The 65,000-nt window shown below is 35.2% G+C and overlaps 1 pseudogene; it reads right to left on the minus strand.

The window, feature by feature from the left end:
* Positions 1–5,127: 5,127 nt before the first annotated feature.
* Positions 5,128–48,199, minus strand: LOC127879339 (sulfate transporter-like; annotated as a pseudogene).
* Positions 48,200–65,000: the final 16,801 nt, after the last annotated feature.

Consider the following 65,000-nt stretch of genomic DNA (forward strand, 5'->3'; position numbering starts at 1 on the left):
AGGGGTTCGACAAGGATGTCCACTCTCATCATCGCTTTTTATTATTTGCATCGAGTATCTATCACATCACATCCAATCAAATAAACACATAAAAGGCATATCACTAGAACCTGACGAAGAAATCAAACAATCCCTATTTGCTGACGATGCAACTTATTTTTTAAATAACAATTACGATTCTTTCCATAACCTAATAGAGTCGCTAACCCTTTACGGAATGACATCGGGTCTTAAACTTAACAAAGGTAAATGTACTGTGCTACGAGAAGGTAAATTAAAACAAAGTAATGTTCAATATAAAAAAAGAAGTGAAATTTAATTGGACATCCGATGAAGCCACAACGTTAGGAATTACATTCACAAATAATGAAAAGGATACAGTTCTTAAAAACATAATACCTAAATTACAGATTTTTAAAAACTGCTTAAAATCATGGCATCATCGTAAACTTACACTAATCGGAAAAAACACAGTATTGAAAACGTTTGCACTTCCTAAATTAATATATGTATTAACAGTTCTCCCAAATCCAACAAATGATGTTATTAACGATATAAAATCAGCAATATTTAATTTCATATGGGACGGTAAGCCTGATAAAATAAAAAGAACTCAGTTAATTCAATCTGTAGAAAATGGAGGTATCCAATTAACGAACATTGACTCAACGATACCTAGATAATACCAATACGAGTGAATGGAAATTATTCTACCAGAAAATCCTAAAAAAATATGGTGACTCCTTACTCTTTGAATGTAACATCAGCAATACTATCTTACATGAAATTGCAAACGAAAACATATTTCTGTCTGATGTTCTATCAGCGTGGAGTGATGTCACTCATAACTTAGAGACCCAAACCAGCAGAAAAACAATTTTATGGAACAATAAAGACATAACTTCAAACAATAAGACGTTTTTCTATAAAGACTGGTTTGAACGAAGCATTAAATATGTCGACCAATTATATGACTACAGAATTAAGGATTTCTACTCTTTTGATAATATATGCTACATATACGGAATACCTTCAAATAATTTTCTGAAGTACTACACACTAATCAAAAGCATACCCACACATATTAAATCTGAAACCAATACAAATAATACACCATGTACTCAAACAACATTTGTAGAAAACATACTTGGAAGAAAAAACAAAACAAATAAAATATTATACACACTACAAATTAAAAACCCTACAGAAAACTCCAAAATCCAAAATAAATGGCAAGTCCTTTTTGGAGAAAATGAACTTAATTGGAAACACATATTTACCATGCCATATAAAGCAACTATTGAAAGCACACTGAGAAACTTTCAATATAAATACATCCATAGAATTATAGCTACAAATAGATATCTCTTTAAATGTAAATTATCTAACTCAAATCTGTGTGACTTCTGCAGTAAAACATTGAAACTATAGAACGTCTTTTTTGGGAGTGAAAACACATACAGCCTATTTGGAATCAATTAATATCTTTTCTTGAACAACATCAACTTAACGTTAAACTATCTTTCTTAAATGTAAGTTTCGGAATTAACTCATTGAAATCAATAGACTGTAATAATATTGTGAATTTTATGGTTATATTGATGAAATATTTTATCTTAAACATGAAGTACAAAAAACAAGTACCAAATTTTAATTGTTTTGTCCATAGTCTTAAACTAAAAATCCAGATTGAGAAAGAAATAGCCCTCAGAAATGACACATTACAAATCTTTGAACAAAAATGGAATTGAATTAAATTCTCATAATGTTTTGTCCACTTATATACATTTCACTCTAATGTTAGTTTATCTCTCTTAAATAGTTTTGTTTATTTTTTATTTTTTTATTCTTATTTTCAATCAGACAAGATCATTGTGAATATACAACAAAACACACAAGTCCAGTATGTTTTCTTCCAACTTTATACAACTCATCATTTTCCATAACTATTCCTCTGTTGTTCTTTTCTTTTTCTCTCTATTTTTTTTTTATATATATTAGCATATCTTGTATAACATGTCTGAACTATATTGCTTTGTACAATCACTATGTTGTATGATCATATACATGTTTACATTGTATGTATGATATTGAATAAAAAAAAAAAAGTATCTGTTATGCATTTAGGTAAAGCGGAATGGCAGGTGTTCCCCATCCATTGGCATGAACCACTCTTTTTAAACACAAGACACACATTCCTTTGTGTATACTCCACCATTTTTAAATATATCGCTCTGTGTTTGTTCATTTTTTATTGGCCAATGTTCTTGTAAATTCAGACACACCCAGAACGTTTGTATTGGCTATTGTGTATTTGAAAAACAGTATTACTTGATATTTAAGTCTAAGTAGTTGTAATTACGAACACGCATAATAAAATAAATACTGGTTGATTGAATACAAGAACTTAAATGGAAACGTCACTGTTAAGTCGCTTACGATATACAAAGTTTACCATCCGAAATATTTTAACGAAAGGGGTTATCCTATAGCTAATCAGGTCCCATCCCCGGTTATATTGTGTTCTGTCTTAACCCCTTATATAAATTTGAAATCAAAGGCTGGCAATTTACATAACCTGTCCATATGGTAATAACTTTGTAAACATCTTCTCTAGAAGACTGTTGAAAACTTACTATCTTTGTGGTACAAACATAAAAAAATATAGTACGGCTTGTTAATTCTAATGGATTAAGGGTTTCGAAAACTATTTTCAAGTGGATTACATTCTTTGTCGACATAATTTATTTATGTTATGTCGATCTATTCATTTATATAAATGTACGACCTAATACAACAATGTAATACGCCTAGTAAGATCTTATCAGTGAACGACCAACCTGAACAATAACTACAATACATGAATACACGTTTTCACAAGGTCAAATAACAATGCATTCAATGTGTTGATGTTTTCAGTTTGTTTACTGAACGGGGTAATTCTAAGACACTTCCCACGAGCTTCTTTCGGAAAACCACTCCAATATGTACTTTGTTTTAGTAAATCACAAAGATATAATTATAGGATTGCTGGCATAAAGATTATACGGACCATCAAACAAGAAATTATCGAACAACGCTAGATCAAATGGTCTCTGCCCATAATTGGAATATTTATATATACAGACTAAGTTGTAAATATATGTCGTTACTATGTGTAAAATGCTTTTTCTAAACGTGTTTAATGATATTGAAAATGGTTATAACATTTTATAACAAAAATAGATTGCACTAGAGAAAATAACGTTTTATTACAATTGTAAAGACCCAACGTACTTCTGTATGGACCATTCGTTGTGTTTCGCGAAAGGTCCATGTTTCATAGTTCAAAGTCATATTACAATTTTATTAATGTCACCATGGTTGCGTTAATTATTTACAAACTTGCTTTTTTCATGAACGACTATTGTACTTATTCCATGTATGACCTTTTATCACAAACCTAGTTTTATCAGCGCAGCTGCCATACTTCTTGAATGCAGGATCCAGATCCAGATACCCAACAAACATAGTAATGGAAGGGCAGACAGACCTTAAAACCGATAGGATACAAGTAGCGACACAGCAGTTCTCAATTGATACATGATTGCGTTTAAAGAAAATCAAATGTATAGCGTCACTTTTACCAAATGTTACGCCACACAACACATGCTATGGGCATTACCATAACTTAAAATTTGGGAAAGTCCATGGCATTCTTTAAGAATTGTTAAATAATTCATTTAAATCATTATTTACACAATCGTTGGTATGTATACACGGTAAAGAACATTACACTTTTAAGCACATACGATGAAATGTATTTTAATCAACCAAAACATAGCATAATAAACCAAAACAACACAAAAGTTAGTACACTTGTTCCGTCTAGTCCCATTCCAATTTCCGAATATGTCATTTGCAGTGTCACAGTTTGACTGAAATCTGTAAAGAAATAATAATAATCAATTCATTGTAGTATTACATAAAAGTGTATACTGATGCCCGCTTTTAAGTTAAGCACAGCAAATAACGTTTACAAACATTCAATACTACGCTGATTGTCAGTAAATAAAATACTTTTTGCCAAAAAGTTCTGTAGCTTACGTTCCCTATAGTTTAAAACGTTATTCGGGGTGTTTATTATGCGCATTAAACAGTATGTGGTTAAAAATGCTACTGTTGGGTCAAAATCTTGTACATGTACGTACAAAATAACTACGCTAATCCGTACTCATCAATATCCATGCACTTATAAAAACTCTCAATCTTCACTACTATTTAGTATAACATGTGAGTACCGTGTAGGTTATACACCAGTTAATTTAGTCCATTTAGAAGATAAGACATTTTGATTGGTGGACACTGCTATACATATGTTACAAATGTTATAATTACAACTACTAGCTATGCATATCTTGTCTCTTTATTCAATTTTGATAAAACAATGTGACCCGTAGAAGTTAAGTAGAATTGAATAATCGATTATATATAGTGTGCATACAACAACTGGTTGTATTTGAGACTTTTATTATTTTAGTGGTACACTGCCTTTTGCTCTGAAATAAAAGGCGACAAATGTTGCAAGAAAGCCACATGTCTGGAAACTAGCGAAACTCAACATAATGGTGTCTATCATGTATAAACTAATACAAGATACTTTTTCAACATGCTAACTTTGATTGCAACACCATAAATTAACGTATGCGAAGACTACATAATTTTAATAATGTCTTCGTTTTTTATAATAGATCAGAAGTGTCGAACCAGATGATGTTTTTAGCAAATAATTAACAAATATAACGACATAAATAATAATCATCAGTGTCATGTTGCTGTTGCTCTTTGTTTTTTGTTTAGTTGATTATTTCAAACAACGTTTAAGTAGTTAAATACTGCATTTCGAGACTAGGAATCACCTAAGGCGTTCATCGATAATATTGTTTTCATTTCGTCGATGAAAATTTGATCACAACTATGACAAGTAATAGCAACCGACGAGTAAATCTGTGTTGTTGTCACTTGTGTGAACGAAGATAAGACTTAAAGAACAAAACTGGAAACATTTTGTTTTATCACAAACCTGCCGATTTGTGTATATAGCACATGGTTTGTATCGTTTTAAGCTACCTTTTCTATGCCGTTTCCATAAGGACTACTGGTGCGGCTGACGACATCATTTGCTTCCCTGACAGCATCGTCGAGTGAGAGGAAAATCCTGTCTTTGTGGTTGAGAATTATGTCAGGCTCCTCGAAAATGTTCCAGATTTCGTCTGAAGTTCACGGAAATGCATTCCTAATGCAAGGGTCATAAATAGAGCATTTAAATCCAATTCGACAGTTTTGTTATTAAAACAAACAAAAAACAGTTTTAACGAAAATAAACGAATGGGGGGCGATATGACAATTTATTTTGTTTTGTTTTTTCAACATACTCATGAGGTATTTGTTAACAATCCCTCTTTCAGTTTGCTTTTAGGAATAATGAAAATGAATATCGGGTAACCTATAAAGCACGCTATAAAAGTGTTTATTATAAAATCAATGCAATTTTTGCTGTTGCTTATTTAAATTCCTCTCGAAGCGTATTGTCAAAAAGTGCAGTAATTTGTTTAAAGGGAATGGCTTTTATAACATCAACTGTGTAATTTTAACATTAGTACATTTATTGTTTTGTCATGAATGTTATCTTATTATTTAAATTTCCAGAATAATTTTCACAAACAATTTCATTACAATTGTTCAGAAATTTAATTAAGCTATTTTGCCCTTTTGGGCTCAAAACACGTTTCATTACAAAGACATTTAAATGTACTTTATATCTTTCACAAAAATGACCTTTGTTAACTGTTGTATACAGATTTTTTTAACAACTGTTCATACATGATGTGTTATCTGCCTAAATAAATTCATTTTGGATTTGTTGACGAGCTGTGTAAGCCCAGAAGATACAATGTAACTTTGGAAACAAATTAATTTGGCATAATAACCTCTGGATTTTACGAGGATTAAGAGGATTGATACAACTTGCTTATCAGTGAGCTCAATAAAATATTTTAAACCCCATTGTTTATATATTTCACGCAGTCATTTAATAAGAATAATTTCTGATCTGAGAAGTCATTTTGGTTTTATATAACAAACCCTTGCAAATCAAATATTTTATTCTTCGGACAAGGGTTCATCAGCAAAATGTCCTTACATGACATTACTTGTAATAGTGTTCAATGGATTGTAATGCATAAAAACAGATTTTACAAACACATATATTTGTGCAAAATTGTAATAAGTAACTTCAAAGCTGGATTTGTGGTGAGCATCTAAACTTGAGATTCATTTTTCTAAATATCTATTAACATTGGTTGTTGAGCCCTTACGACATTTACGCAGCGTGTTGATGGGACACATAGATCAATGTTTGCATTTTGGAATGCATATGTATTCATTTTTCCCAATCCAGTTGAAATACCAGTCACGATTTTATTTGTATGAGTTTGTGTTTAAATATAACATTGTAACGGTCTAGCTTGAATTACCGAAGAGAAGTCATCTGGTATCACAAATACCTTTAAAACACCGGGCATGACACTGAAACAACAGCATCTCTTCTTCCCATGATGATTTCATTTTATTGGTATCAAGGTAGCTAGCAAACTACTTTACAGTACACGATCTTAACGAATTGACCGCTTGGAAAGCTCCATTTGTATGTACGGTTTATACTTTGTTAACCTGAAATCCCTGCCATTAGGACTGTTACATTCACGCTGTCGTAGTCTTGAATTAACTGAAAATGTGCTTAAACATATTTAGTTCTCATTATTTTGCCATCATGTGTGTTTTCTGTAATAAAAGTCTCCCTTTACGCGTTCGTTAAGTAACGGTTTCAGCGAATGACATTGTAATACTCAAGTTTACCCAGTAGGGATAACGTCATAGTGAAGTATAAAAATGCCACAATGTCAAATGTTTTATCATTTCCTTAATGTTTAGCACTCATATATAATAAATCATGATTTGATGCATTATCGCATGTCGTAAACGTTCTCGGTTTTCCGTTAATTAACGCAGTGTTACTTTTTAGGTGCGGTACAAATGGGTGATTAAATAGAGTGAAATCAATTAACAGTTACTAACAACGATGGCTTAAAAAAGAGTGTAAAAAATAAACTGGCAAACGATTTGTTAAGAAACTGACTTGAACCAATAACAAGATCGACGCTGGAAACGGAAATCAATTGGGGCAGATTAACTGACCAACTAATAAACTAGTTAACGGTTACAATTGAATTTAGGAAGAAACACTTAAATGAATAGCGTGTATAAGTAATCTGTAGTTCAGCAATCTCGAAATGAAGTAAAATTAAAAACAGGTTTGGTTAGAATATTTGCAGAAAACATAAAATTTTACGAATGGTTACGGAAGTTATCGATCGTCGGTTTCCAAAAAAACAGCATATCGCGGTTTCCGAAATACAAAATAACTGCACCCAAAGATTTTAATGTTACTGACTATAAATTGTTGATAAATGTATGATTTTGCTTCTCATTTAATAAAGTGAAAAGTTCAAGGCCGATGCAATTAAACCATGAAGGATGTTCTGTTGTTTGGCCTATGTCTATCCATTTGTCTGTACGATCGGCAATGTCCGTAAAAACTCGGAAAATGTTGGCAAACACACAACTTAATCAAAAGTCTTATGTTTTCCGTAAATATTCTACCACTTTCCCGATGTATACCAATAAATAATTATTTTCAAGTAATAGCTCATTGATTTCAATTAGGAACACTGTATATAAACACGACAACAAACATTCCAATATTTATGGTTTACAATACTTGTGATTTAAATTGCTTGCATGGAGCTTGAAATAGAATGTTCTGTACGATTATTGTTTCAACTTTCTTGATTGGGTGATTTCGGGATGTTTAATCCAACCAGATCTGTTTAACCTTATTTAAACCAATGTAAAGCGAAGTAATAAAGAACCATTTTTGTTTACTTCCCAAAATGTGACGTCACGAGTGGCCCCCCTTGTTGGCTCATGTCAGGGATAATATTATATTGTCATTAAATGCAGCAGCAACGCGGAAATATTCTTATCAAAACAATAAGAAGTTAATAAATTCACAGTTGTTTTAAAGCTCTATTTAACAACTCTTCTTATAAATGGGATTGTTTTATCAACTGTTATAGTCGTTACGCATTGCTTCTGTTTTAAGTTTACGGTACATTCTTCTTTATCGTAAAAGTTAAAACATTTAATGCTGTTTGCAACTTTAACTTAGTTGTCATTTATATGAAGTGTAATGCCTTCTTATCTAATTATAAAATTATCCTAATATGTACAATAGTATACTTTAAAAGCGAGAAATACCTTACATGCACAAAAAAAGAATTAAATAATGGTTAAATGGTGTGTGGACAAATTTTTAGTTAACACTTGCATGTAATGAACATGTGTGTTATTACCTCTCAGCTGTATATGATATATTTAACAGTTATCTTTCATATTTTTTCATATATGTAATGGAAAATACTGTAAAAAGTTAGATGTATTGCACTTTTTAATAAATAATCTCTTTTTGAAAATGGTTTAGACAAACGAAAATTCACGGTGATCTGTCAATTTCTTTATCTATATTGAATGCTTATACAGTTTTCTTAACTGTATAACGGTTCAAACACATGTTTACATCTTTAAACAAATCTATGTATGAAATGACTGAAAATTGTACATGACGACAAAATGCCAAAACTAAAAGATTTTTTAATTCGGAATACCCTTTAAATATCAATTCTGCGTTTCTTTTTTGTTTTTAAATTGTTAAACGTAACCAAACAAACTGCGTGCGTATTTATTAAGTTAAATATTAAGTTAACGTTTCAGTAGTAATGTATAATTATTAAATTTATCAGTTTACACCTTCCCCTTGTCATGCATTGTAAATTTATGAAAACAGAATGGCTTTGGAAATTTTTTATTTATTCTACCGTGGTCAGTTACATTATTAAGATCAAATGTTAACATTGTTTTTTACCTGGGTTTTAAGGCAACATCACGTCGTCATCTAGAATTAAATGATGTAGCCCTTGAAACTGAAGCGACAACTTTTGGATACAATAAATGTTATACTTCGTGTTAAATACCACTCATCCATTTATATTATTAAGGTTTAATGGCTTCGCCGAAAAAGCGTAACTTGGTCTTGCTATTCAACCTTGAAGAGTGAAAATCAATAAAATGCCCGTTTACGCACGGCGTTAACTCTGGACATGTATTTCTTTGAGTATACGCTCAGTAATGGTGGGAATCATTCGCATTTAATTTGAAGTGTTCACAACTACAATCATGTTATGTGAATCCCACTATTTATCCATACTCACGGTAAAATATCGTAATCTATTCAAATTTTGCAAATGAAGTGGAATATATTCACATGTGTACAATTTTCAGAGAGAAGAATCTGAAAACGCTCATCACATTATGAAAGTATGTGTATTTGTAAGGGACAGCATACTACTGAATTGTACCAACGACATAATTATATTTTCTGATACGAAGACATGTTCTTTACGTTATGAAGAGAGATTCTTCCTTACTCATGTAACGCCTTTGTCGGAATGTTTGCCATTTTGCGTGGTTTTCTTGCCTATTGGGCCTTATCAGAATGCTTAATTCGGATTCCGAGTTTCTTTTCATTTTTAAAGGTGTTGCTTTTCGGGATCGAACGACGCCTTTCATTCTTGCTCCTGTGGGTGACCTTAGTAAAATTTGATACCGATACGATAGACATGTACCAAGAGTGTACATACATTTTGTTATTAATTGTGTGCCGAGCGCTTTCATGTGTATACACGTTGTTTTTATTTCTTCTTGCTTGGCATGGATACAATTTTGAACGTATATTCAAGCACATCGTTCAATGCGAAGGTAATTTGGGATGTCTATCACGTATAAGAGCCATTTAAACCCGTATAAGAACCTGCGAAACTATCATGGACGCAAATTAAATTGGGTTCAGTACGTCTATAATTAAATAAATAAACTCGATATAACTTGACCCGAAGCAGATTCAGAAGAGTCAATTACTTCTATATGCGATTAGGACCGTGTACAAACATTTTATTGTTAACTCGACGCAACTGATGAGGCTATTCTGGTTTCACAAAGCAATTTATTGAGACGAATAAGCACAAACTAATGCTTATTGAGCGCGGATTAACAGGGACCAATGATTGATAAACCCGATTTTAACCGCTGTATAAGCACGATGTGAAGGATGTTTGGACAGGTTCATCACTTGTCAAAAAATATAACATCCGTATTTAAGATTGTATTGACGCAGCCGAATAAACATCCGTTAATAATTAGATGATATTAAGAGCGTATAAGCATGTTTCAATATGTTGGTTGAGTTCCATTAGTTCTATACTAGTATTTAAAACGCTTACGCCACTGTGAAGATGGGCTTGACATAGCTGAGAGAGTATCCATTGGTGGACTGAAAGTAGAACCGCGTTTAAATCAGATAAACAGCGGTTTATAAATTCTGTAACGCAAAAACGACTAACAGTTTTACAGTAGCGGTGCTCATAACATCCGATGCCCAAACAAAATCGAGCCGCAGAATAAGCACACTGTACTGTTCATGACGTAGTTTACAATACACCCAATCAATATGGATCGAACACCCAAAATACCGTACCTGCATGCATATAATTCTAACTTAAGTATGAAACGAATTCACACATATACAGTTTTTTAAAATGAAACATACACACATGTATCTGTACATTTTATACAACAAAGATTCGAGAATAATTTTGGGACAATCATAATCAACCAAAACTCTAAAAACGGGGCGCTAAATTATCGTGAGTGTGAAATACTTTGCGCACGAAATAAAAATTGCGTGCAAATTAATTGATATAATTGATATCAAAACCACATTCCCGTATGCTAATGACAGGATCGTTCATCATAGGGTTAAGAATTGTATTTCGTTACTACGCGATAAGTTATGCAATTAACTCATATTGTGTTTGTTACATGTTTACATTATCTCTTTTTCAGTTAGCATGGACACGTGTTAAATGACGTAGTAACTCGTGACAGAAGTGCGAAATAAAAGTGATGAATTTAGAATTGTTTTTCCATTAGGTAGCGATTCCGACAATTGTCCTAGCCACATGTTAACTAAAAACAAACATTGGAGTATAGAATATGCTATCAACTTGATAGAGAATTATTTTTATTTTAAAATGTCGTGGGTGCCAAAAACAAATATTTTATAGAATGTAAACATTCCTTTTTTCTTCATAAACTTAGGTGAATAAACAGATTATTCTTGAATCTGAGATATTAAGCAACGTGTGTATGGTATTTAATAATAATAAGCTGTGCATTTGTAAGTTGATTATTTCTAATTAAGTCCAAAACAATGCATAATTAATTTAGCGGATTTTGTTTTGTTTGAAGATTTTAGTTGTTTTTTTTTGTACAAGATTTAATGATTTTTAGAAGACCCTTGTCATTATATTACTAAAACAACCAAAGAAATGCGTAAATACAAAGATCTTGATCAAATTGAAATAAATAGCATCATGACACCTTGTTCGCTTGTCCTTGATGTGAGGATCTATCAGCATATACTTAATTTATCAGCCGTTCATAATGTGTAGATGAACAGATCCTTTATTTACAATACACAACACAAGTAATATAAAAATAACGGCACATTACGGAGAAAGCGAATCACAATCCATCAGGTCGTATGTTTTCATATACGCCGGATGGCAAATTGATTTCCAGAAGGAAAGAGTGTTTGATTTTGACCTTTAAAATATATTATTATTGACTCTTCAGTTAAACTTATATTTGGAGCCTATTGCGTGAATTTTTGTTTCCATGTATATTCTTTCGACATTGCGTTCTGTCGCCAGCGGAATGCTACTTCTCAGGACAGAAGGACAGAAGCAACGAACGCGTAGTAGGTAGCAAAATATGAACCAACAAAATATATAATCCTGCCGCTTGTCGCTTTAATGATATCTAAAGAGGATCCGAATGCAAAGAAACAATATTTTTTCATGATAATATTGTCATGAACATCGTTAATAAATGTTAGTCACAGGGGTGTTATTTATCATCAACTAAGTCCTGGCGGAGGTTCTTACTTATATGTATCCGTATAAAACGGGCCTATACAGATATATCATCTAGTTAGAAATATAGAAATATAGAAAACAATCTAACATAAACACACAATACTAAGATTACACATAACAATATCACAATAAAACTTAATGGGACGCGCTGCGGAAAACAATACATATACATTAATAATATAAAATAGCATACCACAGTGTCCGTTTATTTAATAATAATAAATCTCTTTGGCGGGGAAGGAAGAAAAGGGTGAACGAACAACCCAATAGGAACCTTTCTCTCAATCTTTCTTTCATTCAAACATACAACATAAAGAACAATTGGACGGATACGGTAAACAGTGCTCACACGAAATGCACGTGCAGCAGTTGGATAGCCTCTGCCGACCTCGTAGATATACATTGTTAAATGTATAAATCCGAAGTATTCCGATTCACACAACAACAGCAGACGACACACTGACAAATCACCTTGACAAAGACAAACGAGGACAAACGGAAAAGTCGGCGCATGCGCGATGACAATTATACGTTCGCGTGCACTTTAACTATGGTACGGTGCATGAAAATTCAATATAGGTAAAAACGGACATATAGAAAATGTCAAACTGTGACATTCTCCTCTGCTAAGAGAAAAAAATGTCTCCTAACATTTCATGACTCGTTAACTTATAAAATACCTACAATATCTACAAAACATACAACTATACAGTACCCAGTATGACTGATTAACTAATCAACTTGAGATTTTGACAAACTGAATTACATGTAAAACTATATCTCAAAACGAATTTGCATTTGAAAATAGTTTCTTCCAGTGGTTTCTAATATCAAGTATACGTATATGCGAAACATTGTGTAATAACATGTCGAAAAAAATTGAACAATATCAGCCGATGCTGGTAAGTGCCACATTCATCAGCTTAGTACTGGATTGTGTTAACAACCAAGGGAAGTAGATGCAATAGACATATCAACATTTTATACAGGATTTATTTCCCTGCAACAGATATTTCAAGGTTATTGCCCAACATTTAATTATTTTAAAGACTGGTACACAAACACATGAAATTAAATGTGGTTACACATAGTACCTGAAATTAAAAGATCGTTATTCACTTATTCTTAAAGGTACATACTCAATTTTCTGAAATAAATGGTACTGCTAACATTAAAAACATATCATATAAACATAATGTGCAAATATTCTTTTGAAACATCTGCAATGAAACAATACATTAAAATAACTGTAAAAGAAGGTTAAACATTCTATGGCTTATAATATAACATAAAATACAATTTATGCAGTAGTAGCCATAATCACCATGTATGAATATTAACATACTGTCTCTGTGTTAGACACTCATCTTAGATGTCTGAAAATAATCAGTAGAAATGAGAATTTCAAACTGAAACAAAATAATTGTATTTAATCTGAAACTTAATAAAGATCAGACCTACAAAATAAGACATCTGAAAACATTTAACAACTTGCCAATGAAATGAAAATACATTTTCAACCTATTGAAACTGTGACATTCTCCTCTGTCACACATAATAAATTTCACCCTGGGGGAAAGTCTCTACATGAGCTGTAATTGGTTGAACCCAATCTCCATACCAATCTGGCTTTCTCCTTGGTCTCTGTGGTCGTTGTGGTACCACCGGCTCTGCAGCCTGTGGCCGTTCTAGAAACACCGGCTCTGTAGAGTGCGGTCTTTGGAGTAACACCGGCGTTGGAGCCTGTGGGGTATTATTTCTGCTCTGGTCTGCAATCTGAGACTCGGACCTATGACCTAAGTATACAGATTGGTTCTGATTAGACATATTATTACCTGAAAAGTGATAATCAGTATAACTGTGAGGTTGAGACCTAGAAAAACTTGCGTTATTAGAACAAGGTGTGTCCCGCTGAAAATTACACGCTAGGTTGGACCTACCAGAAGAGTTATTACTGGATTTACCGTAACAAGTAGCACGTGAGATGCTAGATGGTAACTCCGGTCTGGAAAAATTGACACAGGGCTGTGGTAACGGTCTTCTCCTATGTGGTATGATATACCTCGGACTTGCCTTACTTGTCTCAGAACCGCTGTCTGACTCCGACTCTGATGAGAAAGTTGATTTCCTTGGTCGTTTCGATTTCCGGTGTTGGTCTCTTCTATTTTGGTATGGGTGGTTTTGTCGTTTCCGGGTAAGTATCTTCACATGGAATAGAGTGCAGAGGAAGTATAAGATTCCTTTGTAGGGTTTTCACTGGTCCCTTGCCACTCTACTTCTCCACTCTGTAGACTGGTATCTTCTGGTCTGGGATTTCCATCACAAGGTATGGGTCTCGCTGCCACTTGTCGTCCAGCTTCCCTTTTGGCGTCACATTCTTGATAAGTACCCTGTCACCAATCTCGAGCGTGGAATGGCGTACCTTAGTGTCATATATTGCCTTGTGGCGCCCAGACTGCTTCTCGAAGTTCTGCTTGGCTGTTTGGTAGGCGAAGTCCAGTCTTTTCTTCAACTTAGCTGCATAGTTGTCCTTGCTGGTGGATGGAGCTGTAGAGTCCTTCACCCCAAGGAACGCATCTATGGCCAGTCTCGGGTGCCATCCAAAGAGAAGATAGTGTGGTGAGAAGCCTGTGGACTCATGTCTAGTGGAGTTGTAGGCGTGAACCATGGGCTTTACATAATCCTTCCAGTTGGACCTCTCGGCTGGTTCAACGTGCCTAACATCCCAAGTAGTGTCGCATTGAAGCGCTCGGTGACTGGATTCCCCATAGGATGGTAAGGGGTAGTCCTCGTCTTCTGCACTCCTGCTATGTTGCATAACTCCTTAATGACCTTGCTCTCGAAGTTTCTTCCCTGGTCACTATGCAGTCTTGCTGGAAACGAGTAGTAGGAGAAGAAATTCTCAAACAGGACTCTAGCCGTGGTCTGTGCAGTCTGGTTGCGAGTAGGTATGGCTTGGACATAGCGAGTGAAGTGGTCTGTGATGACAAGGATGTTCTCGTATCCACCCTTGGACTTCTCAAGCGAAAGGTAGTCTATGCATACCAGCTCCATGGGATGAGTACTTGTAAATAATACCAGGTGTGCTTGGGCTTTGGTAGGTGACTTCCTCCTCAGGCAGTTGGGACAGGTTTGAACCTTCCTCACTTCATCCTTCTCCAGGCCTGGCCAGAAGAACCTCTGCTTCACCAACCAAAGTGTCCTGTCTCGCCTTTGGTGACCTACATCATGATGCAGTCCTTTCATGGCCCAGTCTCTGTAGCTCTCTGGTAGATCTAGCAGTAACACATCCTGGCCGTCTATCTGACACTTTCTGTATAAAATATCTTGATGTTAAAAGAGCTCCTATGTCTCAGGTACTTTTGTATGTCCTTGGATTCCTTTTTCAGTTGGTCCTTCGGTAGTAGAAGTTTGTTATCAATGATATGGTGAATCCTGGAAATGGTAGGGTCTTTCTTTTGTTCCTCCTTCCAGTTAACCTTACTTATGTCTGTAGCTTGGTAGGTAGGATCCTCTGTGTCTGTCCCAAGGTTACCTTTGTCTGTAATGACGAAAGACTCTGCCATTGGATGTCCATCTGACCTGGCTATGGTCTCGGAGCACAGGGCTTTGATGACATCTGTGAACATCACTTCTTCTTCTTGCTGCTGTGGTCTTCTACTCAATCCATCTGCATCACGGTTCAATACGCCTGCCTTGTACACGGCCTTGAAGTTGTAGTTGCCCAGTGCGGCTTACCATCTGTGTCCTGTCGCATCTAACTTGGCTGTTGAAGATACATAGGTGAGCGGGTTGTTGTCAGTTCTCACGATGAGGGTGTTTCTATACAGGTAGTCGTGGAACTTTTCTGAGATGGCCCATTTCAGACACAGAAACTCCAGCTTGTGCGCAGGGTAGTTCCTCTCGCTGGCACGAAGACCTCTGCTGGCGTAGCTGATGACACGCTCCAAAATGTCCTGTTCCTGATATAGTAGACGCATCGACTGAGACAAGAAAAGGTTTAGAAAAATCAGCATATCCAAGTACAGGTGGATTTGTTAGAATCTGTATAATAGTCTCGAAGGCCTTTTATTGGTCATCTTCCCATATCCATGGTGTTTTCTTCTTATTGGACTTCTTGGAAGCTTTGTTGGTGGGATGACCAACAAGTAGGTCATTCAGCGGCTTGACAATCTTTGCATAGTCCTTTACAAAGCGTATGTAATACCCTGTAAAACCAACGAAAATTCTTAAGGACTTTATTTCATGTTGAACTGGCCAATTAGTCAAAGACTCTGTTTTCTCAGGGTCTGTATGAATTCCGTCAGAGGATACCACATGACCTAGATAACAAACTGAAGTGCTGAAAAATTCACACATAGAAGCTTTAAGTTTAAGACCATGGAGATGAAGACGTTCAAAACAAGCTTCTAACCTGGTGACATGATCTTCGAAATTCTGTAAAAAAAATAAGGACATCATTTCAAACAATAAGACATTCTCTAAGGTTCAGATCACCCATACATGTTTCCATGAGTCTCTTTAAGTACTGGGTGCATTTGTTAACCCAAACGGCATCCGCTCACATTGGCAGAACCCCAATCCTCCTACTGCAAAGGCTGTCATTTCTTTGTCTTCCTCTGCTATTTCAACCTGCCAGTATCCGCTGCGTAAGTCTAATTTGGAAAAGAATTAGCAGTTGAATCTAGCATATCTCCAACTCTCGTTAGATTGTATGCATCTTTGATAGTTCTCTTATTCAGTTCCCTTAAATCTAAACAAAATCGTAAACTGTTATCTTTTTTCTTTCTAAAACTACATTGCTACAATATGGTGACCTGCGTTCTTTAATGGCTCCGCAATCAATCATCTCCCGCAAGTGCTGTCTAACCTCTTCAAACATGGATGATGGTATTCTCCTGTAAGGTTGTTTAAAAGGTGTATCATTATTAAGTTTGATTTGGTGCTTAACTAAGTCTGTCTTGTCAATATCTGTGGATGATTTTGAAAATATATTCTCCCAATTTCCTTACACTTGTTGTGCTCGAACGTACTGTTCTTCTGTTAAGTTTTCTTTATGGACTTTTATACCTAATTCCTAATTTATTGTAATTCTACTCCATGGAAAACAATCATTGAACGACGAAGAAAATGGCATTATTTTTACTGAAGTGCAAAGATTTATATCGGAGACGAAGCGTTTTGCATAGACGCACCAGGACAGGACTCATTATTGTGCATTATTGTATATTACCTTGTCTTTATACTTATATTATTATTATTATTATTATTATTATTATTATTATTATTATTAGTATTATTATAACCATTATTGTCATTATTATTTCTTTTTATTACTATTATAATTATTATTACCATTATTAATACTGCTATGATAATTATTGTTACTATCATTATAGTCAAAGTAGTTTTTGCATCTATTTTTTAAGTAGTTTGTGAAAAATTTCCAAAACGACGACTAATATTTACTTCTAAAACAGTCACCTTAATCGATGTTACTTTGTACTCTATGGAAAGACACCCGATAATGTTGTAGAACTTTAGGTCCAACCCTTTTTCCATATAATACTTTGTGAATAGTTATTTATTTGTAATTGTCAATTTGGAAATAAAATATGTTTAAAATAAAATAAAAAACTAATTCCTGTAAAGTTTCAAAAGTAGGAGTAGTCACTGGTTCAGATTTCCATAAGTCAACAACTTTGACTTCTGAAAGAGAAAATATATTTGTGTTTGGTAATATTCTAATAGGTTTACAAGTAATATTGCAAACACGAACAGGAACTCTTGCAGTAGCACCTTCACCTTCAAGGGAAACAACTCTTGGACATACAGTCAATCCAGATAATTGAGGTTTGTCAGTTGCCTCTGTAAGACCTGTTTTGATACCTTTCTGCTTCCGAACAAAACCTAAAATTGTTGAAACTTCATAAGTTGAATGACTATTGGAAACGTGTTGGTTGTCTTCACTGAAACATAATTTGTACAATTCATAGCATCTAAAGCAATGCTGTAAGGATCTTCTGAAATTGTATCCCTTTTGCAAAAACGCAAAACAATAGTACCAATAATACCGGGTACACTCTGTTGGTATTCTGTATCTGGAACAATCAAAATAGGTACAATAATGCTGGGTTCTAAAATAGAAGGAATCAAAATGTCACCCTCAATGTAACCTAAATATGGTAAACTTGTACCACACACTCCAACGAGATCTAAATAGAAACATGACATACGGCATAAATCTGGTTTCGGTTCAAGAGAACTGTAGAACGACTCTGAAACTAATGTCACCATTGACCCACTATCAACAAGTACATTTGTTGTAACACCACAAATTACTGCTGAGCCTTCATTGGCTTTTCCTATCATCCTGTCTGCTATCAAATTCATCTTTGCTTTAGGGCGATTTCCAATATTGACTTCCCCAGTTTGCCCAACAACTGAGGAGTCTAGGCTTTTGGGTTATTTTAAGATGTGTTATTATAACTACCCTCTCGCTGGCTGTTTCCACCACGGTATCTACCACAATTTCCACCACGGCAACTACCACGATTTGCACCATGGTAATTACCACGATTTGGTGTATACCCACCTTGTCTGTTCTGGTTATTGTCCCTACAATAAAATTCATTATTACTGGAACCTGCAGCATCTTTTGGTTTCTCTGTCATCTCTATTTCAAGAGAAATCATTTTGTTCATGAGTAAGTCCATTTTACTGGTAAGCTCATCAACAGTTTTCTTGTCTACTGCTGTGGACTGTTGAGCTGTATTAACTATTGCTGAAATACTACTAGCAGCTGACAACTCGTGCTCCACTGATCGAACCTCTTTTAATAACCTATGGTAATCAAAATTAGAGTCATATTTATTTCTGGTTAGTATCTTCAGCTTCTCGTCACGTTCAGCTGTCCAAAATTTTGATCGTAACATATCCTTTCTTGCAACAGAAGAAACATGACCGCTTTCTACTGCAACTTGTAGTAAAGCTTCCAGCAGACATCCATACGCGGTAACATTCTTTGAAACTTTCTGAGATGCATTGTAAAAAGTCTGCATAACAGATTCATTAGTTGAAACTTCACCAAAAAGAATCTCAAGTTTGTCTAATATTTGTTGACTGGTTGCATGTTCACCAAGTGAAATAAGAGCACGTCTGGCAGTACCACGTAAAGACTTGTGGATAACCTGTAATACAACATTTTCTGGTAAATTCTCTGAAATCAAACATTTGGTTTCAAACCGCCATACATCGTTTGTTTCATCGCCCTTCATAGGTTGTTGATCACCTGAAAAATAAGGAAGCTTTGGCGTTTCATACCTGGGCACCTGTAAATGTGAACCATTTTGAGAATTATTAAAATAATGTGATGGTGAACTAATCCCTCTAATAAACTCTGTAAGTGGCTTCCTAGGTCCTGCATGACCATGTGTCCCAAATCCAGGTGTACTTGCTGTAAACGACGGTTTCTGTAAAGAAGCATATTCTTCTTTAGTTAAAACAACATAATCACCACTTTTCTTAAGTGCCTCTAAAACCTGCTTTAATTGTGCCTCTGACAAAGAGGTATCAGCATCTGCTCCGGATCCATTGGATCCTTTTGTTGTCTGCCATTGTTTATACCTTCAATGACTCAAAGAGAACAAACTGTTTAAAACAAAATACACTAAAAAATAAATATAAACAATTCAAAGAACATATGTGAACACTTAGGACATAGCTGCAATACGAAAAAAAATTACTGCTGCTGAAATTTGAAAATAGAATTAAATATGACCTGGCCACCACTATAGAATATACTCCTTGAAGAATTCCTCAACAATTCATATATCTATAGAAATTATATAATATCCCTGAAACAAAATTCTACTGAAATAACTTCAAATGCAGTGCCCTATGAAAGTACACACGACACACTGACTGACTGACCTGTATCAACAATCCATATACATGGTGTTCAGTCAACAACTAACTGCAATAATACCACAAAGAAACAACTTTTTTAAATACTAACAAAATTTAAGACGTGTGTATGGTATTCTTACCAAGCACAACATATACAAAGAAAATCTGCTATAATATTTATATCAGACCTTCGTTGCAATACAAATATTATCACGCGATAATATTTTCAAGCGCAAAAGTCGAATAATTGAGCCGCACAACCGATGTGCTAAAAAATACGGACAATCTATAAAATTATACGCTCGTCTGATTTAAACGTAGCTTTAACACAAATAGAAACACAAATGGACACCACAACACAGAACATTTATCATTTACCTTACTCGCTCCTTTTCTCAATCATACATCTATGAGGTAGGTGCAGTGCAAAGGTAATGTATAGTAAAAGTGCTAGATGGTTGGGCAATAATAACTTAGGCCAGTTAATGGTACACTCAATAAATAAACACTCCCCAACGTTTGCGAAAGATTAAGACAAAATCCTAATAAAACTGCTCAAAATTTACCCTAAGACACTTTGATTTCAAAAATATCAAAACGATACAGTTTATCGTTAAAATATCTTATAAATCACACTAAATTTATACTAGAAAAACCAATAATTTTCCACTTAGAAAATTTTTCAACTCAAAATTTTACCACGAAAACATGTGACAAAACAACAAATTATGTGACAACATGAAAATACGTAAAGTACGCAACTCACCGTCAATATATACAATAATCAATTTAAATCACACAAGTTTACACCGATAATCTACACGAGTTACCTGCAAATATCTATAAAGTTCAGAAATTCACAGTTCAACTGTCCTCCGCTGTTCCTACGAAAGAATATTACGTCTTGATAATCGCTCCAGTGTTACCGTAGTTATTCAATTACCAGTGCGCGCACTTAAAAAATCACTAAATAGCTTTCAAAATTTCAACAAACTCTGATGCATCATGTAAAATCCATATGGATCCAAAATTCCAACGAAGAAAGATATTGCAACGAACCTGACTTCGTGAACTCTCGAACTCGCTCTTCCGTATCTCCAAATACGGACTTCTATCTTACATCGATTTCTGCTCAAGCCTGCGTACGCCTATGGATCTGTATCCGCTGGTACCCAGATCAAAGTCCAGAAAAACGCCACAAAAAACTTAGCCTTGTTTCTTCAGCCTCAGCCTTGAGTCTTCCTCCGGACCGACGTCTGTCCGGCCCGATCCTCGGCGGCGGCGATCTTGCCGTCCCTGACACTATGGCCCAACAGAAACCCCAATGGCCACCAATGTCACAGGGGTGTTATTTATGATCAACTAAGTCCTGGCGTAGGTTCTTACTTATATGTATCCGTATAAAACGGGCCTATAAAGATATATCATCTAGTTAGAAATATATAAAAACAATATCACATAAACACACAATACAAAGATTACACATAACAATATCACAATAAAACTTAATGGGACGCGCTGCGGAAAACAATACATATACATTAATAATATTAAATAGCTTACCACAGTGTCCGTTTATTTAATAATAATAAATCTCCTTTATATTTAATATGAAGAGTTACAGATTTCTAAACCTCTTAACTTGTGAAAGTTCAGAAGGGTTGTGAGGAACGAAGGAATTTGGCGGGGAATGAAGAAAAGGGTGAACGAACAACCCAATAGGAACCTTTCTCTCAATCTTTCTTTCATTCAAACATACAACATAAAGAACAATTGGACGGATACGGTCAACAGTGCTGACATGAACGCACGTGCAGCAGTTGGATAGCCTCGGCCGACCTCGTAGATATACATTGTTAAATGTATAAATCCGAAGTATTCCGATTAACCCAACAACAGCAGACGACACAATGACAAATCACCTTGACAAAGACAAACGAGGACAAACGGAAAAGTCGGCGCATGCGCGATGACAATTATACGTTCGCGTGCACTTTAACTATGGTACGGCGCATGAAAATTCAATATAGGTAAAAACGGACATATAGAAAATGTCAAACTGTGACATGTAATATTGTTCGAATTAAATTATATATATAAATCAATATATATCTTAACTGTTTTCAGTATGGAAAATATTCCGCTGATCATTAATTCCATAATTGTCAGGCTTCCTGCTCGTCCTTGACCGAAATCTTACCACACTTAACGCGGTACCATTAAGACCACTGACTAAAATAACGTGAATTTATTTTGAACCAAATCAAAAAACATGCTGACGTTAATAGCGACGTGAAGCGCATCCAAGGTGATCAGCTCATGGGGAATTGGGTGTTCGACAATATCATGTACAAGACTAACATACAACCACATTGAAGACTAGCTTTTACAAAGTTAAGTGACGCTACATACAAGTTTTGAAATAATATGTGTTACTGCCTTTTTTGTAATGATCACATTCAATTATGGGAATAAAACGATTTTTTCTACGTTGAAGTTCAGCAACAAAACAAAACAAATAATACAAAATGCAGAAGCTTCAATTAAGAGAGAAGCACAGCAACTATGAAGATAAGAAACATGATGAAGAAGAAAACAAAACCTACAACTACTGTAAAATGATTCTCCGGCATATGGGCATATCATCTGAGAGAAACAGCGACTGCGAATGATATCAACTATATAATATAAGAAGACTTTAACCATTATTGAAACAAACACACAAAAAACGCTACAGAATGATAACACATCAACAGTTTACCAAAACGGGCGTCATAACTATGAACATAACCAATAAATGTTTCCAAGAACCATGATATATAAGTAATCTACATGAAGAAGCAATAAAGGTCCAGCTAAACATAGCAAGTCAAAGATGTGAACCGTTTTTCTTTTGTCTCATATATTCCGTAATGTGCTTTGTTTAGAGTTAACATGGATACGAGTTGTTCCTGTGGACTGTATACATTGCAAGAAAAGGTGTGATCTTTTTCAATAATAAATTTCTTCTGTCGATGTGGTATACAACATACTTGACTGTGTAAACCTCTTTCATTTATTGAAATGGGTGGTATAGCAAGTAAATTTCCGATAAAACTAAATACATTTATTATGTCTAAATAGAATAGGACTGCACACTTCATAAAATCATTGAAATGAAATTCCTGATATAATTGAAGAAATGTGAAGCTTGTTTAAATGAGAATTTAAACGAACGTCATATATTGCTTCCTTACAAAGAATGTTTTTCTCGGAATACGAATATTTGTGTTTAGCTTTTGCCATCTGTGTTATGTTTCAACACTATGTGATTATCTTTTGGAGGGTGTGTAACGCATTCATCCCATTTTTATCTTATTTTATCGTACTTATAATCATCCACCACCTCATTTTCATTGCCAAATAACATGGCGCGCTTTCATAGGTATTGTATTCATCTCTGTGTGTTATTTCGTGCTAATTGCCAAAGATGTTTCATGTTTGAAGCTTTTACGATATATCATACCTGTTGTTTTTTTTGTTTTACTTCAACATGTTCTTCAAAATCATCAATCAATTCTAGAATAACTTGCTTATGCCCGGCTGGTATATCTTCCATGAAATACAACACCAGCGTTTCTTCTTGTTAAACATGAGTGTTATCAGAAACAATAAGTATATCACCATATAATACAATTTAATAAATAGATGTACACATAAAAAGATCATTCGATAATACAACACGCAGATAGTGAAAATTAGTTAATGATTAAGCCTTAGTCGTACATAATAGTATTGCTATTTTAATTTGATCCGGATTTTTAATTAAACCTTTATCATGAATGAGACTATGTTTATAAAAAAATATATAAATAATCGTTAGTAAAACAATTACAATTTTGATAACAAACCGATTTCTGCTAAAACTTATGTAAAACTTAAATTTTAATAAATAACAAAAACAGATGAGTTTGCTCTTTCTTTCTTATTTAATTTGTGATTTTTTTTGTATTTCTGGAGTATATACACTGACAATTTTCCGAGTCTCCAAAGGTATTTTTGTCATAGGACGGTAATAAGTTTACTGACTTGTGCATTTGCTGGGGAATCAGTACTTAGTGAGTACACTTATGCCACAAACTAAAAATGTCCTGCTGGAATACGAGGAACGGGGATCGTTCTAAACATAATTTCATAAGTCCCTACATAATAAAATCCGGTGTTGAAGTAAAATGACTACTGACACAGCTAATGCATAAATTGGCTTGAGTATTTCTACAATCAATTATATAATAGTAAATAACGGTATGTCATAAATTTCATTTGTAAGTGAATGAACGTCAAGTAATCAGTCTTAATGTAGCATCCTATAATTCAGCACATTGCACATATGTTTTTTTCCTTTTTTTTTGATGGTGACAGGAGTTTGTAGGCGTATCTTCAATTTTGATGGGAAATAAGTTTGAAAATGATCCAATAATAGTTTGTTTTAAAGACGGGAAATATGGCGAAGAAATACGGGACATGTATTTTTTTCAACACATTTAATTATCGATTTCTAGCTTACCATAGTTTCCGCGCGTTTAAAGTCCTTGCATCTATAAATTAAGCTGACATGAATTCAATACGGATGACCTCTATGATTTATGTTCATGTCTGATTAATTACGAGCAAGATTTATTGAACATACAATGCATATACCATTTTATATAACAAATAGTACAAGACGATTAATTAAGAGAATCAGTTTAGTGAAGACCACCTTTACGTTTTTAATTAAGAACGACAAATAAATATAAATGTTACTTTACACTTTCAAATATTCAATAAGTATATATAAACTACATATGCGGTAAATATAATAATAAGACAACATACTGAGGGTCCTTGTACATGTATCTGGTGTATGCTCGATGAGGATGTGGCATATGCTTAAAAGTTGCACTGTCTCAACGAAAAAGCATTGCAGAAGTTCCTTCAATCTAGTCGGTGGTCTTTATTTATAACTTTATCTATTGCTGTAATAAAATGCGATTTGTCACATCTATGTCGAAATCTATCGACGATTAAAATACATTTACTCAAAGACTAACACGGAAGTAAATCCCCTGATTATATTGACATATTTTATTGTTCCTACTTTAAACACGTTCCTATGCGTGGATCATACAATGGTTCTATTAATATTTATTGCATACGGTCGGTAGATCTTCTCGATGAATTATGTAAATGTATGAGTAACACGTTTCAGATGAATAACACACTCGAGAGCTGAATCTCTGACTCGTACGCGCTGATATTCTACATATGCTTAGGAGATCCGACCTAAATTTGGAACCTAACACCATGTACAGAACGAAATTTATGGCAATGTTCGTGTAAATAAGCATTAATACAATCGACGAAATTAGAAGTATTTCCGAATGTTTGGCTCCGCGTTGTTCTTCCTGTGGGAACAAGTACGGTTGTCCGAAACTGACGGCAAAACGAGACATACGAACACCAGACTTAGCACAATGGACATAACAGTCCATTGTGAAACCGATCTTGTTCGCGAAGCAGTATCACGAACTGCGTTAGATCTTCCAACACTGATTCTGAACCTTTCGCTGTATCGCAATTGAATTATAATGATTGTGTTCCCGATTAAGAAAGTACAGAATGGAATCACAAACGCCATTGCAAAGTCAATCCAAGTCCAAATTGAAAACATGAAATACTTATAGTCAAGCTTCACAATGCATTCATTTCCTTTTTCCGAGTGGTTTGACATCTCAAACCCATAGGCAAGATGGCAATTGCCAATAGCAAGAAACAAAACAAGACTTAAAAGCAAAATAGATATACGCCTTTGTGTGAATACATGTTGGACTTCGTGAGGTCTTAGCACACTGTAAGTCCGTTCTATTGTTATCAAGGCCTGTGTCCACGGCGATAACTGTAGAAGGAAGTATGTAAAAATGATGTCCATTCTACACACATGAACATTTTGATTTCTGATGTCAATGTTAGTCCAAGCGTGAATCCATTTTTTAGAACGCAAACGAAAAGCACTAGTGAATCGGTCACTGCTAGAAAAATAAGTAAAATACTCATCGAAGTTAACTTTCTTCTCTTCAGAACAACGATTGAAAGCGCGTGTCCACACACACCAAAGCATATCAGTATAGGAGGATATATTTTATTTAACAAATCTGCCTTTACGTTATTGTTTTTGGGACGACATGTTTTAATTATACATCTACACGTAAATCACAGACACCAAATAATACACTTCGTATTGGCAACCAGCCTTATCCCTTGGAAATAATGAAAAATGCATTGCTTATGAACAATTTTCTCCGTCCGTTTAAAAACGATTGCATAAAAAACACCAGCAGAGCATTGTATACATCACATGAAGTGCTATATCGATTTACAATTGCAATGATCAGTGTTCCTTATGTTCGTACTATTGGACATTAAATGCAAACATCAAGTTCTCAGATTCTCAACAAAAACAAACTTCCAATACAATATTTTACACCACAGGAGTCGGTGTTTTGTGTCAATGTGACCGCTATATAGCGGTTTTCTCCGCCTTATTTCCGCTGTTTTTCTGTTGTGTTAGTCCATCGAAAATAAGAAGCTAAATAAACCGGCTTAAACTGTCCAAGCTATGCTTGTCTATCGCATACCTCTATTGTATATTTACGACTAAATGTACTTAAGTTGTAAAACGCATTGATGATAATAAAACATATTCAACGATTGGATAATTCATGTTTTACATATTTAGACATGCTTACTATTGGTCCGTCCAATAATGATTGCAACGAACAAGGACATTGTTGTTGTAAAAATATATTTTATACTCAGAGACGATGTACGATATCAAAATATTGTACGACCCACTGGCAATTAGGGAATGGCTCATTATAATTAGTAATGCTTTTTATATAAGACTAATTGCAATTGCGTTTCACAATTTTAAACTAAATTATTTACACTCTTGCTGTAGTGTCTCATTGTTCACGTTTGCTTCTGATGTATGTGAGTATGATTTATGAGCTGCGTTATGCGAAACTGGCCCTTTCGCCATATGCTACCAGCGTAGCTCAAGACCAGCCTGCTAATTTGCTAATTCGAAAGGAGAAAGGAGCCATTGTCCGCTAATGAGGCTACAGTGCCTTGCGTGAGTTAATAGCGGAATGAGTATACCTCACCTCACTACAATAATGCAGAGGTCTTGCGGGAGGTACTCTTGCAGCATATGCCGTAAGTCTCAGTTTGCATAACGCTTGTGCGTTTTGCCACTAAACAACGGTTACATTCGAAAACATTGTCGAAAACTTATATTAATTAGGTAGTTGTATATGTTTGTTATATCGACCAACAGAAGTCTGTTATGTTTTTATTGTGGGGTATAAATATACATTGAACTAAATTATTAATCAATTCGCCTCCTATACACATTTACAGTGTTCATTTGTAAAGCATTCATGCTTGAACATAAGGAAACTATTCGTAAAAACTTCAGCAATATTAAAAATATGTTAATGGGAAAAATTCAACTGTATTTCCAGTTGAAATACCACTATTGGCATTTCAATATATTTATTTTTATTAATTTTTGGTTAACTTAACGCATTTGGGTTGTTTTACTTTGTCCATGGAAACCACGAGAAGGACCAAACCAATGTGTTCGTGGTTGTTATTGCTTCGATGAATGCGCAGCATTGGATTTTTTAACAACTTGAAGTTTATTCCCGATCTTTCCTTTTTAACCCCTTAAAAAATCATTTAAAAGGAAAATATCATAAATGACAAAATAAACACTACAGAACAGACACGCATAAACAATTGATTATTTTTTAGGGTAACTCCATTTTAAACAGTATTGAAACCAGTAAGAATTCATGAGAAACTCCATAACAAATAATGGCATTATTAAGTGAATACTTTGCATTTATATGGTTTACAGAGGCATTCGAGGACAATACAAGTTCTTATTTTTTTGTCGAATAACGTATTAGTTTTGTAACATAAATACTGATTAAACCGATCAAGATATAAAATTATTTGAACAACAAAGATAATTATTTAGTGAAAAAGTTCCTTATAATATCTACGTATAAAATAGCACTCACAAAATTTACTGCCAAATGCGACGCAATGTTTAAACAAACGGTATCATCGATGTCTTCGGTTGTTATTTTTGTTTTAATTAATTTACTATGTTATTGCCGAATGATTGCTTTTCATAGTCGATTGTTTTGTCAACACTTGCACCTTACAATGAAGACGCAGAGCATTTGCATTACTGCTTAACATTATAAAAAAGATTAACAGGAGATCATCATAACAGAGGTAAAAAATAACGAACCGAAGGCCTGTTGTTTATGTTTATATGTTCTATAGTAAATGCTGAAAATCACGTTCACTTTTGTTGCATTTGTTTATGTCTCGAAACATAACAATATTCACGTTGTTGCCCAAAAAAATAAAATCACAGATTTCAATCATCAATCATCCCGCAGCTAAAGAAATATAGCTGCAGAATGCGTTATTGACGTATCAAAAAAGCAATTAGAGAATGCGTTATTGAGATGCAAAATATCCCTGATCACGCACGTTCGTTCTCCCATTAGACTACGTGTCACATTATTCGGAACAACGTTTTATCACAAATCTAGTAGTGTTATATTACTAACAACATGACATGCAATACATTCATTCACTTACAATTTTTACAAGAATGCCAGAACACAAGCAACCCATACCTAATGGTAAAGGCCTTTGAATAAGTTTGTGTGACATGGTTATGTAAAAAGTAAGTTTCGTTCTTGCGCATCCTCAATACAATGTTTTAATCATTATAAAAACTTACCGCTATACACATTCGGACATTCGATAACGGTAGGTGGTATATTACAATTTTCATCCAAGTTAGAGATATACCCAGTCGTGAGTCAAATGCCAATAGATCCATGTGTCAAAGTTCATATAAATTTGCAATCGCATATGCTTATTTAACGTTTTCATAAATAAAGGTACATAAAAAGAGGGAATATGCATTAGTTTAATGCATCCTCTAGCATCCTAATCCTAATATAACATCCGAGATTAAAAGAAAATATGGATGACTTCTGGCAACCGACAATGTATATACTGGATTCTTATTAGCATATTGGATATTATTATTTCCATATAGTCATAAATAGGCTCAATTTTGCGATTTGTTGCTTAATTTGGGTGATACGGCCTACTTTTTTTTATATTTTTCAAAATTTAAAAATGAGGTTGATAACTTACGTGACTTCCGATAAATAATTTTTGTAAATGAGCTTCGACGATATGTCGCAAATGTTCGCGATCATTTCGAAAGATGATTATATCTTCAAGTTTAAAACAAACATTTGTTTTTCTTTCCTTTGGTCGAAAATATTATCTCTAGTCTTTTAATGATGATTCAAGTAGGTATGGTTTGTGTGTTTTAGTTAACAAGATTCGGTATAATTAATGACAACCTATTATAACATTACAATTTTGAATGTAGGCTAGATTGCAACTGAACTTAAACAACAACTCGTGGGTGCAATAAATGTATTCATTAAATGTTAGCTTGCAATCATTCGTATTAATTATATTTAGAAGATTTGCCAAGGAAGCTGAACTATCCATATTAGCTGATCAGTACGAAACTATGCGATGCTAGTTAAACAAAACGTTTAAATGCGCATGATTTTGTCATGACGTCTTTCCCTAAATGTCATGAAACTGTGGAAATGCAAGATCAATTTCGCAAGTGTTTATTTTCTTTATATCGAAACCTTTTTAACAATACAGAAGATTTATTATTTGCTGAAGAAATCAAAGGTGTTTTTGGAAGTCGTTTTGTTTGTTTTCATATTATGTCAGCAGCACATGCACAGTGGACGATGATAAAACGTGTGTTAAGCTCAAAGATTACGAACAAACATCAGGCCATTTATTTTCAAAAAAAAAATCCGTGTTTTCTGCTATGTTTTGTTCTTCAGTTTTCTACATGATGATGGATGTATAGGCCATTGATTGTAAATGTCTCAAAAGAAAACATTATTGAAATGTATTTAAATAAGTATAAATTAAGAAACAAATTGATAAATTATTTCAAACTCCGAACGGCCGTCAGTTTCCCTCTCTACTTTCTCTTGTTGCCGGACGACGCATTTTTATTTAAGTGAAATAAAAATAATATATAAACATACACATGGCAAAACATACAAATAAACATAAGTTTATTTCTAATGTACTTATTATCAAACAAGCTTAGAAATAGATATTTGGGGGAATTGTATTAGCGATTAGTGGTGGGATGAAATCGCGGATTTCAGGCCTAATTGATTATTAATACTATCAGTATATACAATATCGTAATCGTATTTTAAAATATATTTAAATAATAGATGTTAGACATCATTATAAAATAAAATTAAAAAAAATCGTGACAAACTTTCACATGCATCAGTATAAAGTTAAATATGTTCTAGGAATGTCTGGTTTGCTGGTAATGGCATGTTTAAAAAGTAAAAAAGCGTGGTCGATCATCAATCCCTCTTATGCACAGAACTGCAAATTGGAAGATGATAAACGGAGTTTGAAAGTCCATTCCCATCTACAGAATGCCTGTGCTAATTTTAACAAGGATTTCGAGTTTGTTGTATACAAGCTTCATTACACTTGGGCATATTCGTGTGTAGTGGATATGGTGTCCGTCTAGCCATCGGGTTTGATAGACACCAAATACTGGTTCTAGTCCCAGGAAGCGGACTCGATAGCGTTTAAAAAAAACTTGTCTTCTATGCAATCAGGGCATTAATAAATAAGTTTAAAAAAATGTATTGCAGCCCAGAACTGGTATTACAATGTTCTGGGAATTACATCCCGTCTTATTGCGGTATTCGAAATATATTCGTTATTACCAACTCAAAAATCTAGCATTGATTTGTAAAAAAACGGACGTTCAAAGACAGTTTTTCTCTTCATTTATCTACTATTTGTGTAAGACACAATGTCTTTGTATTGATTTTCAAATTAAAGAACATCTTACGTCTTGGAACTACCATTCCTGCCCATTTGCATATCAGGAGAGAGTTTTCCTATAGACCTGTACTCTTGAATAATGCGCACTATTAGCAGCTACATTACTCGAGCCTAAACGTTAAATGACAAAATCAAAATGCATACATGCGCACATGCCGTCCAACAGGTACGGTATCAACTGTGTCTTTGTAGTGTTGAACCTTAGTGAATATACAGAGATAAAAAAACTCAGTCCTGATTCTCTCATCTTATAATACACATGCAGTTGCGACAGTTTCTTGGAATATCTAGGAGTAATGTTTTCTGTGAAAATCAACAATGCAGCATGCAGGCTAAAATAACAAACAATTTTAATTAACTGTACTCTACTGGTTAGTTCTATAAAGAAAAGGAGCAAGAACCATCGTCAAACCCTTATTCCCCATGTATTGTAACTCCATTATATTGGAATTAGCTTAAGCGTTCCTTTTTAAATTGCACTATTTTTACAAAGGATCGACTGTAAAAATATCACACGCTTTTAACAAAACGAATATATTATATTCGAAACTGGATTTCTATTTTGGCCAACACCATTAACTTTTACATAGTAATCTGCATCACTGACATGAACGACGTATGCTTGATAATTATATACGGGACTTAAAAATGCTGCTTGGTCACAAACATCTTTAACTGCCCGGAAAATCACCTACACGATCCGGTTTTGTAAGAAAGATATCAATTGGCTATTATACGCATTCCTGAATTCCTAACTAGTCTTTTGTAGATGATAATTACCAACAACCTTGACTTTCACTTTAATATACAAATCATCTCTAAGTCTGTTTTTCAATTCAGCTGCAGTCCTGAGTGTTGTGTTACTTTATATTTGTTTTCACAAGTATCATTTAGAGATTTAGGTAAAGCGGAATGGCGGGGGTTCCCCGTCCATTGGCCTGAACCAATCTTTTTAAATATAAGACACACATTCCTTTGTGTATGTTCCACCATTTGTAAATATATCGCTCCGTGTGTGTTTGTTCCTTTTTTATTGGTAAATGTGCATGCAAATTCAGACACACCCAGCGCGTTTGTGTTGGCTATTATGTTTAAGAGAAACAGTATTACTTGACATTTAAATCAAAGTAGTTGTAATTAAGAACACGCCTCATAAAATATATACTGGTTGATTGAATACAAGAACTTAAATGGAAACATCACTATTAATTCGCTTACGATGTACAAAGTTTACCATCTGAAAATTTTTAACGAAAAGGGTTATCCTATAGCTTATCAGGTCCCATCCCCGCTTATATTGTGTTCTGTCCTAATCCCTTATTTTTTTTAATCAAAGGCTAACAATTTAAATAATCTGTCCATATGGTAATAACTTTGTAAACATCTTCTCTCGAAGACTTTTGTAAACTTACTATATTTGAGGTACTAACATTAAAAAATATAGTACTGCTTGTTAATTCTAATAGATTAAGGGTTTTTAATCTGAATAGTTTGTTACTTTCGAAAACTATATTCAGGTGGATTACATTCTTAGTTTTTCATAATCTGTTTATGTTATATCGATCTATTCATTTATGTAAATGTACAACCTAATACAACAATGTGATAAGCCTTGTAAGATCTTATTAGTGAACGACCAACCTGAATAATATCTACAATACATGAGTAAACGTTTCCACAAGGTCAAATAACAATGCATTCAACGTGTTGATGTTTTCAGTTTGATTACTCAACGTGGTATTTCTAAGACACCTCCCAAGAGCATCTTTCAGAAAACCACTCCACTATGTATTTTGTTGTAGTAAATCACAGAGATATAATCATATTATTGCTGGCATAACGATTATACGGACCATATAACAAGAAATTATCGAGCAGTTGCTAGATCAAATGGTCTCTGCCCATAATTGGAATATGTATATATAAAGACTAAGTTGTTAATATGTGTCGTTACTATGTATAAAATGATTTTCTAAACGTGTTTAATGCTATTGTTAATAGTAATAACATTTTTTAACAAAAATAGATTGCAAAAGAGAAAATAACGTTTTATTACAAGTTTAAAGATCCAAAGTACCTCTGTATGGACCACTTGTTGTGTTTCGCGAAAGGTCCATGTTTCATATTTCAAAGTCATATTATAATTTTATTAATGTCACCATGGTCATTTGCGTTTATTGTTTACAAACTTGCTTTTTTAATAAACGACCATTGTGCTTATTCCATGCATTGCCCTTTATTCACATACCAAGTTTAATCAACGCAGATGCCATACTTCTTGAATGCAGGATCCAGATCAAATCAAATGTATAGCGTCACTTTCACCAAATGTTACGCCACACTACATATGCTATGGGCATTATCAGAACTGAAAAGTTGGGAAAGTCCATGGCATTCTTTAAGAATTGTTTAATAATTCATTTAAGTCATTATTTACACATTCGTTGGTATGTATACACGGTAAAGAACATAACACTTTTAGCACATACGATTTAGTGTATTTTGATCAACCGAAACATACTAAATGAACCCAAACAACACAATTGTGTGTACACGTCCAGTCCCATTTCAACTTCCGAATATGTCATTTGCAGTGTCACAGTTTGACTAAAATCTGTAAAGTAATAATAATAATCAATTCATTGTAGTTTTACAAAAAAGTGTGTACTAATGTCCGCTGTTAAGTGAAGCACGGCAAATAACGTTAACAAACATTCAATATTCAATTCTTTATCAGTGAAAATACTATCACAACTATGACAAGTAGTAGCAACGACGAGTAAAGATGTGTTGTTGCCACTAGTCCGAACGGAGATAAGACGTTAAGAAAAAAAACTGGAAACATTTCATTTAATCACAAACCTGCCGATTTGTGTCTATTGCACATTGTTTGTATCGTTTTAAGCTACCTTTTCTATGCCGTTTCCATAAAGACTACTGGTTCGAATGAGGTCTTCATTTGCTGCCCTGACAGCATCGTCGAGTGAGAGGAAAGTCCAGTCTTTGTGGTTGAGAATTATGTCGGTCTCCTCGAAAATGTTCCAGATGTCGTCTGAAGTTGACGGAAATGCATTCCTTATGCAAGGGTCATAAATAGAGCAATTAAATCCGAGTCGACAGTTTTGTTTTTACAACAAACAAAAGCAGTTTTAACGAAAAACCAAAAGGGGAGCGTTATGAGAAATTCTTTTGTTATGTTTTTTCAACGTTCTCATTAGGTGTTTGTTATCAATCCTTTTTTCAGTTTGCTCTTAGAAATAATGAAATTGTATATCGGTTAACCTATTAAGCACACTCTCAATGTGTTTATTATAAAATCAATGCAATTTTTGCTGTTGGTTATTTAAATTCCTAGTGAAGCGTATTGTCAAAAAAGTGTAGTAGTTTGTATAAAAGGTATGGCTTTTATAACATCAACTGTGGACATTTAACATTAGTACATTTATTGTTTTGTCATAAATGTTATCTTATTATTAAAATTTCCAAGATAATTTTCACAAACAATTTCATAACAATTGTTCAGAAATTTAATTTAGCTATTTTGCCCTTTTGGGTTAAAAACACGTTTCATTACAAAGACATTTCAATGTGCTTTATATCTTACACAAATATGACCTTTGATAGCTGTTGTAGATATATTTTATTATATATTTGTTCATACATGATGTTATCTGCCTAAATAAATCTTTAAATTTATTTTGGATTTGTTGACGAGCCGTGTAAGCCCAGAAGATACAATGTAACTTTGGAAACTAATTTTAATTTGGCATAACAACCTCTGGATTTAACGAGGATTACGAGGATTCATACAACTTGCTTATCGGTGAGCTCAATAAAAAAATTTAAACCACATTGTTTATATATTTCACGCAGTCATTTAAATAATAATAATTTCTGATCTGAGAAATCATTTTGGTTTTATATAACTAACCTTTACATATAAAATATTGGACTCTTTCGACAAGGGTTAATCAGCGGAAATCCTACATGACATTAATTGTGATAGTGTTCAATGGATTGTAATGCATATAAACAGAATTTACAAACACATACATTTGTGCAAAATATTAATAAGTATCTTCAAAGCTGGATTTGTGGTGAGCATTTAAACTTGATATTATTTTTTCTAAATATCTATTAGCATTGGTTGTTGAGCCCTTAAGACATTTACCCTACGTGTTGTTGGGACACACGCAGTCTAGAACTCATATATATTAATGTTTGCATTTTGGACTACATATGTATTTCTTTTTCCCAATCCAGGTGAAATACCTATCCGGATTTTTTTGTATGAGTTTGTGTTTAAATATAACATTGTACCGGTTTAGCTTGTATAACCGAAGAGAAGTCATCTGGTATCACAAAATACCTTTAAAATACCAGGCATGACACCGGAACAGAAGCATCTCTTCTTCCCATGTACACTTTACTTTTTATTGGTATCAAGGTAGCAAGCAAAATAATTTCGACAGTTAAGTTATCTCGAAAAGAAGTAAAAGTAAAAATAGCTTCCGTAAGAATCACGTTACATTGCAAAGGTGGGTGTAACTTTAATAAGCACATGCGGCCTTTATTAAGTGATTTTTTTTCTTTTCTGAAAGGGTTATACAAGGAAAATGTAAAAGAACATACAACGTTGTTCAAAATAGTTACACCACATTTAGCTAACTGATTCTTAACCTTAAATAATAAAATAACACAACAACACATAACACAAAATGTAACACTTTAATATTGAAGAGAATGTGTTCAAATAATTTGGAATTAACAAACTTAGTCTTACAGTTTTGATAATTTTGCAGCCAACTGTGTCCACGAAGGCCACTGACGAGAAGTCAATGATGATATGGCTGATCGGGTTATCGAACACAAAGGGGTACACCCTTGTGGGGTCCTCTATGGGTAGTTGTGCGTTCAGGGAAATAATGCTCTCGTGATGATTTGCCGTCGGCGTTATGACCTGAAGATTGTAACAGTTGAATAAAATCAACATATAAAAACAGTTGGTACGAATGTGAAGGAGTGCATTCTTCCTAATTGCCGTTCATATTGATATATAACATAATACAACATTTAACTTTTGTAGTTTTTCTTAATTTTATTTTTTAACATAGCTACTAATGCTTTTACTGGCTAAGCGTGAATAACCATGAGTTCTTATAAATGACGAATTTGCGTTGCAGTGAAAATGGCAAGGTGAATCAAATTGTTTATATAGTAAGAAATGTTTTAGGTCTTGATATATTCACCAATACTTTTGATGGATAAATATTACTTTTGTCATTGATACATATTGTAATGTGCAATATAATAATAATATCCATCGATAAACTGTGCCTACCACTTGACTATTAATGCTGTTTATTGCGACCTGTCGACTCAAGCTGCTAAGCTCAGTTGCTCGCCGTATCTGCTTACGTAGTACTTCCGGTTTGATGGTTGCCAAGCGATATATATTCCTTACAAATAGGTCCGCGTTTGCAAAGTAGATAGGGTGTTGATAGCCAATTACATTGATGGTTTTGTGAACTGCAGTCTATATTGGGAGTAGGGGATTTATAGTTTTTTTCCGTAATATTATACTATATTACTCACATATACACATCATAAATTAAAATAGGTTAAACATTTTTTTTTCAAATCATGAATATACTGACAAATGAAAACAAAACGGCAATTTAGCATTTGGGTTATTTTATGTCAGTGTATTAATTAATAATTGCACATGTATTTGATATTGAGATCGGTATATTGTGCTTATTTTATTTTTATACTTTAACAACAATACATCTTTGAATTGTACGTGCTAACTAACCTTGATATAATATTTTGGGTCTTTGTAGGTGTTGTACTCCGATACCAGAGCTAGATTTGTCGGCTTCGCCCTACACAAATTAGTGACACTTCCGCATTTGACTCGTCAATTACCATAATCAAACGGCAATTTTAGCTCCATGTTCGTAAGGATTTCACGCATAAAAACAATACATTCCTTTCTGAGTTAAAGGAACTATAAAACAGAAATGCAAAATGATAATTGTCAAAGCACGTGTTCCAGCTTTCAAAAAAATGTATAGATTATAGTAACACAAGCAATGTAACACTACGGTTAATGAAAGAATATGGTGTCATTTGTGGATAACCATAATTCGTAACGCTCTTCATCGTAATTTGGAAAATACATACATTTGTCACTAATGTTAACAATCTTTGAAAATGTCCCTTAAAATATAGGTACGATATAACTCACACTTGCGTTCTTAGGACCACTGTGAAGAATGAAAATACGAGGCCTATCAGGAGTCCAAAGTCCACGTGCAAGAGAGTGGTCACTAGGAAGGTCACCAGTCAGATCCACTGGAAGATGGTTACATGATTACATGTATATGCATGGCCATTAGGTCGTGAAGTCATTCTAATCATAATTTCAAAAGATTGGTTTGCAAAAGATACGGTACGACGTTCGGACTTACAAAATCACCATTATTGAATACTGACTTTTGCAGATAATTATGAAATCAACAAAGCCATTGATACAATGTTAAAATTGAAATTCATATGTGTCATGTATTCATTTATTTTTAAACTCGATATTCATAATACGTTTAAAATGCATTCATTCATAATATATAAGCAGTCTTAATAAAAAATTACTAAAAGAGCTAGCTTCAGCGCTTAAAAAAACTGTCTTGCGAGCCATATACAAAGTCATATTTGGATGTCCTCCAAACTTTAGGTAGTTCCAAAACCTGCAATATGAGACTTCGAAGGGCGACAACGATGATAGCGGAGAGCACACACTAAATACAGAAGAAGTCAATACATTATGTTATTGCATTGTATATATATAGAGAGAGAACATTATACCATCAAACACGTATGGTGCATCTTGTCCCGTAAATATTGAAGTTATGTTGCGGTACTTAAGCATTATCAAAATGCGTATATCTAAAAGTGAGAAGATTCATCGACTTATGACGCCATGGATTGCATGCGATATTACAATATCCTGCAAAGACACGTATGCTATATGAAAGACCCATATAAAAGTTTGTAACATAATAATGTGTCCCATCGTCAAACGATGACAAAGGCATTGTTCCCGCGACCATTATCCGATTAGTTTTGTTGTTGTTGTTTTATGTTTGTGTTGTTGTTGTGTTGGTGTTGTTGTTGATGTTTTGTTGTTGTGGTGTTGTTGTTGTGGTTTTTTTTTGGGGGGGGGCGGGATGATTTTGGACACGATAATAACATTTGACATTGAACATTTTACGCGAAATAAAGGTTGACGCAGGATTAAAGATCGTCGGTCGAATTGAACTTACGTTGGGTAGCGCTTCAAACAATGGTCCGAGCCAGAGAATAACTACCAAAACCATGGTTGCCGAGAATACGCTAGCGATCTGAAAAGAAAAAGTAGGTGTTTTGTTTAACCGAACGGGAAACATAAAAGGTAGCATATTAATTTAGGTCATTTTTCACGATCTTTGGTAAATAAGTTTAGTCATTAGCCATATCGTTTAGGCTTCATATTGAATGTTATGAAGTAAAATACAGTATGCTTTTTGTGGCAAAACTTGGTGAGCGTGCTTTAACATTCTCTGAATTTGCTTAAGAAAAAAACAATCTGTCGTACGTTTTTTATCAGAGATATTTGCTGTGCTTTGATTGTGTTAGCCTCTTTAACACTTTAACAAAACTTACAATAGATTTTAAAACGATAGTTTCGTTTATGTATTAAGATAATAAAAATGTAGTAGTCAGCCAGAGCACTCAATACTATACATATCAATAGAAGGGAACACATTGCGTGTATTGCGTATATATATATATATATATATATATATATATATATATATATATATATATATATATATATATATATATATATATATATATTTATACACGCCATACACGCAATATGGGCAGTCAAAAGAACAAGTAAACTTATAAACTAATATGGGTACATGCAAAAGATACAATTTCGAAAAACAAATCATATCTTAATAAATACTATGACACATACGAACGTTGATACATGTTACTCAATACTTTAGTCGATCAATTCAGGAGCGCTTATTGAAAACTGGACTTAATACATGTGCGTATAGTATCACCACATGCACACACATACCTCATCTGAATGTGTTTTTAATTCATAAATGACATTAGGTATGTGTCTGTTTCATTTACACACATGTTCGGAAAATCGGTATTACGGCACAATAGTATTACAATAGTACAATTGTATTATTACAGACGTTTCTTATGAAAAAAATTTTATTTGCAAAATAAAACATTTAAATGACATCAAATATTTAGAAAGATATGTATTAAAATGATTGAGTATGTGCTTGAACTCCGCATAGGTCGGTCCCAAGCCCGCGCTGAAAAAGGAGGAGGGTTGGGTGTAGGGCTAGCTTGCCTACCCTAATGAATTCTTACGGCTACAGAAACGCCGAACAGAATACTAACAGACATCACGTACCTGGGAGAAGGTGGACCTCCAGCTGGAGTACGTATGACGCCGGATGGTGAAAGCCAGTGTCAACTGGACGCCATCGGGCCATTGGTACATGGAATGTCCTAACCATGTACGAGACCGGGAAGACAGCACGAGTTGGCGAGATGAGGAAGTTCAACCTTACCATCATAGGGATCAGTGAAGATGGGCTGGCTCTGGGCAAAAGCGAATGACTTCCGTTGAGTTACTGTTGTTCTCGGTGCTTGAGCAGAAGGATGCAGCACACACCCAGGGAGTAGAACTGGTGTGTTCCGATTCGGCAAAGAAAGCGCTCATGGGGTGGGGGGAACACGGACCACAGATCATGACGGCCTCTTTCCTTACGAAGAAGATCAACGTGAACATAATCCAGTGCTATGCCCAGACAAACGACAGTTACGAGTATGAGGAGGACAACTTTTACAATAGACTGTCAACCATCATACAAGACAGACCGACAGACCAAAAAGAAACATACTGGGCTCCAAGTCTCACACCCACAAGGAGTGGATCTCAACAGAAACGCTTCAGAAAGTTGCGTAAAGACGAGAAAAGAAGGCTAACTACAGATGACGAAGGGAAGAAGAAGGAATGGATTGAGCACTTCCAGGAGCTACTCAACGGTCCAGCTCCTGCGAACCCACCCGTTATTCTGCCAGCTACAAGCGATCTACCAATCAAGTGCTGCACTCCCACAAAGGAAGAGATCAGCAGCGCAATCAAGAAATTGAAGAACGGCAAATCTGCAGGACCTGACAGCACACCTGCAGAAGCGCTTGAGGCTGACGTAAAAACCAGTGTGGAGATACTATACCCGCTCTTCAGCAAGATATGGGAAGAGGTTGAAATTCCGACAAAGTGGAAAGAGGGTTATCTCATAAAGCTTTCCTATAAAGGCGACCTGCTCCAACTACCGAGGAATCACACTTTTGTCCATTCCAGAAAAGATTTTAATCGCATCCTGTTGAATCAAATGAAGGACCCGCATCTCTGTGACAAACAAGCAGCCTTTCGAAAGGAAAGATCGTGCATAGATCAGATCGCAACTATGCGCATCATTCTGGAACAATCCCTGGAGTGGAAATCGCCGTCGTATGTCAACTTCATTCACTATGAAAAGGCGTTCGACAGCGTTTACCGGGAGTCCCTCTGGAAACTTCTGAGACACTACGAAGGAAAGATCACCCACATCATCATGAAGTCTTATAAATGAATAAACCTGCAGAATCGTTCATGGCAGACAGCTCATGGGCGCTTTCGAAGTGAGAACCGCTGCTATGAAAGGCTTATTACTCACACATTTCCTGTAACCGCTGGTCACAGACTGGATAATGAAGACATCGACGGAGCAGAATCAAAATGGAACCCAGTAAACTCTCTGGAAACAGTTCGAAGACCTATCCCACACCCAACAACATATGCAAGAAAAGACAAACATTGTGGCGGAAAACTCAACTAGAGTGGGCCTAACCATCAACAGAGAGAAGAGCAAGGTGTGCAGGACCAACACATCTAACAACACACCCATCAAAGTCCAAGGCGAGGCGCTGGAGGAGTTGGACAGCTTCACTTATCTCGGCAGCATCCTGGAAAACCGGGAAGGACCTGATGCAGATGTAAGAACCCGCATCGGTAAAGCACAAGCAGCCGTCCGTCAGCTGAAGAACATCTGGGGATACAGCAAAGTTGGAAATACCACCAAGATTAGGCTCTTCAATACCATCGTGAAGCCACTACTCCTCTAATGAGCAGAGACCTGGACATCCAGGGTGACCACCACAAAGAAAATACAGGTCTTTAACAACACATGCCTCAGAAAGAGCCTCATGATCCTCTGGCCATACAAGATCTCCAATGAAGAATTATGAAGAAGAACAAAGCAGCAGCCAGTTGAAGAAGACATTCTTCAGAGACGTTGGCGGTATATAGGCCACACCCTTCGCAAGCCTGCATCCAATAAAAGGTAATCTCTCACGCGGAAACCCCAATGGAAACGGAAGAGAGGGCGGCCTAGAAAAACCTGGCGCCATGACCTGGATACAGATGCTAAGCTTATGGGCAAAACTTGGGGAGATACTCGCCCAGAACCGAGACGCCTGGAGGAATCTGGTTGGCGGTCCATGTCCCAGATGGGACCACATGCGAAGATGAGATGAGATAATGTGCTTCCAGGTCTGTTCCAAAGATACCTGCGTTCTGCCCCCGGCAGAATCCTGCACGGAGCTCCTAGACACGGAAGCGGCGAACGGGTAGCACGAGAAGAACGAACCGAAGATGTTGCCTGCTCCGTACGCAATCAGCTCCTTAAATGGATACAACGGTCGAGGTGAAAGAAAATAATAAACACATATTGCATTTAACCTTATTACAAAAATACATGTTCTTGTAAACAATTCACAACATCAATTGTTGATGTGTTTGCATATGTTCGCGTTCATGCATCAAATGCAACAATCCCAAAACTCCTTGTCAAATGCGTAAACCATCTCTTTCTTCACTTAAAGTATTTAATAAATGGTCCGACAAAACAGTAGCTTGTGAAAGGACTTCGAGCAACACGTCCACTGATAAGACTAACTATTTGCTCTAGAATGTTCACCAAAATGCATTTAAATAACAGGTAAAATGCGTAATCTATGTTTGACTGAACAGCAAAAAGTGTATTAGTAGAATGTATAAAAATAGGCCCATATTTAACAAGTATTGCTTTTTGTCCGGATTGCAAATAACATTTCATTGACAATTTTAAAGATTATTTTAGCCTCGCTCTGGGAATACGGGCCTAATGCATGTGCTTAAAATATCTTCTCAGTTAAAAAAAGTGATTTCCTTTAAACGATTTTTACAATAAAAACGGAAAGTGCCGTCCCTGATTGTCTTTTGCATATTGCACAAGCTAATATGGGACGACACTTAACGCACATGTATTCCCGTATTCCCACACCGACGCTCATATTGAAAGTCATAGTCCATAGACCTGGTTGGAGTCAATGGAGTACTTGTTTTTCTTTGCCAACATAGCCGCCAGGGAAACTGTCTGAGCGAAGTAGATAATGGCAATGATGGGGATGTCCGTGATGTACTTGTCCAAACCGGAGAAAGTGGGTACGCTTGGGGAAGGGAGGCTGTTTGAGAACAAACACGTTTGAGTTTTTCGTTAAGCTTATAGTGAGTTTCTTGTTAAACTTACTTGGGATTTGTTGTAAAAATAATAATTGGTTTGATGTATACCTAATAGTGGTTTGTTGTAAACCTAATAGGGGGTTTGTTTTAAACCTAAACACACTTTTTAAGGCAAGCTTGGTTAATATTTATAAATTTTACAGTTGCAAACCTTGAATACTCGTTTCAAATATGATGTTAATAATTTTACTCTTTGATTAAGGTGTACTACAGACATCGTAAAAACATTACAGGCACTGTAAGTGATCACTTCACATATGGAATTATGGCAGATCATAATTTATTTCGTCAAACATGTTTGAATCTAGACACATTTGTTCATATAAACATAATATTAGTATACGATCGATACAATTTTCAATGTACACGTATTATAAGGCTCACACGTATTCTTGTTTAGTTACCCTTTTGGAATGTATCCAACAACCTTGACACCATAGTTGTCATAGAAGAACCCGTAATATGAGGCCAGTGTGCCAGCAACAACCTGCAAGACAAACATGTTCAATATACCTACTAATTATATACAAATATACTACGTTTCCCATGACATCGTATATACTGTTTGTATGCTTCTTTTTATTTAATCTATGTTCTCATATTTTAAACTGCAATCGAATATGAACCAGGAAACTTTTAAGTTAGTTAAATAAAAAGTTATATGTACCATAATTATAATGGTTGTTTCTTTTCTCTTGTTTTCTTTTTAAATATGATTTATTCTAACGCCTTTTCGACTTCAACACCTTTACTCGGGTTTGTCAATAAACACATGTGTCGTAGGAACACATCTGCAAATAATACCGATTTGAGAATTTATGTATATTGTACTTAAGGCTAAAAGACAATGACTAAAATAAGAATTTGTTTCCTCTATTGCCCCCAAAAAATCTGGTTTGTGTGTCGGCTTAACTTGTTTCAATCTTATAAAGGTTGTTCCCACTTAAATCGAGAAAAGATATACGATCTTAATTATATTTTTCATATTATTAAAAGTTGATACATAAAAAATGTCTGAATAACTTTTTTTCTTTTGTATGTTTTGATGATAAACATTATAATTTTCAAACAAACGCGTGCGAGTTATGCAGGAACCATTTTAAGGATAGTTCTAGAGAAAAGAATTCAGTAATTCGTCATGTTATTGTAATGAAAATTGAGAACCTTATTTTGCATGCATGAACATTGTGACTTTTGTCCATTATGGGCTAAACATCTACAAAACTACATAGCATGACGAGTTTATTAGGGACTGGGAGCTACAAGACTACATACCGCGATGAGTTCACTAGTGTCTGGAATCTACAAGACTACATACCGCGATGAGTTCACTAGGGACTGGAATCTACAAGACTACATACCGCGATGTGTTCACTAGGGACTAGAATCTACAAGAATACATACCGCGATGAGTTCACTAGGGACTGGAATCTACAAGAATACATACCGCGATGAGTTCACTAGGGACTGGAATCTACAAGAATACATACCGCGGGGAGTTCACTTGGGAACAGGGATCTACAAGAATACTTAGTGCGAAAACTTCACTGGGACTGGGATCTAAGAAACAACATACAAAAATACTACGTTTGGGACTGAAAACTGGGATCTACACGATCACTCAGCATAACGATTTCTATTGGACGTTGAATCTAAAATCAAGAAACAAAAAGACCTCGTAACATTTACACGACAGGTTTAATAGCGAATTGGATCATCGTAGTAGTGGTAAATACCACTACGAGCTCTATTGGGTACTGGAGAATCTACATCTACAAGGCGACTTACCACGACAAGCTCGATAGGAACTGGGATCTTGAGTATATGCTTGAACCTCTGGTTAATGTGGACCTTGACCGTGTAGAGGATCGCCACACAGACCAGGGAGATAACCAGCGTGGCGATGTTTGTTTTGTGGATGTTGGTGAAGATGTGCACAAACGTCTGTGAAAACAAAATTGGGTTTTACCCTTACGATGAAGAGAGTGCTTCCTATGAAGTTTTTATTGTTGACTGCTACTGAATGTATTGCATAAGTTGTTTGTATATAGAACAAGGAACATTTTACCGAATTTATGAAACATGATTTTGCTTTCAACATAAAATTATGTTTTAATTTACCAATGAATGTTATCAGTTTAAGAGTATATATATATATATATATACAAACATTAATACGAATGCACATTGCAAGTCACTCCGTTTTATCTGTTTTCTATGCCTTGGTTTTTGTAACACGACATATATATATATATTCAGGTTACAAAAGTGTGCTTTGTCAGGTCATGAAAAACGGGCAATGCTGTAATTAAATAAGAGTATTATTTTATTTATAAATACATTCTTTGATTAGCTATCATGATATTCAGCATTTGTCGTAAACATTCGTACCTTTATGACTTGAAAAATTCCGTCCGTACGGGGTAACTTGAGTCCAAAGATGTATTATACCTGACTGGTTCCCACATGGATGGCAGTGCCCGTAGTGAAGCCGACAATCAATGGGTCCGACATGTACGTGGTAACGAAACCCATGCGGAGAACCCCCATAGCAATCTGTAACGGATCAATTTATATGATGTTTACGTCTCCTATCAGATAAACAATTTATTATTTCCACAGGCTTTCCTTAATTTCATAGTGGATTTTTTTGCAAATAGTTCGTGTCTAAGGAAGTTCGATGTAAAAATATATGTGTGTAATTAATTTTTGAACATTATCCTGATTTTATCGTGTTCGATCTTTGTCTTTGAAAAATGGCGGGTGACCTCAATTGACACAACATTCAGGTACCTGTACCAAGCCAACCAGCATGCTTAAGGACATTGCGATGCCCAGTTTTCGCCTCCATCGGCAGGTTTGGCTCGCTATCGGGCGCCGGATGTAGGATCCCGCTTGACCCGTTCGGTGACAGGGTGGTATTTACATCGGAACCCACGAAGGAAGAAAGCGCGGTCCTCGTGTAGAACCGAGCAACCACGGAACCTGTTAGAAGGCTAACCACGGCTACGGTGCCTGTGAAAGCCGTTAATGAGCTTAGTAAACGTGACGATATGTAAATGTCGTGATTTAATATGTGTATCTTGCTCCCATTGATGAAGTAAGCAGTCTTCGTCGACAAATACACTCTCTGCTCATACACTGAGAGCTGAGTTTGTACTTTATATAAGTACCTATATTATATCCTCGTAGTATCACAAAATATAACGACAACAGAACTCTCCAAATTATTCAATCGTTTCGCGTTGCAACCCTTTACAATTTTCAGGTTTTTAAATCGTCAAAAGATGCATTATAATGGATATTTTATTGCATGGTAAATGTTCAGTATTACTGTTTCCTCATAAATATCATATCTAAAACGAATTTTTTTTATCAGAAACATTTTGTTTAATCATGTCAATTTACCAAAACGTGAAAAGTCCCTTTAACCGTGTTCATGGTCAGTATTGTGTTTTATGTATGTTTGATCACGTATTTAATAAGAAATATTGAAAATGTAATCGTGGTTTGTGTTGTATTAACGGTGTGTATTCTGCGTTTACTTTATCTTTGTCAACAACAAGAACATTCTAGAAATGGAATGTTTAAATTATGATAAATAAACTCATAGACATTTTGTATTAATCTCTCGAATTATTGACAAATGTACCAATGAAGATATTAATCTTGCGGATTTTTACCCATTGAGGCGTGTCTGGACGTGCCGAAGATGCAGTACACGAGCACGAGGAAGAATGACATATAGAGGCCCACGACAGGCGGCATCTCCGCTAGCAGTGCATACGCCATGCCTGAAAATAGCATCAAAGGGAGGTGATTCGTGCAGAGTAATGGTGCAATTGGATCGCAGTGTTCTCCCTTGTTAGACAAAACCTTTATCGGTACCAGCCGGTAATATAAAGTACTGAAGTTCAGGGTGCAGAATCAACGGGGTTTTCAGGGGCTTACACACGGGCTGGGCAGAATGTGTACACACCGTTAAGAACGTTATTTTTGCAAATATATTAAGTAATTGAAAGAATTTGGAAACATCTTTAGTGCATAAAATAAAAAATGTTTATTGCAGTTTGTGCCGATATCTTAAGGTATAAGAATAAATCCTTGAATACGTCTGAAATCGGTGACAAAGCTTGACGTTGCGATAAGCATAACCGTATACATCAATGCAGTAAAAAAAAGAATTTTTGAACAAGAACACATGCGTATTAAATAAAGTAAATATGATGTATTTCACATAGCCATACACAGAATAAAAAAAACTGTCTTCTATGCACTAGTTAAAATTCGTAAGAAAAATTGTTTTAAACGTTTAGAAAATTCAAATTGTTTTAAACAGTAATTGGAGAAAAAGCACCACTTACCGGTGTGGTAATCCATTTACGTTTATTTGGGAACCCAACAAAGTCACGTGATCATGCACCCTGATTTTACGAAGATAAAATTATTAAAGTGCAGTTAATAAACTAAACCGTCGACTTCTTTGATTTATAAAAGAGCACAAAATGCAATTCATTCAGTGATTTTTGGTCAGTACATGTGTCTGATAATTTCTAATATGTTATTAATAAAGTTAGATAAACCAATTTGTCACAACAAATCTGCTTCATTATTTAAAATAATTTGAGAATTGATTAAGGCATGTCAGCGGCGGATTTACACTCAAAAGCCACATGAAATATACAATATGTATCCATAACTAGCAACATCAAACTGGACAAGGTAAACCTCAATTGTGATTTTGTCTGACGTAGTTATTAAAAATACACCTGGCACTCTTAAGTATTCTACAAAGTATCAGGGGTACAAACGTATACTCAAAAGTACACCGGAGTATGGCCGGGTGCCTTTAAACGTATTTACCGTACCCGGAGTACATTGTGGTATACTAAAGAGTACCCGGTGTACTTTTAACTATCACCTGAGCCGCAAACGACCAAGTGAGCCTAATGAAATGTTTATGCCTAAATAAAGAAATAAACACCACAACAAACTCAAATCAATTGCGCGTAAACAGACATATAAGTACATAAAAATACAGAACGAACGCTTATTAAATACGTTTTCAAGAAAAATGCCAAACCTTGTGGCAGTTGCATAATTCCAACGGTTAGTCCGCAAATGAGGTCAGCTATGAAGTCTGTCTTCCATTGGTACTTTTTCAATATCCTGTACGATGGTACATGTACCAAGCTGTAGAATGCGTTTCGCGCGCGCTTTTTGCTGCACTTGCAAATATTGCGAATCAGCGACTGTTTTTCGGGCTCGCCTTGCCGGTAGTTGTCGCGAAATTCCGCCAAGTTGCGACATTTCGGGTCATGTGATGTCATTCTGACTGGCCTGTGACCTCTGACACGTGTGGGTAGAGTGAGGCTCCTCGAGCGAAACACGTGGTCTTCGTGGTCGTCGGTGGTTGGGACAACCTGCGATTTAAAGAACGCACATTATCAAAATGGTTGAATAGTCTGTTCAGAAGTGTAAATTTAATTGGTCTATGCTTAAAGCAAGATTATACGATTTTGTATGTTTTGAATTGTAATATTGATAAAATATAATACAATAACACAACATAGGCAAGACAAAATATACATTGAAGACGAATTTCATAAAATGCAGCGAAGACAAATTACACGATGATAGGGCGAATACCACAACTTTTCCGCTCACCGTCGAAATGTTATACTTCTGACAAGATCACCGTATCGTTACTGTCAAAAACATGGCCGCAACCTTTTTGGCGAGTACAGAAATGAAAGAAAAAAACGAGATAGAAGGTAAGTTGATAATAAAAAGATATTCCATCGAACGAAGTATACACTTTTCATATAATTGCCGTTTACCGCATCAAAATTGAGTCGCTATTAACTTCAAAACTTTTAAAACAATTTGAGCATGTCTTGAAAGAAGTGACTTTCATGACGCGAAAAATCGTATTTTTTGCAGATTTTAAACATTTTAAATGAAAGTTTTTTTTGTTAAACGGTATTTTATGGTAGAAGAATCAATTGACAACACATTGTGACAGGCTTTATTGAATATAACTGTGATTTTTAAATTTACACGTGTTAGCAAATATGCACCGCTCAACACTGACATTATAGAAATATGGACACCGCTCAACAATGTCCGTAAAGGCACCGCATCTTTATGATTTTTTGGCACCGCTTTATTCTGATATTTTTTCTTTCAGATGGAAGAGACGTTCCAATTTGTGTTTAAACAAACCAAAAAACAAGAACAGGAGACTTTTTCCTCCCGGTGCTGAATATGATACCAGCGCATCTCCAGGCGACCGTCAACCGGCATGTACCAGCTCTACGTATGTCACAGACACCAACTGATCAGTGCCGTCCAGCCTTCCATGACAATATTGTTAATGCTCCACACAAACGGAAAACCAAGAAAACAAGATCATCAAGAAAGAAATTATTTGAAAATAGCAGTTTAGAAAACATGACTGAAAAAGTGACACATCTATTACCAGGTTTCCTTCATAAATTACACTCGGCAAATTTATGCTATGACTTTTGTAACTTTATCAATTTGGTATGTAACAACAAGTTTCCGCTGACAAATATTGATCTGCTATTAATTCTGGATGCTGTCAGGTGGTACGGTCAACCGATAACCTCAATGATGACATACAAAGAAGACACCATGAAATTCTGGAGAGTTGTGTATAGATTATTTCACGGAAAAGTGTTAAGATTCATGTTTGGGGTCATAATTGTTAACAAATATAAAGCACAATATTTATTAAAACAATGTCAAATAATGGCTTCATACTGAATCACGATGGTAGACAAGTGTACAAACGGTTTCAAAGCAATATTACAATGTACTTTGAACATATTTGGGTTTTCAATTTATTTATTTTAATACTTGACTGAAATAACTATATGTGATTCGAACCCTTTACATCTCGTAAAAACGGACCGCGCTGTAATGTCTTATCTATGGAGACGTGCACTCACACGCTTCTATAGACTATCTCAAAAAAGTTGTTTTTTATAATTGTAACCCCTTTTCTAATTTAAGTAGTCGAGAGCATATTTGGTATGTACCTTTGGTTTTGGCTACAAACACCAAAGTCATATTTCAGTAAATGTAACCAATGCAACATCACAATGCACACTCTATAAATAACTAAATTTATTATTTCTTTCGGTTAGTTTTACACCAACATTTGCCTATACCTTTCTATAATCGTAGCTTGACATCTTTTCATTTACGGATTATGAATCTGAAATTAATAAATAATAATGATCAATAATGATTGTATTATACCACAACAATAAAGATAAACTAAAACATGAGACTTCAACATGTGCCCTCCACGTACTGGAAAGCAAGACAATCGATCCCGGGGGAACCTTTTTTTTGGTGCAAGCATGTCATCATTTTCATGATAAAATTTGGGACATGTAACTTTGATAAATGGAAGATTATAGAAAATAAACTAAGCTCACGATGGCTTGTTATAGCTTATCATTAAAAACCACGTGCAGAAGTTAGCGGTGCCACGAATTTCAGTTACACGGAATATATATACAGTGCTTATAATCAGTGTTGCGCGGTGCATCGATTTTTATGTAAGTGATACATGTTTTCACCAAAATTAGGCCTTGAACAGATATTGAAACAAACAGCTTCGTATGGCATGTTCTTTATATATATATATACAATGATTTAAGTCTGTCACATCAGGTCTTACACATCGAAAATCATCGGATTATTACATTTTTCTCACAAGTACGAATGGTATCGAGCGCGACACGACTTTTTGTAAACACTAGTTCAAAGTCATGCTAAATATAAAACGACTGGTAAACTTTTAAATAGACGACATATTGGTTCAGAAATTCGGTGGAGTGCTTCGCAAGTGGCAATCATTTTTCAGTGTCTTATAATAAAACATTTTGTCACCCATTTACCGGATTTGTCTTTGTCCGCAATGTTACTTTTCGTCAAAAGGATACGGTGCACTTGTCAGAAGTATAAAATTTCGACGGTGAGCGGAAAAGTTGTGGTATTCCCCCTAGCATCGTGAATTAGCGCCCCGATCCGATTGTGACGAAGATATTTCGTACATATTTTCCTGCAATAACCGACGCATTCGTCTTTTTATTAGAATTAGATATAGTGTTCGTGTGTCGTTTGAATATATATTGTTGCAGAAATTTTAAATGAACCGTTAAAGGGATATTATTGGCATCTGACAGTTTATAGGTGTCTTTCGCAATCGTTGTTTATTTTTTTGTTTTCACTTCATATACACTTATATTAGTTTAAACCTATTTATTTTAGCTCGATTGCATCGAAAGCCTAAGGCTCTCGAGTCCGTTTCCTGGGCCTAGAACCAGTACTTGGTGTCTTTGGGGGAGATCTAAAGAACGCTCCCACGGTGGGGATCGAACCCATGACCTCCCGGTCGCTAGGCAGACACCATATCCATTACACCACGGCGACCTAAATACTTATATTTGTTAATGCAGCATCAACATACTAAAACAATATCCCGGAAAGAGAAAAATTATGCATTTGAATATCAACCTTACTTTCGTTTGACAACTGATCACGCATGTTAAATGTAAACCTAAATTTAGTTATAGTGCAGATTCGTGAATACGACACAACGACACCATTTTGTTTTACGGATCATTTCGGCTTGCAGGACTGGGTGGGTCACGTAAGATACATATTATAAAATATATTTTTATAAACAACCGGTAGCAAGATGAGTTGCAGGTAATTGGCCAGTAACCACATTTTAACTTACTCTTTTGAACTGTTAATTATTTTCAGCTCACTTCAACAGTGAAAAATGCCCATAATATCACTTAATAAATTTAGATTCACATCGTACATGCATGATATACATGCTGGCAAATTCGACTGTACAAACATTTTCGATTTCAGAATTAAATACCTGGCTTATTTCGCATTTTTCGACAAATGTTCTTCTTAACTTTTATTTTAATTTATATTGAAATACATAAATAACAAGTTTTGTACGCATTTTATATAAATTTATAAATATTTGACAAAATCGTATTATCTCGCTTTAATATCTGTTTATACAACATAATATTGCCTGATTTCATAAAAAAATATCGTTAATTTCGTCATTCAACTCTGTTTATCAATCTGGTACATATTTACTCAGTTTACTTAAGATTTGACTATAAGAGTGTGCATTTAATACAAATAAACGTATCATGCGAAAGTATTTGTAAGCCATACAATCAAATACGTGTAGCACAAATGCCGTTTTCGACACGTCGATAAATGTGATAACAAATTTAACGTAATATGACTTCAAACCTCTTCATTTAAAAGAAATATCTGGACTGTGAAACTCATGCCTAGATAATTGCGCATTAATGAGCCGCAACATGCGAAAATGGGCCTTATATGATATCCGAACAGTGTGGTCCTTGATATGCTAATGCATCCGCACAAGGAGACATAATGTTCTCTTATCAGACTGCAAAATATTGAGTGACTTTATAGCGGACATAGTAGCCCCTTAACAGACTGTGTGAATGCGCTTGCTTGTCCCCAGCTACGATGGCCACCGATGACATTATACCCATTTTCGCAAAACGCGTCCCAAATGATATTAAAGTGTAGTACTAGAATGTGGCTTCCGATGAAAGTACGTGCCTGTGTTCAGTATCATAAAAAAGTTATGCAAAGTAACAAAATGAACAGGTCAGATGTGTGGAAATAATGGTATCCACAGTTAAAATTCGTTTCTTCTACACAGATTTATCGCTCACAATCATGGTTTCAATGTTGTTCAAACATATTGAACAAAAGTTTGTTGTAAATTGTTATTGCTTTTACTAAAAATTTACTTGAGTTTGACTATTTATAAATGAGTGACATGATGTTTAAATATATTGTTTCATGTATGTGTCGCTTGTTTTACGACGAACATTTCACTTACAAGCTCGTTACAATCCTCGACATGCAGGGAAAAACTGCTTGGTGCAGGAATACATCGCGATTTGCATTTGCATAATCGTTCAATCATCAAAAATAATTGATTGCTGTAGGCAAACATATAATTTCTAGATTAAAATTCTCAAAACAGTTCATGATATGTATCTGAAAAAAACATACAAGATATATCAGCATTATATTACATGTTTACCAACGGAACGATGTGTTAAATCAATCGACGATACAATCAGGATCAAGATCTTGGGAAGCCAGGTTTAACATATGCCCGATTCTATATTTTATCTTTTTCTTAAAACAACCATCATGTAGTTTTGTTAACAACAACTTCGTACATGTAAGGTGCAATTAGGCACACAACATACGAACACTTACGTATCTTTTACAATAAATACATTCCAAATCTATTAATAATTATTGTATGATGAAAAAATATGCCATTAATACTGGTATGTATTCATTATTTTCATTTATTGAACGAACGTTGTAATAAAACGATTGAAGTCAAATGAAAAAAGCGGGTTGCAATTTTGATAAAATAAGAGATGACGATAATCGCAATCGTTATTTGATGTTCATTCTTTGTTGATAACGTTTATCGTTCAATAATCATGAAGTTCACTATATGACCAAAATGCGAACATTAAAAACAAATCAGTTCTCTCTAACATATGAACAAACAGAATCGGCGTTGTTAGAAGGAGCATAGATCATGTATAAGTGTTTATTACACAGAGACCTTATTTCGTCTTCAAAATTTGATAGTGTATGTACACTGCTCAATATGATGTTCAAACTACGATAACTATTGAATCAAATAAAACGATGCATTCAACAGATCGTATAATCGCATAGTGTTACCCTACGACTTAATGTCTCTGAGTACTTGGGTTCTTCAAACCTCTTGAAACGGGATTAATAAATAAAAGAAGTTGTTCCTTTTAGATAAACTTGTATTGTTATTATTATATGTCTTCCATTCAAAATATCAAAAATAAACGTTTAATTGATCGTATAGTGGTTTCAATTCATAAAAGTCACAATTTTAGTTTCTTAGATATAGGATATGTTCTTCTCTATATATCAATTATCGTAACAGTCACAATTCTAGTATGATATATTTTGTAAGATATGTCCTTCTATATATATCCGTTATTTTCACAATTCTAGTTTAATATATTCAATGAATATAAAAGAACGACACGAAACGTGTTACTAAAAGCGAAAACAGTATAATCCAAGTTTTCACTGCACTCCCTTGACGCAATTGGGAATAACTGGCAGTTTCCTCGAAAGAACGTGCCCTAGTATCGAAAAACGTCAAGTTTATATACCGACTGGTCACATTTTGCTACAAAGTGAGTTTTGCACATTTGGTTTTAGATAGTAAACAGAACTTTTAATCATCTTGTCAAATTGTTTCTATATTAGTTTAAAATGTAACCAAAACTTTCAATCATCTTGTCTGATTTGTCGGCAGTTAGGGAATAATTAATATCGCAATTAAAATGCTTTTACTGATGCTGTGACCAATAAATAACCATTTGTTTGGTGACTTAAATTTTCATAAATGTGGCAGACGTTCAGGAGCGTAAAGCTATCTTGTAGCTATCTAGTTCACTGCGTGGACAAAAGTGTCACAATATGTTCAGAAGACAATCAGCAAATTTGTCGGCATTGGTGGCAGCCCCAGAAGACTTGCTATGCATATCAAATGATATTAATAAGCAGTTGACCGTTTGCTCTTTATTTCAATGAAGACGAAATTTCCATCCACCCAAATGTATATATACGTCCGACAATAAAACACTAATGACATGACGATCATGTCAAGCGTTTGCAGTTTGGTTAATTAAGACCGTAACTGATTAAACTAACAAGTATCATTTGTATCGGTAGCAAGAGCCAATATCTTACAAAACAAAAAGTATTAAGAGGCAAGAAACAACACTCGAAACAAAAAAATACTCCGAAACATATCTAAATTATTTTAGTCGCATGTCCACTAATCGTTCTACTCCACAATTATAATCAAGTCTTGGTTGTCGTTTATGCAGACAACATGTGAAACTAGAAAAAGAGTTTGTTCAACAAAGGTTCCAAGTTATTTTAACTCACGTGTTCATCCAGACCACAACAGTCGTTAAAGATATATGACAGAGCGTCAGACAGAGCAAGTTTGTGTCATATACATGTACATGGAGACCGCAGAGGTCCCTTTCGCTCACCTGACAACAAAAGTAAATCATGGGAAACAAGCGTAGGGGCAACGTGAGCTCGTGAATTGCGCAATAGTGCGGCAACCGCAGATTTCGGTTAGAAAAGTATTATAATTAACTGTTGCTCTGAATAGTATCATACCTATAGCGTCATAAAGTATTAAAGTATTGAAATGATACTCTTTAATTATCTAAGCATGCAATTGTATTTCAAACCATTCGGATAACCACACACGTAAGTCTGTATGATTAATGAACTAAGCAGAATAAAATTGTGTGTAATGCACTTTAGAAGTAATACAAGTATGTTTCAGTTAATCTTAAAGATATGTATAAATTGATTTAAAGTAAGTTCTAAACCAGTTTATATTTCATTAATTTTATAACTTCATTATAACTTCCCCCGCAAAAAGCTAAGAAAATTCAGATTTCGCATTGTCTATCCGTCAGTCCGTACGTACGTCGGGCAGTCCGTCCGCTGGTTTAAATACATAGTGTTGGGTTGATTATTGTTTTAAATAAACGAAGTCAATAAAATGTATGAACTGCATGCACTTTCTTTTTAAAAAAGCATTATTGAAAAAAACAAGTATGGCACTAAATAAAAAGAAGAAATGATTCGCAAAATTATATTAAATGTCTGAATAGTTTATGTTCATGCTGGCAAGATTTGTATGAGTTTAATGCCATGTTATTTCTTGTCATTATTAATTATACTGGCACTGGTCTTTATGCATGATTATATTAAAGAACGAGATATAAATTATTTTCTGTAGTAAAAGCGATACTAATTGATTTAAGCATACTCAGTGTGCAGGATCACGTGACTTTGTGGGATTCCAAATTAAACGTTAATGGATGATAGCACATCGGTAAATGGTGTTTTTTTCAAATACCTTTTGAAAACAATTTTTCTTAAGAATTTCAACTAGTGCATAAAAGACAGATTTTTATGCTGCTGTTGTCATTGTGAAATACAACACAATTACATGTACTTAATTTAATATGCATGTGTTCTTGTTCAAACATTCGTTATGTACTTCACGGTTATGCTTCACGCAACTCAAAATTGTGTCACCGATTTCAGACGCATTAAATGATTTATTCTTAGACCTTGAGATATCGGCACAAACTGCAAGAGAAACTGTCTTTTATGCACTAAAGATTTATGCATTTGTATTTCAATAACTTAAGAAATTAGAAATTTAAAGTAAAGTTTTTTACGGTGTGTTCACATTCTGTCCAGCCCGTGTGGTGTGTAAATCCCTGAAAACCACATTGATTCAGCACCCTGATACTGTTATAGTCACACGTGCAAAACGTGTACAAAGAAACCAACCACAACAAGGGCTGTTTGTAAAACATGCATGCCCCCATATGGGCTGTCAGTTGTAGTGGCAGCCGTTGAGTGAATACGTTTTTGTCACTGTGACCTTGACCTTTGACCTAGTGACCTGAAAATCAATAGGGGTAATCTGCCAGTCATGATCAATGTACATATGACGTTTTATGATCCTATGCCTAAGCATTCTTGGGTCATCATCCGGAAACCATTTAACTGTTTCGTTTCACTGCGACATTTACCTTTGACCTAGTGACCTGAAAATCAATAGGGGTCATCTGCCAGTCATGATCAATGTACCTATGAAGTTTCATTATCCTAGGCGTAAGCATTATTGAGTTATCATCCTGAAACCATTTAACTGTTGCGAGTCACTGTGACCTTGACCTCTGACCTAGTGACCTGAAAATCAATAAGGGTCATCTGCCAGTCATGATCAATATACCTATGAAGTTCCATGATCCTAGGCGTAAGCGTTCTTGAGTTATCATCCGGAAACCATTTTACTATTTCGTTTCACTGCGACATTTACCTTTGACCTAGTGACCTGAAAATCAATAGGGGTCATCTGCCAGTTATGATCAATGTACCTATGAAGTTTCATTATCCTAGGCGTAAGCATTATTGAGTTATCATCCTGAAACCATTTAACTGTTGCGAGTCACTGTGACCTTGACCTCTGACCTAGTGACCTGAAAATCAATAGGGGTCATCTACCAGTCATGATCAATGTACCTATGAAGTTCCATGATCCTAGGCGTAAGCGTTCTTGAGTTATCATCCGGAAACCATTTTACTATTTCGAGTCACTGTAACCTTGACCTTTGACCTAGTGACCTGAGAATCAATAGGGGTCATTTGCCAGTCATGATCAATGTACCTATGAAGTTTCATGATCCTAGGCGTAAGCATTCTTGAGTTATCATCCGAAAACCATTTTACTATTTTGAGTCACTGTGATCTTGACCTAGTGACCTGAAAATCAATAGGGGTCATCTGCCAGTCATGATAAATGTACCTATGAAGTTTCATGATCCTAGGCCTAAGCGTTCTTGAGTTATCATCCGGAAACCGTCTGGTGGACGGACCGACCGACGGACCGACAGACCGACATGTGCAAAATAATATACCCCCTCTTCTTCGAATGGGGAATACATATGGGAAACAATCCGAGCGTGTAATGTATGCTAGTGGAGTTAACGAGTTCTTGGTTAATGCTGTCGAGCTATTATATTTCTTTCTGAAGCTATTAAGATAGAGAATGCAAATTTGCGATTCGAGTAGGATAATGTATACTCTTCACGCGGTGACAAACTGAAAGAAATACGTGCTGATGCCCGGGTCCCGTATTCACCAACCCATTCTTAGACTTAAGACTAAAGAATAGACTTGGAACCAAGAAAAATGTGTTCAGTGTTTGAATATATACAAGCTACCACTGGTGATTATTTCATTAACAAAATTTTCTATAAGAATAATGATGTAGATATAGGTGGTTAATACCACGTTTGACTCAAAATTAAAGAAAATCTTGAATATTCTAATTTAAAGAATTTTCTTTATTCTTAGACTTAAGTCTAAGAATTGTTTGGTGAATACGGGCCCAGGTGTCTGCCATGTCAATTTATCACAAAGCCACGGTGCGTAAATTAAACAAAATATAGTCGAGTACAAATTAGCAAAGATTAACGACTAGCCCATAGACTGCGTCCGCTTGTTGGACATGTATAAAAATCCGCACCTTTAAAGCGAGTCTATACGATTTTCAACATTTCACTTTCTCACTCTGAAACCAATACATGAGAAGGAGTGTCAAATAAAATATATGAAATGAAATCATAAAGCAGTTCCATTATTCAAATGGTTTTTAAGTCAATGAAATTGTAAACGACCAAAGTTACCACGATACCAACGAGTTTAATCGTTTTTGTTATAGTACCAAAAACTATCGCTCGCTTGCATTGGATAAAATGATCGTAGTAACGACGTTTGCATTTAAAAAGCTTAAAAATATCAAGAACCATTAGTCCAAAATACAGTTCGGGCTGGTTATAAGTTGTTTGGTGATGATAAGATAAAAACCAGGTTGAGTTACGGAGCTTTTTAAAAAGGTTAAAGGTGAATATGATATTGACAGAAGCAATTCATTCCACTTTCAACCTCATTTCCACGTGCAAATACGAGAAAGTTTGATAAATAGTTGCTGAATAAGTCTGAGTTTAGAGTGTTGCACTTATTCCTTAAATATGCATGTATAATCGACGTATTCGTTTCTTGAATGTTCCAATTTAGCTTTATATTTCGAAATGGTGTCAATGTTTAGGTGTAGATATACAACGACTTCCGTAGATTAATAGGCGATGAGAGAAACTATCGTGAATTCGGTCTACTTAATAACGTAATAAAGTATTTCAAGAAAACTGATCTTGAATCATTTCTGGACCAAGTTTTATAAGATAATTATGACACTCGTCGTTGTTTATTTTGAAGGTATGAACGAGTTTGAAATAACGATTGCGTTTGTCTAGACTTTGCAGTTTAACTTTAACAGTAGATAGATAAGGAGATCATGTTAGTCTTTAAAATAAATACGCGCGGCGTCATTTTGGATTACAAAGTGTTCTTAAAAAAGATTTTAAACGTTTTGGTTATGATATATAAATCGGAAGCCGGACTGCAAAATGGATTAGATTTATTAGAGCAGTATTGTACTAAATGGAAGCTATGCGTTAATGTGAATAAAACAAAAATATTGATTTTTTATAAAGGAGGACAGAATAGACGAAATTTAAATTTGTATTACAAAGGACACATTGTATAAATAGTGAATGGTTTTACATACCTAGGCATAGTATTTACCACTGGGGGTTCTTTTTCATTAACGTATGATGCACTCTCAGGACAGGCTCTTAAAGCAATATACAAGCTGAAATCTTATTTAGTTAAATACCCAGATATATCAATTAATCATAGACTTGATCTTTTTAATAAACTTATTGAACCTATTCTAAGCTATGGTTGTGAAGTATGGGGGTTAAATAATAGTGTTCAGATTGAAAGAATACATGTACGATACTGTAAACAAGTGTTAGGTGTGAGGTTGCAAACACAAAATAACTTCGTTTATGGAGAACTGGGACGTGTACCATTAATAAATAAACGTATCATTTGTGTTTTAAAGTACTGGTTTAAAGTATTACAATCCGATGATGTCAAGTACATAAAAATTGTTTACGATATGTTATTACATGATCATGATATATACCCAGAAAAAGTCTTGGGTTAAATCTCTCAAGGATGTATTAGACAGATTAGGTTTCAGTGATGTGTGGTTTTTTCAATGGGTAAGAGATATTAAGATATTTTTATCAGTAGCTAAACAACGAATTTCTGATATGTTTTTGCAAACCTGGTCAAGTGAAATGGAAAACACGACCAGAGGTAGAACTTATAGACTTTTTAGTAGCTTTCAGTACAACCATATTTAAATTTTGTAAATGTCTCAAAATTTAGGATGGCGTTAACTCGTTTTAGAGTATCTGCCCACAGACTTGAAGTGGAAGCAGGAAGATGGCACAAGCCTGAAAAGATACCTTATCAAAATAGAAAATGCAAACACTGTAACGTCCTTGAGGATGAATTTCATTTTTTACTTGAATGCCCAACATTTATTAATTTACGTAAGAAATACATAAATAAATACTTTTGGAAGAATACAAACATGATAAAGTTTATCGAACTCTTACAGAATGACAATGAAAAAAGTGTACGAAATCTATCCATTTTTGTTTTTAAAGCATTTAAATTGAGAGCTGACTTATATTATCAGTAGTTTCTCTCCAAGTACCTTCCTTTATTAATCTAATATATATATATATATATATATTCAAAATACAATATACGATAAAGTGTACATGAATTTGTTGTATTAAGCATTTGATCTACGTTATGTTAACAATTCTGTACGCCATTGACCATTTGTGAATATATTGTGTTGTAATATGTGTTTACTCATGGGCTTAAAGCCTAATGTATGTTGAATAAACTCTCTCTCTATAACTTTTAATCCATTGTAATATATTTTCACGTATGCCTCTTTGTTTTAGTTTGAATAAAAGACCTTTTGTTAACAAACTTAATACAAAGCCTTGGCTTTGATATACCACAGAATGTCATACAATTAAGTTTGTTATTAAGTGTGTAGCGCCGTTAAATGTCGCATCGCCGTTATATGTCGCAGGCTACGAGATTTGTCGCAACGTTGACGATAAATGTCGCAAGGAACGATAAATGTCGCAAATCCTACTGACGATAAATGTCGCAACTTTAACGATAAATGTCGCAAAAATTTCAACTGCCGATATATGTCGCAACATTAACGATAAATGTCGCACACCTTTGTAAGTCATGTTTAAAACGAAAACTTGAAGTAAAATGACTAAAACTTTAAGGTTATATTTAGATTTCCCGACGAGGTTCTTTGAGCCGACTTCCACCAGAATGGTCAGTTGCGGTGAGTGTTGTCCGAAATGGTCAGTTGTGGTCAATATTGACCCAATCAATTTTTATAATTCTTGGCTCGAGTAGCCAGTTTTTGATTTCCCTGTTCTAAATGGACTGCTTTTATCAAGATTGGCCAAATGTTGTAAGATGTGATAAAACTGTTACATTATAACAGCAACACAAATTACGATAAAATTGTATTGAATATTGTATGTTAGTTACATGACTGTTGTACATGTATCATTATCTTAGTTAATGTATTACTATGTTGCAGACGCACTGGCATATGCCGGAGTTTGTACTGGCATACTGATGAACTGACTGAAGAATAATATGTTCTTTTTATTTTGTCAATATCGTTGCCTTCAATTAATGCTTAACATATAGGCCGCCGATTCACTGGCTCGCTGCAGAGTATCAATCTAGTGAAAAATACCTCATCCCCGTTTATCAGTGAACTTAGCCTTCTGTTAGTTATTTCCTTTACTTTCGTGAATATAAAAGTTTTTGGATAGTAACAGTGTCAAATATCATCCTCCGTACACAGTAATTTTGTTTTACTAGATTCACGATCCTTTTGAAATTTGAACTCGTACTCTTTAAACTAACCAATCACGAAAATGGCCGCATTTACTTTAAACATATATAAACTAAATACATTACATCTTTATTGACCAAACAAATGCTGATAGATCTAAAAGTTGTTTACTATCGTGACGTCATTTCATGTTGACAACGTCATTTCACCAAATTAAAGCCATGCGATTGGTTAGTTATTGATTCTGTAGCCAATGAAAACGCTTAAAATGTTGTATTACACATGTGCAATGTGAAAAATACTTGATGTCTGTATTACATTGAAAACAAGTTATGGCATGTGATAAAATATGATTAAAGATATGAAGGTCTATTGCAAGGAAAATCAACAGGACACAAAATAACGAAACAATTTGTTTTTATTTTACACTAAATTGAAAAACAAGAAATAACTGCATGTTTCTACATATTAAAGCAATTAGCAGTAAATGAATTAAAATCATAAGTAAACAATAAATGTAGACATTATAATCATTTTTAAATAAAATACTGTAAAATACCAACAATGTCTTTGTTGATATAATGAAAACAATAAGGCATTCTTCGTGGGTAAGTGCATATATATACATGAAACAACAAATACATCATGTTATGAAAAGCCGTAAAAGTAATTGGTTATATCACAAGTAGTTTTTGGGAACACAATCTGTGAACAAATACAAACTTTCGTGTCAATTTTTATATTAATAAAATAGAATGGTAACACATATTGTGTATTCAGTTATTATGTTTTATGTATATCAATTGCTGCAGTTGAACATATAACGCTATGGCATTAATTGCGCCGTTGCAGTCTATACCAAATTCCTTCTACCGTGTACCAGCCGCATAAAGTACACCCCAGAAAACCCGATGCCTGGTGAGCAGCGTTAGACCAATCGAGCAGCGCGGTGTATTTTCGTATACATTTGTATGCATATGTGCCCACATACACTTACTAAAGGTCTCTACAAAGCAAAGAAATTGCAACAAAATGGCTGGAAATTAGGTTTTTTGTCACGAAAAAGAATTATAAAGTCGCTGCTCACATAAGGTGGCCCAGTCTTCTCCATTTGGTGTCCATGTTTTCCCAACATGGTCATTAAAAAAGCAAATTTCTCCACAATAAATTGTTTTCTGGAGAAACCCTGCTGAGAGGTTATGGCAGACATGTATAAGTTTGTATAAATCCTTTTATTATTGTAAGGGCTTGCAAATTAAAGCAGTTTTTCTCCCCTAAATGCCTGAACATGGCCCATTTTGCCAGATCTTCTACTTCAAGGAGCCACATTTCGCTCATTTTTTAAGAGAATTTGTCAGGATTTTTTATACATGTAGGCCAATACCTTTTTCATCAATGTTAATTGACAGTTGTTTCAAATTGGACTTTGAAATATTTTAATTTTTCCAATTTACTTACCCTATTTAAGTTTATTCGAAAATACACCGCGCTGCTCGATTGGTCTTACGCTGCTCACCAGGCATCGGATTTCCTAGGGTGAAGTAGCTAAACGCAGAAATAGCCGTCCATTTACCCACGAGAAATGCCTTATAAGTTGACGAATCGCCTGGAACAGTCCACTGCCACAGCCAGATAGTGCGATTATCTTTCGAACACTGATGGGCGATACGGTAACGTCACCGAACCGACTAGGGCATAGATACAACCGCGGAGGCGGTGTCTTACCTACTTAATCTCTAAACACCCTATTTACCCGTTGAAGGGAGTATCTTGACAAAGGGCTTAGTTTTAGAACAATATCAACAATTATAGACAACATCTCACGCGGCAAGTTCACATGGCGGTTTTGGTGAACGTGTTTTCGGTTCCTTGTAAACTGTACCATTTCTCTCAATCGCGTAATGTCACTGGTATTGGGCGATCCCAGGTCGCCAGCGTTCAGGTCATCACCGTCAGCGTTCAGGTCATCACCGCCAGCATTCAGGTCATAATCGCCAGCGTTCAGGTCACCTTCGCCAGCGCTCAGATCATCACCGCCAGCGCTCAGGTCATCACCGCCAGCGTTCAGGTCATCACCGCCAGCGCTCAGGTCATCACCGCCAGCGCTCAGGTCATCACCGCCAGCGCTCAAGTCATCACCTCCAGCGTTCAGGTCATCACCGCCAGCGCTCAGGTCATCACCGCCAGCGTTCAGGTCATCGCCGCCAGCGCTCAGGTCATCACCGCCAGCGCTCAGGTCATCACCGCCACCGCTCAGGTCATCACCGCCGACGTTCAGGTCATCACCGCCAGCGTTCAGGTCATCACCGCCAGCGCTCAGGTCATCACCGCCAACGCTCAGGTCATCACCACCAGCCGTCAGGCTATCACCGCCAGCGTTAAGGTCATCACCGCCAGCGCTCAGGTCATCACCGCCGACGTTCAGGTCATCATCGCTCGTAGGTGGATCAGTTACCCACGTTACTTGTGCTGATGTGTCTACAATTCTTTCTAATACATGTCTATTATAACCAAGGGTAACGTAATGCTCACCGGCGCCCTCTGGGTAATGTCCAAGTATTATTAGAGGGTAACGGCTTGACAGTCATGATCTCCCATCCGGACTTATCAATGTAGTGGCACTATTCCTAGTCGACACTATTAAAATCTGCATATTATACAGCTGCGACATCGCTTGCAATGTTATTTGGTCACCGTATTCATATTCTGTAGACATCCGCGACAAATACGTTCGTGGTTGCTCAAGTATTGAGTTCCACCAGTTTGCTCCACAAATCCTGTTACCATGTACGGGTGTTTGCCTCAAAGAGGTTGCTACGTCTTGTCTAAGCGTTTGTTCCGACCTATGTATTCCATACTGGCATAGGTGATATGAAACAGCTGCAAACTGACAGTTTCCGTTCCCAATAGGATCCATTTAGACGGGTCTTCCGAATTCCGATATCAAGTTTTCAAGCTGAGACGATTTTATTGTAGTTATGCAATACTGTTTTTGATGCAACCGTTTCTTGTTTGATGCACCAGTTGATGTACACGTATATTGTGTGAAGTTGCTTACGTGGTACCATTTTTCTTCCGAACGGGTAGATTGTCCTGCTCGAGCAGATACGGGGACACGATATGTAATTTTGTACATGTTTGTTTTCATAGATCGCTTCTGTATCACTCCATCTACTGCCCATATTCTCCTTTTTAAAAAACCTTTTTTCTTATAGCGTAACAGCACTGAGTCTCCAATATTATAAATCGGTGTTTTGTTTGCCTTCTCTTGAGCTCTGTCGTTTCGCCTATTACACTGTAGTGTTGCGACTTTTGCGGCATCTCTTAGTTTCTTTATAAGCAGTTTGCGATTAAGCTTTGAATTGTCATTATAAGGATCCCTTCCATAGTAAAGTTCATGCGGTGACTTCCATGCTTCATTTGGGCCATTGTTTAGTATACGTTGATACTCTGGTAGCTGTTTTGCCCAGTTTATACCAAAGCTATTCGCATGCGTCAAATCGTATGCAATCTTTTGCTTCAATGTTTTATGCATCCTTTCAACTTTCCCCTGACTTTGAGGGTGATAAGGGCGACTTTTGATATTCTTTATATTGAGAACTTTCATCAACCGTTTTACTTTCCCATCGAATTCACGTCCTCT

The sequence above is a fragment of the Dreissena polymorpha genome, chromosome 4, assembly GCF_020536995.1.
Source record: "Dreissena polymorpha isolate Duluth1 chromosome 4, UMN_Dpol_1.0, whole genome shotgun sequence".
Taxonomy (NCBI): Eukaryota; Metazoa; Mollusca; class Bivalvia; order Myida; family Dreissenidae; genus Dreissena; species Dreissena polymorpha.